The sequence below is a fragment of the Solenopsis invicta genome, chromosome 8, assembly GCF_016802725.1.
Source record: "Solenopsis invicta isolate M01_SB chromosome 8, UNIL_Sinv_3.0, whole genome shotgun sequence".
NCBI lineage: Eukaryota > Metazoa > Arthropoda > Insecta > Hymenoptera > Formicidae > Solenopsis > Solenopsis invicta.
In genome coordinates, this window is record NC_052671.1 from 11435277 (window position 1) to 11507365 (window position 72089).

The window sequence follows — 72089 nt, forward strand, 5'->3', positions numbered from 1 at the left end:
ATTGAAGCTACACAAGTAAACACAGAGATAAATATAACTCTAATTTATTAAAAATATCTATTGATTTAAGTAATAATCTTTAGATTTTATAAAAAAAGAACACTTTGTGTACAATGCGGCATAAAAATGAATAATCTTTAAATTAATGTTTTTTTATCTTTCGAACGTTATGGCTTTGTTTATAAAACTATTAAAAGATTGTCGCAGCAAGTGCAACGAAGTATAAAATTTGAAATGATAAATTGAGCGCAACCGCCATTAACGTTCAAGTTACAACAGATGTGGGACACTTTTCGGGTTATGCTACATCATCATTAGTTTAGTAAAGCACGTTGTGCGACGGCGAGTATAAAGTAACAATTTTCCTTGACAAAGATCCGTTTTATGTAGCAATTTTCTGACCTAATTTTATTCATATCCCTTTGCAGTACCTCATATTTCTTGCATGTTTTTATCTCAATTTAACACTCTTAAGTGCTTCGTAAGTAATCCATGTGCCACTTAGAGCGTTTTTGAGATTTTGTCATTAAGTTGAGCAATTTAAGTAAAAGAAAAGCCAAGAAGAAATGTTGACCTATTTAAGCCATGAATAGGTTGTTGATTAATCCGGTTCATTTGACATCAATTCGAAACCGCACATAATTGTGAAACAAATTCCAGCATCGAGTTCACATTGCTGAAATTCACGACATGATGAAGATAAGCGGATAAATTAATTTGCATTCCCTTATAATGGAAAAATTAGTTTGGTGCTTGTGCATTCCGTACGCTAAAATGTACAAATTGTTGAAATTTTTAAAAATATAAAAATCAGAAAACAGCTTTTTAATAAAAAAAGATGGTTAAATTACATTTTTTATACGTATTTTTTTAATTACTATCATTATTTTCATTATTTTGTATACATGTATATTGATCATTATTAAGAAAATAATTGTAACTTTTATTTATTTAGACCTATTATTATAAGATATTTAATATGTAAGTTTTAAAGAATTAAACTACAATAAATTTCTTATTTTTACAATTTAAATATTTAACGTTAAAAGCAGGGAAATTGTACAAGATAATATTCTATCAAATTTACATTAGAAAAAATTGACTTCAAGCTTCTTTGAAAAGTTTGTAATCCAAGAAAAAATTTATCATTTGAATTATTATACTTTATTTATGGCGAAACTTATATACTGGTTTTTTGTAACAAATAAAGTATAAAAAATTGCGGTGTTTTTACATTTACACATAGTATGCAATTGGCACATGCAGTTACAGTTTACTATATAAGTGTATCTAGGCTGCTGCCATGCAGTCAAATGCAGCAAATATTTTTGGTGACCGTGTATTTTACGAAGCCGCTTGCATGACGTTTCACTTCAACGTGAAATGAGTGATGTAGCCAAAAGATAAAATGCTTCGAATTTTTACATTAACATTGAGACGGAGTTTATTATAGTACTTATATATTTTTTATAAGAAATAAATTCATTTTATGATTGCTTCTTTCTTAAGTAATTGCAAAAGGATTGTTAAAAGTAATGTAAAACATATTTTTCATTATTTTTAGTACATTATTTAGTTTTTTTTATTTATAAAGTAATTTATAAAGTACTTTTGAAATAACTTTTGAAGAATTAAAGGGGGGAATGTAATAAAAGGAATATTGTCACGAAAATATATAGAGTACACTTCGAGAAATGTTTTATAAAAACAAATAATGTGATTAAAATGTATCAAATATTTAGTTAATATAAATAAATATTATTTTATTTACACGGATTTCGCAGAAATAACTAAATTGTTTGTTATATAAAAAAATAAAAAAATTTAGTGCTGTTAATAAAAGTTTTAGTTGAGGCATTTTTTGAGACATTTTTACAGCAACTAAATATTTTCTTTTAGATAACAAAAAATTGCTGTTTTTTCAAAATATATGTAAGTAAAAAAAAAATATTTGTTTATAATATTTGTTGGTATTAACTAAATGGTTTTTGTTCGGTACCTTTTAATCAAATTATTTATTTTTCGACTACACATTTTTTTAAGTACAATTAATAAATGGAAAATAGGCTAACGAGAGTCAGCGCGGGTAGAAGTGCGCAATCACAAGGATTAATATTAAATTATTTATTTATTTTTAAATTACAAACGAACGAACGTTTTGACTCGCTTTGGAGTCATCTTCAGCGTATTAAAAAAGAAAATATTCTAGTTGTCATCAGTCACCAAAAATGGGAAGCGAGTCGAAACGTTCGTTTGTTTGTAATTTAGGATTGAATAAATGATTTAATAATAACACTTGTGATTGCGCACTTTTACCCGCGCTGACTCTCGTTAGCTTATTTTCCAATTATTAATTGTGTTTAAATTTTAAGAGTCTTGAACTAATTAATTATTTTTTTAAGTGTAGTCATATGTTAAAAAGTTGTAAAACTGTTACAATAGAACTTGTTGAAAATTGCTTCATATTTTAAAGTAAGTCGTTAATTTTAATATAAAAAGAATATCCAATAAAATATCTTTATTAAATTTAATTACTTAATTATATTATAAGAGATTTGAAATCAATATTTGAAATAATATTATGTATAAATCTGTACTTTTTCATTTTGAGTCTTTCTATTTGAGACTTGTCTTATAGCCAAACGTTCGCGGAAAAAATTTTATTGATCGTCCTCAACGGACAATAAAGTTTCGAGTAGGTGGCTTGGATAGTGATTGAAGCGTTCCTCTAAGCCAGCGATAAACGTGTTTTCTATTTGTAGGATTTATTGATAGCATTTGTGGGTGTTCTGACTGTTTGTATGTACGCAAGATTTCAGGAATCATTAATCGAGTATTTGGCAAACATTTAACGAAATATAGTTCGTCAATATTTCACGGAATTATCGGCTAATGCAAGACGGACTCATCGTAAAATTCCGTGTATTTTCTCATGAGAGCAATCGGCTTTTTTTTGCTGTGGAAACCTTCCCTCGGATCGTAAACGCAAGGACGCTGAAAGCAAATACGAGAAAATGAATGCCTACGCGTGTTTTCCGCGCGTATACATTTAGTTCACAAATGCTAGGAAACTATAAACGTCGCGATCTGTTGAAATAAAAAATTGAAATAAATTCGCCAAGGAGGCAGATTAAAGACTACGAGTATAAGGACACTCATTATTATTTATTTTATGTAAAGTGTGATTTATATGAGATTTATTTTATCACATAAAAATCTATTCACAAAGTATAGCTACATTTATGTAAAACAAAATAATATTTATGTAAGTTAAAATCAAATAATCGGTTTTTAATTATATTTAATATAAAAAAATAATCTAAATATAAAGTAGCTAACATTTACACGCCCACAATAATAAACAAATAGACATTTATAAAATATCAAATGTGTTTATGACTCAATTAAATAAATCTAAATTAATTTAAACATTTTAAAATTATTTTTAATTAAAGAGAAAATTAAAATTAAAAAAATAAAAATATATATAAAACATTAATACTTTTTTATAATATAACAACATGTTACAATGATTACAATGATGAGTATGATGAATATGATTCTCATAGTTTAGATAATATTTTTAGTGCTGTGTTAATTTTTTTTTTATATATATTGTACATTATGGCAATCAGATACCAACAAATGGATTATTAAATACATACGCATATTTGTCTAGAAAGTTAGCTTAGAACTTAAGTAACCATATCTTTATTTGGACTTTGAGCGAAATTAATTGTTAATAAATTTATAAAATAAAGTATGGAACAAATGATAACTATTTATTCATTGAACTCCATACCGAATCTAAGAAACAAAATGTATAGAGCGTGTTTTAATACATAAAATATTTTATAGCGACAATGAATTGGATGGTGCATGATACACGATTCTTTATTTATGTTTGATTTTTTTTTCATATTATATGTTGTTGATTATAAATACATATAATGCGCGTACTATGTGTAACTATAATCACATGCAATTAACATTTGCATGGAAGCGCCGTGTAAAATTAATTGAGCGATTGTTGTACTTTACTGATTATTGTGCGCGCAATTGTAATTAACTGCGTTTTCACGAGTAAGTGGTTATATTAGTACTATAAAGGAGTGAGAGGATGGAAAAGGAAGGAAAAAAAAGGGGAAACGCCTGTGAGGCATTGGCTAAGTGCCTGTGGAATGAGTACTTTATTATTTACCGTTTTATTTATTAGTTTTGCGTAATTAATTATTTATAATTACTTTAAGCAGGTACAATAATTATTATTTGAAATATTAATTTTACAGTTTAATGTAGTCACAACTTTGCTGCTGCACATTAAAGAACAGATTATTTTTTACTTTATTTGGAAACAATAGATTTATGAAAAATGTACCATTTGTGTAAAAAAAGTGTATTTGTGTGTGTGTGTGTGTAAAATCTATATATTATTTTATAATTAATAATAACATATAATATCTTTTAAGGATCCACTGCTTTAAAATGGATAGATCAAAACTGATTAGAGCTAATTTAATGTTGGAAAGATATACATGTAATCATTCATTTTTATTTTCTGTGCGAGTCATCTACAATTTATACAGTAATCGTACAAATAAAAAGTAAATAACTCTACTTTTAGATAGAAGTAGAGTTATTTACTTTTTATTTGCGCGATTACTGTATAGATAGAAAAGTGATAGAAAAAGTGATAGAAAAAGTGATAAAGTTGACACAATTTTATAAAGAGAAAAGGATTATATCTAAATTTAATAAAAATATTTTATCCTTTACTTCTTTTGCTATTCTATATAAAAGTGTTTTTTTTTTTTCAGAAAACACAATTGAGTGATAACTTTATAGAAATATACATATGTAGTATATTAATATTATATGAGCAATTTTAATTCGAGTAGATATAATTTGTTATATTTTTATATTAATTATTTAAATAAACAATGCAAAATAAGAATAAAAGAAATAGAAGTAAAGTAAAATTATTAATAAAAATGAAACACTGAGAGTTTATGATATAAAAATTAAATTTTATTTTCTTTACGTTTGTAACTTTAAGTGCCTTCCATTTAACATTCTCATTGCTGTTGGAATCATTTACCTCTTGCAGTTTATCAAATATTAAACAAGAATAAATGATGCTTGTAAGCGTTGTAAATGTCAAATGAAGCATACCTTTGTAAATAATAAAAATTCGAGCTAGATGTTCATGTGTGTCTGTGTATATGTATGTATGTATGTATGTATGTATGTATGTATGTATGTATGTATGTATGTATGTATGTATGTATGTATATATATATATATATATAGTGTTTATGTACAATATATTATTTATCTTTAGTTGGTAAATACTTTCTTTTTGTTTCCTTTCTAAAAAAAACTTTGATAAAAATATTGATAATTTTGTTTGGTTTCCTTTTTCAAGATTATTATAAGTATTTTATAGGCGCGAGAAAACATATTCAAAGACATAACATATTTTTAATACATTGTAAATATAAATAAAAAAAGCAAAAGAAATAATTTACACTTATGTAGCATGTTAATTATGCTACGTTTCGTCTGGAAGGATGTATGTATGTAGTTTGCAGCGAAGTGCATTACATGTGTCCATCCGGACGAGGCTGCATAATTATAATATAGTTGAACTTCACAGCTAAATTTGTTTAATTATTCAATTATATTTATTTTTAAATAAAGTAATTTTATTAATTTTATTCTAATTTTTTATATGTTTATCTATTCATAAAATTTTCTATTAGAAATATCGATATCAACTGATTGTTATAATATTTATAATAATTTATAACTATGATATAAAAAAGCAGAAGGACATGAACAGCTGAACATTAGTTTAACTGAAAATCAATAACGAGTGACAGATTGGTATACGAAGTTACTAAACTTGTATTAAAATTGTGGCAAGCAATTTTGATCCTGTGTAACTTGGAATTATTTTGATTTTAACATTTTTGTATTATAATTTTTCTTTTTTTTTATTAATTTTTTTTACTTTTGATATATAAAAATTGGGTTGTTGTATTTTAATATAAAAGTGCTGCATAGGGATTATCGGACATCCTGTAGAAACTCAAAATATTCTTTGTTTTGTTTGGTCAGTCTACTTTTGATGAAAATTTGTTATTTCATTTTTTCCTGTTCTTTTTTCTTACCAAACTTTTCGCAATTTTGCGGTGTGCATGATAGACGTTCTTACGGTACAGTGCACACGAGTATTAATAAAATGTTTTGGCCAAGTTGACTGGCGCAAAGAAAGATACGGAGTTGGTGATTATGATTAACGAGTAAGATCTGTCTTCAACTTTTTTAGCCAGCGAATAACTATTTTTTTCGTTTTGTTAGAAAATGAATTAATCATGTATGGAAATACATTTTCTTTCAAATTTACTTGCAATCACTGTTTGATAAAAAAGATGTAAAAAATATACGTTTATTAATTTATTAATATATTCTTGAAGCAAACAGTTATATTTTAGAAAAATGATATTACAAAATAAATTATTTAATTATTTATTGTTGTGTTAATTCTATTATATTTTATTTATATGCTTTTATTTAATAAAAATTAAGTTTTGCGCTTTGTTAAGAACTTGGATGTTTATTTAAAATATTAGTGCGAAGTGATTATAATGGGAAATGATGCGTATTATTCTACATTAATGGTTCATTTATGTCATACTGGAAGATATCTTAGCGTATCGTAATTTGATACTCTATTCCGGAGCAGCTAATAATTTATTTATTAATTTACTATTTAAATACTTATCTATTTCTACTGATGATATACCGTTTAATTAATTAATTAATATAAATTATTCTATGCTTGCGTTGCGTTGCTGCGGCGATTCAATTTTCTCATCTTTCTTGTACATCGTTCATAAAGTTTTGCATATATGAATATTCTCTCTTTATAACTTCACATGGAGAAAATATTATTATAGTAGCACTAGTGTTAGCTGTGTAAAAAATTATTCAACATTTAAAAGTATAAAACAAGGTACATGAACAATTTTCAAAAAACTTTGGAGAAAATAATGTACATTTAATAATATACTGACAAAGAATCTTGTTACAGTATTTAGAAATCTGGTAGATTTAATCAGTACGTTTGTTCAAAAACGGACGAATCAGAAATTTTGTAGAAATTATTCGATTGTAGTAAACTCTATTTATTTTGTTATAAAATCTCGTGTCCTATTATGTAATAACCAGAGACACTTGAGATTTTACCGAAACGCATTATATAATATAAACCTTGTTGATATAATAAAATTATTTTTTTAGTGTATCTTTTCAAAATTCGATAAAATAAATTAAAGCATCACAAATTTATACCTAAATTTTCTAACGTAACATAAAAATTAATACATACATTTACTTAAATTCTTGTAAAGATTATTATTGATTGTTTAATGAAGTTTCGCTGAAATTCCCACACAGTATGCAGCATGTGGAATGTCATGGGGAGAGTAGAAACATGAAACAAAAGCTCTCGATGACGTGCGAGAGTTTTCCGTGAAAATACAATTCGTTCTGCGTTACACGTGCGTTTATTGAATTTCATTTTCATGTGTGCTACACGACGAGTCGACTCGAACGCAGAAATTTTTCACGTATCTTGTCAGAAACATAATTTTGCGCGGCTTATCGTAAGTCGGAAATTGATCTCGAGTTCGGTTTTGCAACAATACCCATTTTCTTCGACTTAATTGATAGTAATGGACTTAAAAGTAATGTTTACGTTTAAAAGTTATGTTTAATTACTTTCTATGACTTTACGAAGAGCATAAATTTTTATTTTTGAGAAATCAACCTCTACGTGCAATGAATTTCATTGATCAATACTGTAGTTGAAAGTAGTGTGTTACGTAAATTATAAATTGTCGGTATATATGTAGGCTGCTTCATATTGCTTGCAAATCACTGTACATTGTTTGCATAATTAATTCACTTCTTTGTTCATTAACAAAAGTGTCGCCGCGAGAATAATACCTATACAAGTTTGAATTTTATATACCTTTCCTCGAGCAAACAGCTATATTTATGTGATAAGAAATTCTATTGTTATTTAATATTTTGTCATATTTAATGCTAGTGAAACATTAATTTTAATAATATTGCGTTTTGTTCTGTTTTATTTTTACTCTAAAGCATTGTATTTTATTACTGAATATTTCGTTTCATAGAAGTGCATAAATGACTTGATCAACCATATAAATTGCGTTTAAAATTGAATATTCTTCTGTTTTCATTTGCGTACTAGAAGATATTTATACATATTTATTATTTATTAAAAATTGCAAACAATTAATTGAATTACCTAATACAAAAAAATACATGAGTTTTAGCTCAGGGCACATTTTCTTTCAAGATTACCCAATAAAAACCGCTCGATGTAATAAACGTAAAAACTTATGGAACCATACGTAGTATACGGTGTAAAAAATGTACTAGATAAATCTGTACAATGGGTTAACGTGTCCGCAAGCTTATTTTGTGGACATATTTATTGAACGTGTTTATAAATATATTTATAAGCGAAAAATAAAATAACTATTTTTAAATTATTATTCGTTATCATGTGTATCTATCAAAATCAATTATTTTTATTAATTATTTGTTATTGATTAAATAAAATTATTTAATCAGATTTTTTACTTTGTTTTTTATTATCTGGTGGATTTTGAACTAGGGATGAATACTTTATTTGCTACGTTAAGAATCGTTTATTATTATATCTAAATCAATTAAAAATGTATAAAAACGTATATTTATTACAAATGTTTAAATATTATTATGTGAATAAGAAGCTATATTAATTCATTGATATACGTATATTATTGTATTTATATCGTTCAGTATTTATTAGATATGTATGGTTGAGAAATCTTTTAAACATCTTAAGAAATTTCTTATTAAAGGAAAGCATAGATATTTTTTCTGGTTTAAAAATACAAAGAAATCATATTTTTTGTATAACGTTTATACATTAACTTCGTAACTTATATAAATTTTATAAACGTTTAAATTAAAAAAGTATGTCAATATTAAAAAAATTAATGTACAGAGATATGCAAAGTATAATAGAATATCTTCTTTCGTTCAAATATAGACACAAAATCCGCTTTTGCACGTGGACTTGAAATTTATTTTATTAGATATTTAGAGGAAATTGATGAAGCGTTCAATACGTTTTCAATACTATCTGCTGTTTCCGGTCGTTTCGTGCGCAATGTACTCGTGCGGCCACTAAAAATGGTGAACGTAAATGTCAACAAAATTCAAGCGCTAAAGTACGGAGAGTATGGTGATCCAAAATACACATTCACGTATACGACAAAAAGGGAAATAACGCAATGCGATACTCAAGCTTGCTTGCGCTCAAACAATGCTGAAACGAATTCATTTTTTGCTCCGCTTCCGAACCCAATAAAGTTTTGCGATTGATATCAGTGAAAAAAATTCCCTGGAAAAGCTGTCTTTTATCCAGCAAAAGTTTTCCAATTACTACTGTTGCGTAGTGAGAAAACCGAATATAGGTGAGGTGGGGAAATTGCAAAGTACTGGTTAAACAGTGAATCGGATACAAGACTCTCAGTTCATCGTTTAATGGGCAAATTTCAATTGACCCTTTTCTTGCTAAATTAGGCTTACGAGGCACTTTCTGTGAGAGCACGAATTAAAATCTGTAGACTCTCGCGTACAGAATTTAAATTGTGTCTGGAATTTTTGAGAGACAAAGACGAAAATCTCTAAAGACTGAAATAAAATGAATAATGCTTTATTAAAAAGATATCTAAATTTAAAAATTTAAATAGGTGAAAGTGGAACAGATTTTAATTAAATCTATTTTGGTATTTCAGAATTTTAAGTAATCTATAATATGCTTTATTAAATCATATTTGTTCCATTTTTGACTGATACTGCTGTAATATGGAATTTAATTTAATATATTTCTAAATAAATGTAATTAAAAACCGAATATCGTATTTAATGTCCACTTTTAATACCATTTATTGACATTTCTCTTTCTGTTACTTGGTTAAGATTAAATTATTTTACACGTCGAAGATGTATCTTTTCTTTAGAAAAAGAACAGATTTAAAAAGGTTTAATTAGATTAAGTTTTGTTATGAAGTATATACCTGAGATAATACTAGGATACTGAGATGAAACTAGGATAATGAAAGAAGCTTCGCTCTTCTTTTGTTACTTCTCTTATTATTAGAATTTGCCAACCGTATATAATTAGTTAAAAGAGAGAGATACCATTCATTTAGCAACTTTTACGAGCAGCTTCAATATTAAAAACTTGGTGATGATAAATATCCCACAATAATTAGAGCATTTGTTTAAAAAGAAATAAACTTTTGTTTATTTAAATATTTAGTTTAAATGTTTATATAAATAGAAAATCATTTCTTTTGAATAGTATTTGAAAGATACAGTCTTTCTAGTTATTTCTCGAGACTGTGAAAGTTACGACAGCTTAAAAATGTTTAATGCGCTATGATAGAATCATAAATGGTGCAGACTTGCTAAAAGCCACGATGTTATGAGTTGTTAGGACCTAGGTTAGAACATTAAACTTGAATATGCACTTATATAAGATCAACATGACGCGAGATGTAAACATTTTATTTACTCTGTGACTAAAAAATAATTGGTAATTTCAAAATTTATAATAAAATTATAATAGTATGAGTTATAAAAAGTTATACAAAAATTTTCTTATAAGATACATATGCATATATTGTAAAACTTTTTGATATTATAAATATATTTATGTATTATAATTTTACAGAATTTATTAATAATTATTTGTTATTTTTTTATAATTATTGTATTATTATTATCTTATTTATTACTGTAAAAATTATTATATATTTGTTACAAGTATGTGTGTGTACAATTATGTTTTATTAACATTTAAAAAACAAAAGGTCCAATTTAAAAATCTTACAACTTTTGCTTGAAGAAGATTTATCATAATTTATTTCTTGTTTCAATACATGATATTTTCTGCCTTGTAAAAGTTAAAATATTTCAGAGTTTAAGCTTTGCTAATATTCTATTTTGTTGAAAATATCATATTTCTAGATAAATAAATTTAAAGTTTTGTTTGACGTTGTATTCTCCATTTCTTAGTTTTTATTTATTTATTTATATTTTATTGCTATACTTTATTCTTAACATTTCTTGAAATACAACATCAGATTTAAAATGCAGCTTTAGAATATAGTATAAAGATTTTCGCACGTGCAATACATTGTATTGATCATCACAATAATATTTCTTAATCACATTTATCGCCACATATATAGCGCTACTAATACGTTTGTACCATTAAAAGATGATAAAGGTTTGACAAGCAATTTTGAATCTAATGGATTAATTATATCTTGTCATCAATGCCATTTGCTATATTACAACGATAGAAAAATGTAGATCGAATTAATCATTGTCACATCTTGGCGAGTTCAATCTACACACGACCACGATTTAGATGTTATATATTTGAAAACGGAAATATGAAGAAAAAGGATGTGAAAAAGTTCTTTCCTCGTGATAAAATAATAAGTACGACGTATTGCAGAATACTAAATCAATATGAATACGTTTTAATTCTGACCAGAGTGTTTTTTGAAGGGAGAAGATTTGATTACGGAGTATTTAATTTGAGATAGAACGCAAAGTATAACGTATACGATCATTCGAAATGTTTCAATGGTAATTATCAAGAATTACAGTTCTCGTTCCACCAAAGCAATTACTATACAGATCTTCATTATCCGAAAGTTTTCCTTTCCGTTATTCGTATAGATAGATTTCACGAGAGAAACATTTTCATCTCGTGGTGAGCTCCGTTTTAAAATTCGCACGGGAAAAAATATGCAAGCCGATCAATCCTGGTGTAAATATAAGGATAGAAGGGTAGGATGGGATAGGATAAGAGGGGTGGGGGAAGCAGAGGACGTTTATTTGCAAAACAAAATCCATTAGTCAATCTAAGAAAAAAAGTAGTATCACAGCCTACTTTTATTTTTTACTCTTGTTTTGGTCGTAGGTTTAATATTTAATGAAATCACTTAGCGTTCTTTTCACATGGATCTTTGATGTTTTTTCTCTTTTTTTGTTTGGTTTCTCTCCAACCATTTTTCTTCTCAGGCCGATTACCGAAAATGTACGTTTCAAACAGAAAATAATAATTGCGAACTGCAACTACGGGTGAAACTTTTCGTGATATTTGACTTTGCTCCTGTAAATGATTTATAATATATGTATTGGAAAGAGTTACCGATGTTTTGCACGGCGTATATTTATTTATAAATGGCCGTATTATTCGGTATCACTTTCCTGAATTAATAATTATCCATACAGAGAGAGCCGTAGAATCTTTCATTTAAATTTTACAAGACAAATAACGTTGTATGTGTTTGTTTTATAACTTTGGAATATTGCATAAATAAAATGTATCTTCTTTTTGTGTTACGTATAAGAAAAACACAGTTTTGTTAATTATTTCAAGAGGTCGGTTTGAGAAGTCTCAAGGCAAAGTGTAAATTTTTAAACATATGTATGTATATGTGTGTGCGCGCGTGTGTGTGTGTGTGTGTGTGTGTGCGAGTGTGTGTGTGTGTGTACTGTACGAATATATATTTTAATTCATTTATTAAACATTTTTGAATTTGATATAAATTTAACGAAATGTTACTTGCTTTTATATTATTCATATGTTTATTCTGTTCCTATTTTAACAAATTCTAAGTTTGTGTAAAAACTGTTCTAAATTCTTTAAAATTTTTTGAAAGGCGACCTTGATCTATATAAAACGAGTTTGTTAGCATAATAGATTTCTTTGACTCTCCAACTTTTAATTGATGCGAAGTGGCAACAAAGTTGACGAACTACGATAGCTATCGATTATTTAAATACGTATAAGTAATAATTTTCTTGAAAGTTCTCTTTTCTAAAGGTTTCACAACTTCTTTCCTTATTAAGTTGTCCTTATTAACTTCTTAGGATTAAACGAAAATATAGATATCACTTTCGATAATTCGAGATTATATTTAATGTTTAAATATCTCGATTAACAATGTTAAATTTGATTTTAATATGACTTTATATTGAATCAAATGATCTACTTTGCTTTTAACATAATTTGCTCACTTGTTTTTCTTTTCTTCCAAATTAGGATAAATAAGTAAACGGATAAAATTTATTTTTTTCTTTCCAGCAATACATTATAGCGTTTTATAAAGGGTCAGTAAAAGGTAACTTCTTTATTGCAATATCTTATTCTTCGCAGATTTTTATTTCTTATTAAAACTTGCTTTACCATGTTAATTAACAATCTAGAAGCCGTTGATTTATATCGCTCGATTAAAACGATGAATAGCTTCACAGTTTCATACAGTATATAAAGTTTACCTCGCACGTTTCCACGCTATTAAGAGAAAACAAGTTTGTTATTTGTGCCAGTATGAAGCCATGTAGCAAATATAACGCATGCAATTTGGGTTTCGCAATATTGTCAAATTGGGCTTGATATCTCTAGGATTATGAAACATTTCGAAATAACCGAAATAATCTCACTAATCAGGCACAAATGTGTCACACGTACATAATAAATGTGTCATACACGATAACAAGTTGCATTAAGTCTTAAGATAAATATACACATTTAAAATTACAAAAAATATATTTTTAAAACTACACTAGACGAAACAGGCGTGCGCTACGCGCGCGCTACAAAGCTTTTAACGTTCCATAATTACTAATTACATAATTTCATACAAATTAATATTACACTGTTAGCCCTTCAATACAGCCGCTTAGGAAGTTAGCGCAGCGAGAGAACTAATCGGCGAGAGAATTAATTTAAATCTTATGTTTGTGTGTTACAGTAATCACCGCAGCTTCGTGACTAGTAACTCCGCTCGTTGCGTATCGGGTAGGTGAGTTAGAAATTTTTTTATTGTATTGCAATGCTTTGCAAATATCCTGCGCAGGACAAAGAAAAGGACATTGAAAGAAAGAGTATGGTAATAGCTACCAAATGTTGGGTGAAATAAATTTATACATTACTAAGCTGGATAATACTTGCTAAATGTTTAGAAAAGTAAAATCATTTTTGGTAATATTAATCAAATATTTAATAATTGGCATTATTTCATTCAACATTTGGTAGCTTTTACAAATTCTTTTTTTCTGTGGATCCGAACAACTTTTGAAAGGGAAAACCAAGTACCCAATCGCGCGCGATTGGTCCCCGAGAGTGCCGTGTAAAGTACTCTAAGGATAAAGTTTGGTAATGACTACCAAATGTATAGCAAAACGGTATTAATTAAACATTTGGTCAACATAAAATAATTTTATTTTTTTTAATATGTAGTAAAGTTATATTAGATTTGGTAATACTTACTAAACATTTAGAAAAATAAAACTATTTTTGGACATAATGACAAAATATTTAATTCATACTATTTCACTATACATTTGATAGTTGTTACCAGACTTTTTTTCAGTGTATTTTCGAGCGATTGTAAGCGTATTTTTGCGAGTGAGTGCAACAAATTCTACTGATGATTTGAAAGGAAGAGGATGAGGCCTGTGAGGCAACTTTGAAGTGAGTTCGAATATATACAACATATCAGGGTTTATAACATATCTAGCCTATCTAACCAATAGATATCGTATGTTACAGTTATTTCTTGAGATGGAAAGCGATGAGAAGACGATAACACCCATCGTCGTCGACTTGTAATAAAATAAACGAACCGCAGCCGGTTCGTCGCGTCGCGCGTTTATTCCGGGAGTGCCGTTAAATATTTATCGGACTAAATAGACTTTTTTCATAATTCCTATTTGATAGCTTCCTAGTTCGAGGATCGAAAATCGCACCCTCGTTGCTTGACAATGGACATCTCCTCACTGGGGTGTTGCGCATGGTGGTTACGGTGCACCGCGACGCGGTGACGTCTCATGCCGAGTGCCCGTGAACGAGGTAATGTCGCGCTGTGTTATGGCATGTTTCCCCTGTGTACATGTTACGCGGCTGTTTGGTTGTGTGAGGCTTACACGCTCTGTCTCTGGCGATCGGTTTGGTCCTAAGCGGTAAGAATTCGGATCGGTTGCCTTGGATTCGCACGTTTCTCTTGCTCTCGTCCATCATTCTAAGACTTTCTTAGATCCTTGATACCCTTTTTGGATTCTTTCTGGATCTGGGGTTGGAGCTAGTGAATCACGTTTAATCTGATTTTTTGTCAGAACTTAGTTTTGGCGGTCCCGCTCGTGTTAAGAGACTGGTTCTCATTTCTTGATTTGTCTAAAATGTTAAACGTCGACAATGTACCTTCTTCTCTCATCTAAGTGCTTTGTCGACACTGCTTGGATAAAGCATTCGGTGGATCACCTGGGTGTATGATTGAATTAATTTTAAACGTAATTTTTGTGAGACAAGAGGCGTCGGATCCAATGCCATTGATTTCATTTTCTTCCACATGGGGCTTACCCTTGTTTGTATGTTATTCGCGAGTGTTCCGCGTGTGCAACGAGAGGAAGAGAACAACCTGGAGAGCTCTGAGAGGAGGAGGAGGTTTGGGAGAGACATTGGGTCCCAGCGGAGCAACCTTGGGGTAAATATAATTTTTTATTTATATAAATTTAATAATCTTTTTCCCTTTTATTTCATCTTATTGCAAATTAAAAAAAAAAGATACTTAAAAATAGGAAATTTGTTAAAAATTTTATATACACTCAGAGAAAAGTTATGTTTAAACTGATGAAATTGTTTTTTTAACTTGGTTCTTTTGTTGAAATAAAAATACCTTTGCTGGAAATAGAAACTTGATTTCAAGAAATGCTCGTTACTAGCCATTTTAAAGTAAATAAATTATATTTGTTTAAATTATTTGTTTCATTTAAACAAATAATTATTTAATTTAAAGAAAGAATTAACTGAAATGTAAAAAATAATTTCGTTGTTCTGGTTTTTATTAAAAAAAATTTGCGTTGCAAAATCAAACCGTTTCTTTAATTTTAATAAAAGGAACAATCAAAAAATTTCTTCGAAAAATTTTTCAAATAAATTTCTTTAATGGTATAGCAGTGCACGGATTTCTTTGAGTTAGACAAATATTTTTTTACTCAAAGAAATTTTTTTTTTTTGTATATAAGAGATAATTTTTGAATTTATTGATTTTGAGCGCAGTTTTAATTTTTAAATCTTATGTTTGTGTGTTACAGTAATCACCGTAGCTTCGTGGCTGATCAACTCCGCTCGTTGCGCATCGGATCGGTGAGTGAGAAATCAATTTTTGTATTATATTTTAATATTTTGCAAATGTCCTGCGCAGGATTAAAAGAAAATTATACTATGAATACCTCAATACACGTACGTACATACACATAATCAAAATATACAATATCCGCGATGACAATTGCTCATGAAGTTACAATAACTTCAAAAAATCGAGTAATGCACTATCGATGCAATGCACTTTTTCTGATAGAAAATAATAAAAAATTTTTTTAAATCCTACATTGCAATTTTTTAATGTAAGTATTACATATTATCATACTTATAAGTATGATTATATTTTACTTAATATATTTATTAATAACAAAGTTGTCATGCTTGTTTAAAAACCTATACCTACAATAGATAGTGAAATAACGGTGATAAGGAATTTATCGACAACAACGAATCACAAGCTAAAAGCGACAAGTAATCATGCCGTTACTTCGATTTTGCGACGGAAAATGTACGACAGATAAGTCGTTTGGTATAGTTGAGTTGTATGGTAAGATAAGAAAGGAGTTATTTTTGTCATAAAAAAACGATGGTGACAGCTTTGCGGATAAGAAATTGTATGTTCTTACGGAATCGTCTCATAAATCATTATTGTGAACGTTGCAAAGGGGGAAAAAAACTGAAAGGAGAAAGCTGCGCATTTGCGAAATATAATAGCGTATGCAACGTATTGAAATCTCGTAGTGCCTTAACTATAGTAAATTGGAAACTACAGTAAACTAAGCGTTTGACTTTGTGCTCCGACCAGCTGGTTAATTATTAAGCTGAAGACTTAAGATTGCCTCCGGCTCTGATGTGATTTAACAATATTGATACGTTACACAAGATTATATCGCGTAGTAGTATAACGGATTTCTAGGATAACTAAATAATTTCGAAGACAGAAGTAATAACGAATCGTTTAATATAATAAAGAGAGCACTTTTATTTTGCGCCCGGCTTTTCTCAAGCTGTTTTAGCTATCGCTTCTTTTCTCTTTTGCGATTTGTGCTTGTTACAAACAGTGAAAGTTACTGTTAAAATGCTATGTTAATTAAAATTACATTTATTATGTAATAATAAATGGTTGTTACATCTTTAGTTTCGTGCATTAAAAATACTTTTGTTACGATAATTATTTTATCACGAAAAGATTACGATAATTATTTTATCATGAAAAGATTTTACATAATATCAAATTGAAATGTAAGTTTTATGATTATATAATTTATATGTATATACAGGGTATTCTCCGAATTTTGTGACTTAAAGTATGGGAACAAAGTGGTAAAAAAAATTATATAAAATAGTTATTTGCAAATTCTTATTTAAATAGTTTTTAAGATGCAAGGATTTAAAGCTAGTTTATAGTCATAATCATAAATTACATTTAGACGGTCACCTGTCACGCGGTCACTAATATTATCGTACGCGCAACTTACGGACGAGTGTTTAAACGTACTCTGTGATTGGTCAGCTTTAAGCTTTGATACCTTGAAAAATCTATAAATAACTATTTTAGATAATTTTTCGAACTTTCTTGCTATGACATTTTGAGTCAAGAATTTTGGAATACTCTGTATGTTTTAATGAAAGTAGTTCAAAATATTATACAGTTAATATTTTTTATCTGTTTACGTATTTTTACATCGGTTTTTGATAAGTTTCCAATGAAGTAACACTTGAGATGATTCTCAAGCAAATAGTTTTTTTTTATAACGAATTACTTGATAACTCGAGGTCCAATCACAAGTTATCAATTCGTAGGATTAAAGGGTGCCAATCAGTCGGCGATGCTCGTTAGCACGTTTTTTTCTTCGTCAATGATGCAGAATAATTTCACAGATTTCTCAGAAAAATGTCTGAAAATAGACAGAGAGCTTTTTTAGTTTTTACTAAAGTTAATCTTTTAATGTTTTTATATTAAATAAAATTATATTTTAAATAAAGTATTCTTATATTAAATTTAATACAAATAGTTTCTAAAATAACTTTAATGTACAACTATGTATTGTTTTAAATGGATTCTCTTTATATTATTTTAGATTAAATTTTAAATTAATTTGTTTTTATCTCTCATATTGTTATTACTTTCTTACGGCTATTATATTACAGTTTATATTACATTTAAATAAAGTAACCGATAATTACATTGCATTTTAAGTGGATGATTTTTCAGTAATACAATGAAATGTATTGTAATGTAATACAAAAAAACACAAAGAAAATTGCGGCGGACGATTTTTGCGTCTGCTTGATTCCCAGTATATATCCATGCTTTATTATTAACATTACACGCAGAATTGATTAAATTCATTAACTCGCAGGATTTAATTTCCATGCATATTTTAAAAAAATTTCGAATACAAAACATCGAAAATTTTCCCTTGACTCGTTTAATCTGTTTAATAAAATTATTACATTCATGTTTATTTTTTAATTTTTATCAAACCGTTAAGGGCGATTAGAAACTCCATCTTGCGTACTTTGCTCGTTTGATTTTGTAAATTAAAGAGGTATGTTTGACGCACTTCCGAATGCGATAATACGATTGCATTTAATCGTGCGTGCACGAGTATCCGCGGCTGATTTGCATTTGACTTGCGATTTAAATGAGAGTAGAATTGGAAGCAATTTTTCCTTTTTCTCCTGAGGCTGCCACGGCTGCTCCGGCGAATTTTTCGCGGCAGGAATACTGCGCACGAGTTCCCCGCATATTAAGTACACGAACGCTCGAGCTAGTAATTTCACGCCCTCGAATGGCGTTGAAAAAGATCCTCGTGTTACTACTATACTACACCCATGGGCAGCTTTAAAGTCTGGAAAAAATTCTGCAGTTATGTAAATTAGGTTATTTGTAAATTATACGGACTATAACAGAAAACAAACTGTCCAATTGTAAAGGAAAATACAATTGAAAATAAAGATACAATTGTAGAATACAATTGCAAATGAACAGGCTTGTAACTTTGAGACGAAGATTCAAATCTAATGAGAATAATATATAACGTCGAAAAAGCTTTTAGCCAAATGATAAGAAATAAATTTATAGATGTAATTTACCAAATTTGTATAAATACAATTCTATCTCTGCATCATTCTCGTTTCTTTGTTTAACTTGAAACTTGCGCTGTGCTCATTTCCTGTGAATTGATACTGGCATTCGTGAGAAAGACTGAGAAAAGTAAAACGAAACGAGAGAAGTCCGATTTAACGAGCCTTTGGCATGTTAGAATTAAAAATAGGAAAGAAGAAAAATTTCAATGAAACTGAAGCCCTGAATGAAATGAAATAAATGTCTCGAAATAACGTAGCTGAATCGATTTCTCGTCCAAGATACGTTATTTTTCACATTGATAAACATTAATCTAAACAATATTTACCTGATTGTTTAATTGGCAAAATATGTATTAAAATAGAATCAATCACACTGTTGGAAAATTTGTGTATTTTTGTGAAAAAATCTGCTGGTTAAAATCTTTGTATTAAGTAATGAATATATTTATGTGTAAATTTAATACATGTCTGCTATGTTAACTGAACTTAATAGATATAAAATGAGATGTGTGCAAATTGCGTTACTTTAACATATTTTTTAAATCAGTTTTATAATTTTACATTTTGTACCTGTTAAAATTTACAGAAAAGAAGTGTTGATGTTACACTGTAACAGGAGTGGGTATAACTTTGTTATATCTTTTAACTATTTTTCTGTTAATTTCATCATGAAAATTATATTAATTGTACACATAATTAACTTCAAATTACGATTAAGATTACATTTCCTTTTTATTGAAATATTAACGCAGTATTAATGTTATCATTTAATACATCCAGATTATGTTAAATTGACACAAAATTTTGAGAGGACATGATTTATGTTAAATTTAACACAATTTTTCCAACTGTATGCACAAACAACTCGTATATAATTATGACAATTAAATATTTTTCTTTGATAAATTATCTTTAATTTTATGCAATATATGTAACGGCCATTAAAATTTAATTTAAATTTTCTAGCCAAATACTTCCTTTAAATGGAATTTCGCAAATGAATTTATTTGTCTTATTTCCTATTAAAATTAGCATATAATTAATGGTTAAGCCGCAGAGTGTCCTCAAACAGAAATAAAATCAAATTCTACCGTTTATGATCGTTTTCAGAGAAGACTAGTACATAGAAATGAATTTCAGTTATTTGCTTTTATGAGGGCGTAGTTCGTTTAATTAGTTCTCGAACAGGTGGCAACTTGCGGCGAGTGGGTTACCAGTTATATGCGCGTATTTTAATGACTTTCAACACGTACCAGAGACTAAAGTTCACTTTAGTACCGGGTGGAAGACTATCCGTGTTGTCACTTTACAAACTATTTAATACTTATAAATGATCCTTATATAGGGTGTTCTATAAACATCGCACGACATTTCAATATTTTGAGAATTAATTAGAGAAGGTCTTGTTACGAGATTAATAGATTATCGAGATCCTGATGATTTTCAAATGATAAATGATTTCAGGCCAATGTGTGGCGTCATGTTTAGTTATTGATCTGCGTTTATTAACTTGTCATTTGATATTGATACAATTTAAACAATATCAATTTCTGACTCCGCTGATTCTGTCAGTTAGTTTTTTTATGTGTAGATTCTGTGTATTTCTATTATATTAGCAAATGTTATTGGCAAATGATATTGGTAAATTGATTATCAATTTTAAAATTCGATACGCAAATTTTAAATAAAATGATGAGTAAAATTGAATGATTTATTATTTACTTTTGTTTTGTGGAAGATTAAAATTGATTTATCATTATTATTTACATTATACAATAATTTAGTATTATGTCATATAGTCATATAGTATTCTGCATATTACAAAATAATGAAATAGTATAATTTTAAACAAGAGAATAAATTGTTGTACATTTCTTGCAGTTGTTAAATATCAATATCTTGATTTTTAACATTACAATAAACTTTAACTATTAAAATTAATAATTATGATTAATAATTATAATTAAACTATTAAAGCCGTATCACATTTCATTCTTGTTAAATAATTTGACAAAAGGCGAATTGGCAAATTGATAATGAATTGACACATAAGAATTTTTAGATTAATATGAAATTTATTTTGATTTTTAGATTAAATTTAATGCGCGATAATAGCCTTCGATATTATCGTAAGATACACAAAATAAAATTTACGGTACGCAGTATACACATTAAATATTTTGTCAGGATGAACTGACTAGTACAAAGAGCCGCACTTGATGCTTGTTTTTTTTTTTTCGTGGCGTACAATGGACGCTGTATACACGCTGTTCCTTTGTTGTTATTTGCATGGTAGCACTCGAGCTAGCAGTGACGCAAGCCGCTTCGTCAGTCATCGTGTTAATATCTTTGAATATGTGTAATTATCTTTTGAAACACGATCACAAACGTTTCTTGCGAACAACTAACAATATTATAAAATTTCTAACAATTATAAGATTAATTAACTTTTACGATTAATAATTCGTTAGTACATTGGGGCATCTGTGCCGAAGCAGGTATTTTGTACCATTTAATCAATAGGAATTGAAGTGACAGAAGGAGGGGAGATAGAAATTTATAATATAATTATTCCTTCAACAATGCTTAGTTTTGAATGGTATTTCGTATCGCGCTTTGAACCTTTTGACAATTTAAATGTAATTTGTCCTCTATTTTCTGATTGATTGCGTGAAGTAATTGACGAGTTATCAAATTAATTTAAAGGCGCGAAATGGTGGCTATTCATTAATAACACGCGCATATGTCGAGGGATTTATTCAAGAAATATTGGATACGTGACATATTAATTTTGATTATATATTTTTAAATAAAAGATAGGTTTATCTTTTAACTAAATCGATTTTATTAATTCCATTGTATTATATATTAATTTATATATTAACAATGTTGAATATATCAATTTTAAAGAAAAATTATTAATGGTAGTAAAAAAATATTAAATAATGAATTAGCTATTGCCGAGGTATCAGTGATAATATTCATTAAGAACATGATTTATCTAGATAATTAGATTAATTTGAAGAACCGAGAATTTCCAGGGGCAAGAGATTATTTTGTAGCGATGTTTTCATGTGTAAATGCTTATACGTACTTCTCACTGGAATATATAAAATTTTACGTCATTATAAACACGTGATCATCTAAACGCCGCAACGAGCAAAGCTCATAAACTAAGGCAGACAGTTTAATGCGATTATTGCGTAGAGACTATAGAGAGGCATCAGCGTAGCGATGTAGCTATCATGGAGAGGAGAGTTGCTCTTAATGTATACCGGTCACCTAAATCGTATCTCATCAATTCCTTTTCTTATTACAAAATATAAACATTTAATAGATAAAAGAATATAAAGTAAGGCAGATTGGGGCTGAAATTTTACAGACAAAACTGAGAAATTTATTAAAGAAACAAATCTTATGTCATTTACTGGATATATTAATTTATATAATATTTTAATAATAAAAAAAGTAATAAATGATATAAGAAATTAACGGTTTTCGAATATGTTCTTTATGTATTAAATAGCTACAGGGTCAGATTAAATTGATCATAGCACTGTTAATATATGTTAAGGTATATTATTAATATAATTAAATATATTTTTATTTTAATATAATTTATCGAAAAGTGAAAATTGAAATAAAACTCACTTATAAATATACTTACATCTAATTAATTAATGTTTAATTATAATAAATTTTTCTCTAGTGTGTTGTTTTTTTTATAAATTATATTAGTCGACTACTCCTATAGTAAATTAGCCATAATCTCTCCCAAATAAGGAACGAAATATATAGTCAAAAATTCCCAGATTACATCTTGGTTCGTGCGATACAAACATTTATAAAATTAGATATGACTGATGTAATTTATGACTAATTTATGTAATCAGTAATAAGCTAACAGTATGATTTTATCGCGCATTTTTATGTTTTTATAAGAGCTTTATCGTAGAACACTTTATATTTATTTTATGTACACGTGTTGTATAATTAATTAATTACAAAAATCAAGTCGATTATATTTTTGTAAAATATCATATTATCTTTTAAATCATACTGTCTAAACTAACTACCTAACTAATATTTATTTATCATTGCATGACTATAAGATTATTTATCTAATTATAAAAGAATAAATAAAATATGTCTAATCTGCATGTAATATGTTAAATTCGTGGTATCGAACGTGTCAAGCATTGTGTTCTTAAACCGTATTATTAATTGTTTTATTATTATTACATATTATGATTCTTATAAAATAATAATTTTAGAATTTGAAGAAATTATAAACGTTGATAAACTTTTTACATTTTATAAAATTTATTGCGCGTTATTGACCAATACTAAGCGACGATAAATATCAATATTGGATAAAACTACTGAATATTTCCTGAAGCGATAATTTGCTTCCTATTATAAACATTTTATTATTACGGAGCGTTGATTAACCAATAAATATTTTGTATTTGCTAAACTTTTAATTCTTATGACATTTTTTTATCACGGTAATTGCAATTTTTTAACAGGCAGTGTGTTTAAAATTAAAATAAATACGTTGAAATACTTTGGCATACGTGTATGTATGATCCGTTAAATTTCGGTTCTCATTTTTCCATTTCTCTTTCTTCTTACTCTTTTATACCCTTATGAAACGCAACATTACGCTCTTTGCGCCGTTTGTTACATGATGAGCATCAGACCACGAATACTTCAAAGACTATGTTGCGAGCGCCGGTTTTTCTTTTAGTTCGTCAGAAGAGTGTCATGCTGTGTACTTTCATAGGATCCTTTTATCTCATCTTGAATTCTCGAGTTGCTCTCAAATAATTTATAAGCTAACTTCACGATTCGCTATAAATATAAAGCAACTGATTATTTTTTCAGCAGTGGAATATCAACTTTTTGATGGCTATACCTTTTAGTCACACACTTTTTGCCTCTGCGGCGATATTACTGCAACATAATAATAAAATGTCACAACTGCGCAATCAACTTTTTTATTAGCAAACATTGCATTTAATTTTTCTGTGTCTTCTCTCATACGGCTCTTTTCAGTCGTAAAAATAGTTTCCGTGTTTATAATAAAATAAATGAGTTTTAAACGAGATATCTAATTTTTTGATCCGCAAAATCGTATTTCAACAAACCTTTCAATGCTGCTGCAGAATTTAATTACATCTATTGATTTTCACCGTGGAACCGGCTGCTCGTTGAGAGTACTTCACCAAAGTAGGAACGGATATCTCAGCATATATGCACATTTGATATCTAGTTAATAATAAGGCTTCAACACAGATACTCGTAACGCTAATTATACACAGATAATGCGAATAATCCTACATCGAAACGATACACACATACGATAATATCTCATCCCACAATTGTTTGCAATTCTGTTATAATTGCTATAACAGTTTTATTCATACATTTATTCATACATTTATATTTACTTAGAGAAAGATAATAATATTGATAATATTAATAATAGTATTAAAAAGATGTACAAATTGAAGTATGCAATAGATAAACTGATATGATTACTTTTTATTATAATACACACAATTTATCGACAAAGTCCGGAAAAAACTTATTAAGTAATTATAAATTAGCTCGCGGAAAGAATTTAAGTTTATTTTCTAATTTTATCTTAACTGCTTCTAATTGCAATAGACCTGAAAGAAAATACTTCAAAAAATGCACAAAAAATCGTAATATATTTTTGCCCCAGTTTCCTGGAAATTTTTTCATGTTAATCTTATCGCGCGCAAGACGGATCTGTTCGCGTCAATTGTTTTTCAACTTGGTTATGTAAACTTTTCTATGTAAACTTTTGTTGTAACCCTTTCCATTTCTCATCGTTGAAAGCATTTAAAGCACACAGCACTTATGTATCTTCGTGTAAAAGCATGTAAATTGTACAACCAAAAAATTTCAAAGTAGAGAGACGCGTTTTACAAACTGTCAATATGTACGTATAGTTTTTCGTCCTTCGTTACGTAAAACTAGAACGATTCGCGTCCACATATGAAATATTTGAAATTGCTTGTTAACTATCTGCAAAATAGAAACGCTTTTTTTTATTTAAACGTTATTTATATTTAGTTATCAGGATTATAATTAGAAATAATTATATTTTTTTTATATTATGCTATGAGTATTTTGTATTATCAAAGCTTCACATGCAGTAGGTACAAAAATAACATACAACAAAAAATATTTCGATTATTGAAGGCACACATGATGTGAGATTATTGTAATCTGTATACAAAAAATTTTTAAAAATTATTAACAAAGAAATAAGCTTGTACGTAATGCGAAATTTTTAAATTTAAAATATTTGTCATGTAGTACCTGCAAAGAGTTTTATTTATACAAATAATATTTACAAGACACATTTACGTAGGATATTTCGTTTATTGTGATCCTGGCATCGTATATAATCGATTAGCATTCCAATCTGAATTCCGCGGTTCTGAATACGATACAGGATCATGTTGGATTGCAGCAGCCAATAATATTACGATTGGTGGTTGATTTAATCTATAGCTTTGTTTCATTCCTGAAACGAGAGTATCGGCTATTCCATTATGCATATAGGCCTAGGCAAAATAAATACATTTGTGCTATTGAATCTTTTAGGCAATATCTCTGACAGAAATCTACGACAAAACCATGTACCATCGTTGCGTGTCCCTCTAATTTTTTAACAAATGCGTAGGCAACTCTCAATGCACCTGATCTCCAAACTATATGGAAATTTACGGTAATAAAACTGTACATCTCTAAATAAGATGCGATATAAAAGTTTTTATCTTATAAAAGGAGCTATCATTCCTAAAAAGCAATGTATGTTAATAATAATGTTGATCGAAAATTGTTAACTTTATTTAACGTTATTAATTATCAAGACATAGATTTATTTATTAATATTCATTAATAATAATTAATAAGCTTTTAAGTTTTACTTAAATTATTTTAAACTACTTTTTAAGCTATATAGTATAAATTTTTTAAGAACAAAGCATTTTTTCGTTTTTGAATTTATTTAATGGAATTTGAAGAATATTTGAAATAAATCAAACTCTTAGAAAAAGCGATAATTCAAGGAGACTATGAAAATAACTTCTTTCTTTAGATGCATTTTACATCTTTTGAAATCCGTTTTCTGAAATTTCTAAAATATTTTTCTGTACATTTAATAAAAATAATGTCAATATATTGGCGACATGCATTGCAGAAGCTTCGTAAAAAGTTTTGTTATTCAAAGTTCTTTGATAAAAGGGAAAATTCCATTAAGACGAAATACGTAATAGAATTTGCTGTTATGCAACTTGGTTTCTCTAGTGCTAAGAAATCAGCACTGCTATCGACATAGACGCGATAACCAATCCGCGCAATGCATTGGCTATTGTATATTTGCCTGTAGTATTGTACGCAAGACAATATTATCCGAGTTATGTTCCCGGAGCGTTTTAGAAACCCAACCAATTTATCCGTCACGAAATTGGCGCCAATTTCATTTCCCTATGAATAATACCGGATAATACTGTTTCCATACCGCTGCAAATGACAATACCGTGATATCCGCAGTATAATGCAGATACGTGATATCCGCATCGGTAATAATGAAGTTTACGTAGTGAGAACTTCCGAGAATATCTACGATCAATTCCTGAACGTAGATACCCGTCCACTGTTTACGCCAATAGATTTCTAACCGAAGCTCGAATCTTCTGTACTAATTGGAGGCAAAGTCGCGTGAGAACTTCTATTGTTGCGAAACTAATCCGCGCAGCAAAGCTAGTTTAACTTGACGTTTTGGCGAATATACCGAAGAACATGAAGGGTGTTTAGGCATTTGTTACAATGCTCGAGGCATGAGGTTTATTGTAAACGTAAATTTAGTTAATGATTTTGTGTGGGTTTTATGGCTATTAGAGGAAAGTTTGGCGAAAGCTTCACAGGTAATCCGGAGTTATTTATGCGACTGTTGTTACAAACGCTACGTTGTCGTTTTGAGTTGGGTATACATTTAACGAACGAACAGCTGCGAACAACCTATAAGCGTCTAGATCGCGCACAAATTCTCTTTGATGTACCGTTTCATGAGTGAATCGAGCCGAACGCAAATCAAACGTTCTATTCGCATTCGTTTTAGCGTGTATATGTACTAAATGGTAATAACAAACGTTCGAATACGCTGTTTGTTTGCTGTTCGTTTGCTACGTGTATACCAAAATCAAGATGGTAGGTAGAATAAAATTTAATATAGAATTTTGAAGATATACACTATTTCATATTTTTCACGTTTCATCGCGGTAGGTAGAGACGCAGAAAGCTCGATTCTGACATCGTGCGACGAGCGCCGACGAGAAACCACTGCGAATCTTGTCGCGTCGTAGCATTTTGCGTCGTTCGTACGCGTACCTCTTTGCATGACGTTATCGATGTCTTGAGTAGAGTTCTCTTTGCATGTAGAGTTTTATGTAAAGAGAGAAACGACATCAAACCCCTAGTATCCTGTTGAATCTCCTTATCACCTCCAGCATCGCCGTACAGTAGAGCCTCCTTAACTTTGACTCTATGGGGCGAAAAGAGCGGAATGCCAAAGTTATAGAATACTTTTACCACAGCACGAGTCTATCACTCACCGTATACTCGCGCGAGCAAAGTACACAGTGTGCTTTACCTTGCTCGCGCAAATATACGGTGAGTAGTAGACTCGTGCTGTGATGAGGGTATTCTATAAAAGAAAGGGATATGATATTAGTGTTTGTAAAAATACGTGTGAAGGAATGCAAAGATTATGGAGGGCCAAAGTTAAGGAGATTCTACTGTATTATGTCCGTTCTAATAACATCAAACAACATAAATATGAACATACTCTGATACTTAAAACACCTTGACACTTGAAACTATTACACAATAATAAATGAAGTATTGTAACTAGGTTTGTCTTCTCATTCAGTTTCAATTTTGTTAATCTAACCATTAAATGTCATTCTACAAACAGTTGTGATCACAATACGGCTGTTCGTTTGGGAAGGAATGCTCAATCAGAGTAGCAATTAGATTACCAATCAGAGTTTCGGACATGAATGTCGCTCCTCTCTGTATATAGGACTCTATTGGCACGTACAGTTACGAGTTTTCGTGCGTAATCTGCAGTGAGATAAATGTTGATGAGAACGAGACAACGAGATCGGTCTGAAACGCTCACATTCTTATTCTTGCAAGGCGTGAAAGTAATTTTGCGACTCTCCGCGAACTTTGTCAGGCTAATATATCGCGCACCAGCTCGCGTGTTTATCATTGATGTAACGATGATACGTAATCTACTTAGGTTTGGTAAAAGTTTTTTTTTCGAGGAGTATTTATACAAGTATCGCTACTTGATTGTTATTCTATTTAAAAGAATAAAGAATCAAACTCTTCAATATATTTTGAAGTCAATGAAATTGTACTACACAGTTTAATAAAAATAATCAAACGTACTTTTATATTTTACTGTGTTAAAAAGTAAAATATGTAAAATATATCCGTATAATTAAATATTAAAGGAGAAGAGGGTATTATGGCTACTGTCAACAATATGGCTACTCCTGTTATTTCCGTTATTAGGTAACGTATTTTAACAATTGCTTATGGAGTTATTCGTTTAGTAGCCCGCTGTTTGTTAGTGATGGTAATATGCCAATACATAATGACTGACTATTGTTATAAGGCATTTTTACTTTTAAGCACTTCTAAACGTTTTTAAGGTACACTTTTAACCTTTAATTATCTACACTTTCTTATTATTCTTAAACTTGAGTGTATTATCACACAAAGGTACATACACTCGAGTGTTTTTTTATTATTTAACATTTTATTTGGCCGCATGCATTAAGAGTTATACAAAGTTAAAACAATAACATAGAATTTTGTTAATATGATTTTTTAAGCAAAATTTTTATATCGAAATATTTCTTCGATAAATTGATTGTCATTCTAAAGAACGGTGTTTAGAAACATTAGAGACATCATTTTATGCTTGTTGTTTAATGTTAAAGGGATAAAATGATATTTTTAATAAAATTTCTAATGGTATTTCTAAAGTTTTTAAACGCAGAAAAATTCTAAATCAGAAAAATTCTAAATAATGGAAAATCAAAAATATATAATTTTGTAAAAAGGTACTGTGTTTCTTTTAACTAATTTTTTAAAATTATCTTTATGGATAGCCATATTACAGACAATTTTTTTCTTCCACCGATTATGTAGTGCATTAGATTTTTATAAATCACATCCTAAATAATAAATATTTCATTATTTTGAGTTTAGAATCTGTTAAATATCACTCTGACGAATGTAATCGTTTAAGTTTTAATAAAAAATATTAATTATAAACAAAGTTATTTAATAAAATGAAAATGGGTATTACCTTCTTCTTCTTTAATAAATAAAAAAAATTATATAAAATTTTTTGAAATTCAATGTTGTTTTGTACCATTATGATTTTTAAGGTAAATTCTATGAGAAAATATTCTCCATGTTTTTTAAGTTTTAAGAATTATTAAAAAAATAGAAAGTAAGTGTTTAACCAAGTTTAAAGTTAAGCTACAAGTAAACGTGCAAACGGGTTTTAATTGAATAAACGGTTCATAGTCGGTTCGTCGCATCGCGCTTTAATTCAGAAATGTAGTATACAGTTTCGTGCGATCACAGTTACTCGTTTTTGCGAGTGTCGAGAGAATTCTGCAGAGTTGACAGTTCGTATAGCCTCAGAGACGGAGGTGAGTGTAATTGATTTTTGTATATTGTATCATATATGAAAGCAAATTCTTATTTTCTTTTAATGGAACCATTTATCTAAATGATTCAGGAAATAACGACTCTGAGAGTCGTTATTGCGTCAAGGGAATTCTATCAAGCGGACAACTCGGATAACCTGAGAGTAGGAGAAAACCTAGCAAAAGCGTTGGCGGAGCAATCTTACGGTTGATAATATTTCTTGCGTAAAATTAATCATTTTTTCTTCTCAGATTATTTTATTTTGTACTAATATAAAAGTATTAATTAAAAAAAAAGATTAGTTTATGAAAAGCTATGCAAAAGTTTATTCTTCTAAACATTTTTTCCAGAAAATGTATAATTATTTTAATAAATATCTGTAATTGAAATATGAATAAAAAATTTGACGCACGTAAGTAATGTCTTTTTAAACATTTATCATTTTGAGCGCTTTTTTAATTCTGATTCTGTGTTGGCGTGTACAGAATCAATATAGCTACATGGCTAACTCTCCTGTTGTGCCTCAAGTGTGTGACAAATTAACTTTTTCATTAAAATAACGGATTTGTGACAATTTTATCCCACATAACTAATCGCATGTATTAATTTGATAACATCATTATTGTAATATTACAAAAAAGTATATTTCATAGATCCGTTATCTTAAAATAAGTGGAACAGATTAGAATAAATATATAATTCAGAATGTTTTCATTTATCGTTTGATTTATTGATTGCTAAGTGTGTATATGACAATATACTCGCATGTATCCGCTGTACATGAAGACAGGATTCTTTGAAAAATATTGGGTATACCACGAGAATGTAATATGATTTAACGTATTGTTCAGACAATATTAGAATCAAATATATTAAAATTTATTAAAATGTTGCACTTGCGTAAATAAAAAAAGGGGGAAAGTGAAAGATACAAGATAAATACTATATCATTCTAAGTATTTTGATTTTTCTTAAAACTGTTAAGTTGAAATATCATGAATTTTCTTGTGATATTTGTATCTTATAAACAATAAAAACAGAGAAAAAGAATTGTATATGCTTTATACAAAATAAAAAATGTAATGCAATAATATAAAAAATAAAATAAAGGAATAATTGAGTATATTTATATTGAAGAACAATATTTTTATGTATACAAATTAAAATAATATGAAAAATGTTTGTATATAATATAATAAACACTGTGCTATTATTTTATCTTTCTTTTTCAAATATTCTTTCAAATATTCTTTTAAATATTACATAAATTGATGCAAAAAGACAAAACATACATACAAACACTGCTTTTTAAAAAATTTTTTCATTATTTGTCACAATTAAGGCTAATAGAAATAATATTAATTACTATTATTAAAGAAATGACAAATATTTGAGTGCCATTAGATATTTTAGATAAAAAGAAAACAAGTTTACAATTCTTAATGATTATTATTTATTCTTAAAAAGTAAAGTATTTCTAGCTGACAATTTTTTAGCCCATCGATGTGTAATGATTGATAACCGGACTTTATACAAATTAAAATTGTAATATAACGTGGGATTCTTTGTATGTTTTGCCATAGAATAGAATAATTTTTTGAAATGATTATTTTACAGTTATAATTAGGTAAACTATAAAAATATATAATAGTATTGAAATAGAAAATAATTTTGATAATTCACACATGAAGTATAAAGAGGTATTTTTATCGATAGATATTAATTGTGAGAGAAATTCATTAAGAATCCTCTCACAATCTCATGTCGTTTATTTTGAATTTCTCATCTCTGCATGCTTTTGAGATGAGATTCAGCAACGAATAACGATCGTTCGAGTCGATAAAAGTACCGTGGACCGTGAATTTTATTGGATCGTGTTTAGCAATTTTTATTCATTTATTTCTGAATTAAAGTTCGATGTTTATATTGTAAATTTTAATGCCAAATTGTTAACATTCGCAAAATTATTGAATATTTTTGAATTAAAACGCAATTGGTATAAAAAAATTTGTTCCAATTAAAATATATTTTTAATTGAATATAAATTGTAATAGTCGAAAGTGTTAAGAATAAATATGTGTAAAAAAATAAACGCAAATTAATATTAACGGATGTTATTAAAAAATTTTAATTAATTAAATTAATGTAATGGTCTTTGCGACGCATTCATGCTTTGCACATTATAAAAGAGCGTTAAATCTTTACCCTTATCTGCCGGCTATGATTGCCAGCAATAGAAGGAATTCTCCTTTTTATCTCTCTCTGAGTATAAAGAGCCAGAATGGATATTGGTTAGGATTAATAAAAAGTGGGTTGAATCTGACCAGAACAAAAAAGAGTATATGAAGAGGAACAATATATAAAGTAAACCAGTAATTTATCGCATATTTGTGCACTTAGATGTAATGTAGAGACGTAAAGATGCTATTTCGAATTAAATTCCAAACCCGCGTAAATTAAAATTCTAATAAAATTCTCAAATGCTTGTGATTTAAATCCGTAATTTAAATTTTTGCACAGTTTTTTAATTTTATGATTGCAATTGTAACTGTAGGTCGGTGTATACTAGATAAAGATAGCTAGACGATACAAATAGATAGGAACGAAGAAAGGAATGTGAATCGATAAGGATACGGAGTTAGAGAAGAGTAGGAAGATACAATTTGACAATTGAGGGAAAAGTAAAAAACTTTATAATACTTAAAATTTTTTTACTTTTACAAAATACAAAAAAGGGGTTAAAAATTATACATAAAATGTTACATTATATAATAAAAATTATACCGTATTAACTCTATAATATATTAAGCATCGTAATATCTTAAATTTATATAATCTGAATTATAAAATTAAAACTTGAAGAATTCATGTAGCCAATATGAAATTTATTAATATATGTACATTGATAATTGTGTAATTAAAGATCATGGATGTTGTGTATGCATTTCGAACATTGTCACGTAATTCGGAATATATTAAATATTTTTAACGTACACAGTATGTTTGTATATTATACATGTATTTTGTAATTGCATAATATTATATTAAATTCTAACAAATAAAAAATAAAATGTAAATAACTAAAAGTAAAGTATATATTGAACTATTAGAATCAATGTTGATTAGAATTAATGAGGATTTCTACAGGATGGTTCTCTTGAACTATTTGGATAAAATTTTCAAATGTAATTGAAAACATATTTTGATTTAAGAAGATATTGAAATTAATATATATCATTACATAAATATTTGATAAAAATGGAACAGTCTCTGTATAACAAAATATGATTAATTTTATATATTTTAGCACTACAATGAAACATTTGTATGCGTTGATAATTTGATAAAAAAAAAGAGTACTGATCTTTCCTTATTTTTTGCCCGGCATTGAGGTTTATCCGGCATTACAGCTTTCATTAAGACGAAAAAGATTTTATACAAGCGAAAGAAAGCTTTGCAGATATAAATATTAAATGTTCAGATAAAAGGTTCAGAGAAAGACAATGCTTGAAAATCTCTACTCTGGAAGGAAGATCTTTTTGAAATCTACAAATTTCTTGAGAAAGTCTAATTAGTAACATTTTACGTCTAACTTTACATCTAAAGACATTTTATTTAAACATTCTTTTTTTAAATTTTTTGTATACAAGAAGTGCCTTAAAATATATTAAATTGTTATCTACTCTATCCCTACAAAAAAGAACTATATTAATATTTCTTTTAATCTTTAAACTACTTTTAAATGTACATCGTGTAATTTGGTATTTAAGTAATTTTTCTTTGAAACACAACATAAATTAGTTTAGAATTAAATTTTAAACTATTGATTTTTTAATTACATTAGCAACATAAACTTGTATATTAATAGTATCGATTTAACTTAAAAAGCTATTATGGCAGAAAATTAACTATTTTCATACTTCAGAATTTACATAGTAATTACATGCGTAACTATTTTGGTAGCAACACACGAAAATCAACTCTTGTTTAAACATTTAATATGTTAAAACGCATCATAAATATTATGAAATGAAATAAAATTTGGATGGTAACGTAATATGTAATTTTCTAAATTTTAAATTTTATTAATTGTAAAATAAATTTTTTAGAATTTTAAAAGCTTTGAATCTTTTATATCTCTTTATTGACAGTTATTAATTACAAAAATCCATACGTATTAAAATAATCAAAAGCTATATTAAGATAAATATTTTTACAATTTTTTGAATAAGATATTAGGTTTATGCAAAAGTTTTAGTCTTTTCAAATTTATATTTATTTGTCATTCAATATAGTGACTATAAATCAATCTAAAAGACATTTTTCCTCATTTTCTATAACCTTCTGCCACCTTTCGGGCAACTGTTGGATTTCTTTGCGAAGGAAGGATATCGATTTGAAAGCAATGAATTCATCGAGCTATTTTCGTATTTCTGCTACATCTCGAAAGTGCTGTCCTGCTAAAGAGTACTGAATCGGAAAAAATGATAATCCGAAGGCGCCAAGTTAGGAGAGTATGCCGAGTGTAGAAAAACTTCTCAGCCAAAGTTAATGATAGTTTATTGAGTGATCTGAGTGGTCTAACATTATCGTGCAGCTAAATGACGTTTTGACTCTTTGCCCAGTAAATGGCAATTTCTCCTCAATGTTGTTAGCTAAATTATATTTAATTGACGACACTCAAGCATGAAACATTTTACGCTATTAAAGGAGATCGCAATAATTATACCCTTTGTATCCTACCAAACGACCTTTTTGCTGTAAATTTCTTTTTGCCACTGTAGGAGACTGTCTGGGGTCCACCCAGACAAATGTCTGCTTTTAGGATTATTATACATAATCCACCTTTTATCACCAATAACACTTTTCTACGAAACATTTTATTTGCGCTGTCTCGAAAGCAATCGGCGGATAATAACGTTTAGGCGACAATTCATGCGGCATTTTCCGAGTTTAAATTTTTCCCATTTTATGTAGTCGCTTTGAAACTGTTGCTTGGTTAACTCCGAGCTATTCTGCAAGTTCTACTTGCGTTTGGAACGAGTTTTTATTCTAAATTATCGGCCTCGATTTTGTTTCAGAGCGCGGACGATCACTCACGTTAAAATTACCGTCTTTAAAGCGATGAAACCAATATTTGTACATATTGAGGAACACAATATTTTTCCCAAGAACAGAGCAAATAGATTCATAGTTTTTAACAGCATGTTTTTCTTGCTGGAATTCGTATCAAATGTGATGTTGGATATTAAGTTTTTTGTCGCCCATTGTATCAACTGTTATTTTTAACGTACCATCGAATCCTAGTGAATAACGTTTCAGAAAGTTTAAACTAACATTACAAAAATACAAAACAGCGGAAAAATATTTCAGTTTAGAATAATTACATTAAAGGATTGAAGAAAGTACTAAAACTTTTGCATACGCCTAATAGAAAGTGTTTTAACACGCTTTTAAAGCATTCCAAATGAAGAAAACGATATTAAAACCAAATTAATAGCGAATCTAAAAATTAAAAAAAAAAAATGAAAATGATTAAGTGTTAGTAAGAGTACAACGTGGTTAGAACAGCATAATAAAAATTTTTTAGATATTTACATTAGCATAGTTTATTCTTTTTAAGTATTTGACGCATTTTTCAGTCAGCCTAATCTAAAATCAAATTTATAGCAACTTTTAAATATATTCAGGTGACATTTGACATTATACCTAACAAGAATAAACTGCGCTAGCTTAATAATTTAAACATTTTTTATCACGCTCTTCTAAATTTGTTGTACTCATACTAGCTTTTATACATCATTTTTGTTTTATTTTGAAATATTAGATTCAATTTTTTTTCATATATTTGATATTTGCTAATAGACACACAGAGAAAAACGTATCTCTACATTCAATATTTCTATTTGTTTGGCTAACATTTATTTTACAGAAACAATATAACTTTAAATTAAACATTATTTTGTTGAATATAAATTTTTTAGTTTTTGTTGCATTAAACGACATTGTTTGATAGAAAACGATACGATTGTTTGAAATAATATTTCTCGATAAAGTAACAATTTTCTTGATTACATTTAATAGCCTTTCAACAAGAGCCCCATGAGGTTCACTCATTTGGTCTACCGTTAGCTGAACTGCTAATATTTCTTGCAGTCAATCAAAACGTAAGACAAGTTTGTGATTGGTTATTTTAGCGAAAACTAATATTACCATAAACCAACATTACTAAGCTGCACATTATTTTTGCTATATAATATTATATAAATTTATACATATATATTATAACGTTACAGTCCGCTACAGCTGAGCAGTGTTCCACTGTCGGGCTAGGAATTGACGTAATATGACAAAGTCCTTAAGGAGAGGTCCGCGTAGTTATTTTTAATATTTTATAATTTATTTTATGTAAAATGCGAACACCACACAACAACAGGGATGACAGGGGATTAGCGATTATCGGGGAGTGTCAACGGAGTGTCCAAGCGAGAAATCGCGAGCCGGGAGCAACGGAGTGTCCTAGCGAGAAATTGTGACGCGGCGAGCGGCTAAGGTCGCCGAAATGTTGAACCAAGTGTCGAATGCGGAGAGTTTGAGAACTGGAAACGAGGATCGCCGCGCATAGCAGTGAGGGAGATCGATAGGACCTTCCTTGAAGCCGGAGATGCATCGTCGATTCCAACGAGGGATTCCACCGACATGCTGGAGTGGCCGGAAGATTCCGGAGAGGACGTGAAATTTGCGGTGGATGCATCACCCTTTCGAAGAATATGGATTCGGGGGTTCTACGGTGCCTTGAGAAATGCCGAGGTCTATGGCGCATGGCGCAGGAGATCGGCTCGCGAATCCCAGCGATGATTGGCCACACATGGATACTGTACTCGGATGCACGAACGCTATCGATTGATTATCGAGCATGATCAAGGGCACTCTCCCATGTAGAAACCAGTGGAACGTACAAGGCAGGCGAAGCATGGATGTTCCCAGTCTGGATGTCAGAAGCGAGAGAAGCGAGAGAGCGGAATAGAGACCAGGAGAGCGTGGACGTTGTGAGATCCGTATCTGAGGATGCTTCGCGTGCCGAAATTGTGTAAGTAAAGCCGCGGGCGAGCCGGGGAGGCCACGCTCATACTCTGCGTTCGATCATCCGGTTTCACGTTTGTGTCGTGCTTGTCGCGTTGCCGGCGGTACAAATTTGTGTCGGGGTGCGATCGTTCTCAAGTGCGAGGAGCCTTTTGCGAGCGTCGACGTGTAAGGGATTTCGTGGAGCAGCCCATGCTCTAAATTTTTAGGGAGTGACATTTCACTCCGAGAGAGTGAAATGTCACTCCTAGCAATCGTGAAAGTTGAGCCAGTCTGGCAAGAGTAAATTTTCACTTCAAGTAAGGAGTGAACCTGCCTACAAACGAAACAAGCATATTACTGTGACGTGATAATTTGTCGCACGTTACGTCGCGGCGTCTCAACTGGTTCGAAACGTGACTGGCACGTCACTATCATGTAACTTATCGTTAGTCAAATTTTTGATGACAAAAATGGTTGACCAATTTTGAGAAGTTAAGACAGGTTTTTACTTATGCACGTGTACATACATAAAATACTTGTTAGTCAAAATTTATAGTTCTATTTAGTTAAAATATGCTTAATTAAAACGTTCGAATTATTTGGTTGCGTCTCAGCGACGTACAAAAGACGTGCCATATTTTCTGCGACTTTGTGATTAAAACAGCACGTCCCTGTTTCGACCCGTGCAAGCAGGAAGGTATCCACTTCGTAATTGAAGTAAATTTTTCATTCTTAGGGAATAAAGACTCATGAAACGAGTCACTTTTCAATCTAATGCCGAATGAATAATTTTACTTTCTCGAAAGAAGTGGAATAAATTTAATCTTACAAGAATTATAGTAACATTGCAAAAACATTTCGCAACGTTCGTGCGATATTACAATGTAAGATTTATGCAGTGTTTCTGCAATCTTTCGGTGCTGTATGGGCGAGTTTGGAAACGTATCTCTCCGAGGACCGTGGTCGCCAGAGAGTCCGCGAGATGTACTCGTTTGTCCGCTGTCGCCAAGTGGTTGAAATTCGCGTTTCCCTTTTGCTGTCATGGCCTGAGCATTCTTGTGTTATATTGCAACGTCCGTTGTCAAGATCAGGATGCTGCAGCGTTGTCGGGAATTGTAGCTCTGTTTCATTGTCGCGATTTCTGCCTGTTTCGTTGTCGCGATCTTTGCGTTCTCGCGTTATTGAACTTTGTTGCGTTCTCGTCTCGATGCTTCGCGTGCAGAGAGTTGCGACGTGTCGAGATTTACGTTTTCGTGCGTTGTCACGACCTTTGCGTCCGAGCAATTATCGAGATTCGTGATTTCGCCTACGCTGTCGCGATCGATGCGTTCTATGATTATCGTCTACGACCGTGTTTGTGTAAGGAGCCGTCTACAATACGGAGTACTTAAGCTTGACATAAGAAATAAGGGTAGGTGTAAAGTTACGTACTTCCGATGTAAGGAGCTGAGATTAAGGGTGTCAGCGAATAAATTAGTTTTATTTCTTACTCGAAATTCAGCCTTTATTACTTACTTCATATATTGTAAACGACTCCTGTAACGGAGCGGGATAAGCTTTTATGTAGAAACGTGTGATGGCATACATAGTGGGTCATCGTGTGACCGTCGCGCTGAATGCGTCTCCAGGTTATTGTGGAAATCTGTGTGCGTCTGTACTGCTGTCGCGATCGATGTTATATAAGCTGTCTCGCCGAGGTTGAGAGGTGTCGCGACCGCGTGGCTATCAAATGATTCGTCGTCTCTTCGCGCATTACTGCTGGTAGAGTCGAGTTACTGTTAAGACCGCCGTCGGATGGTTTGGCAAGCTAACACATTAATTACAGTGCTATAATTATTCTCATTGATTGTCACTATCAGGTCTAAATGAATGTTGTTATCGTCAAGTTAGCATATTGAATTTCTCGCCTTCCTGCCACCTCTCTCGACTAATTAGTGTATATAAATAGCTCTCGAATTCTTCGCCTTGTCCCTTTAACGTTAAATTAAGCTAACCGTCTTTGCGCGAAAAACCGTTTGTTTTGTGTTAATTTTTGATACTTTGTTTTGTGCGAATTTTTCCTTGAGATCAGTTTGCATTAATTATTCGTGTGCAATAATCTAGTGAATTGACGCTGCTTCAATGCGCGTTGACGCCTAATGTTTTGCGACTTTTGCATTTGTGGCGGACTGTCTGAGGGCTGTGGGACTTTTAATCTTCGTATCTCTATTTTGATTACGACAATTTGCGACATTCCGTACTCAAAAAATAGTCTTACAAATATAACCACAATTTTTTAGCTGCAAAAAATTAACTGAGGTAGATATTGCTAATCATTTGATTAGCAAATATTATGATATCTCATATGTTTGGTACTTAATCAAGCATATGCGAACACATATGTTCCAAACATATGTTCCAAACATATGTTCGGATATAATTATATCCAAACTATTCGCGAAATTTAGAAAGAAAATTTTTCCGTGACACCTATTCTTGTTAAGGCCAATAATCATACTTATTATAAAATTTGACTGTATTTTGTTCAACAAGACCTACATTTTTTAGAAGAATTGTCAAAATGTTGCTATAAATTTTATATGACAAACAATATTTTAGCAGATACAAAAACAGCGATAAATTTTTCTTGTGACACCTGGGAATTTATCTACATTGGTATAACATTTTTTTGAGTGTGAGTTTTCATTACAATATACAATATATTATCATGATTACGTTTTTTAAAGTCACATTTAATAAACTATAATTACAAAGAATGTATTGTTATTCTTGTTAATGTATGGAGTGTCTAGTATGTTTTATTTTGATAGATACCATACTTTTATGTAATTTATATATTAATACTTTATTTTATTTAAAAATATTATTTCTTCAAATTCTATAATTATAAATTAATTTAATAAAATGGGATTATAAAATATATTATGTCTATAGGTACAATAAGAAAACGTAATTTATTCATATACATCATCTTGACGTTTCTGACTGATCACTGAAGGGTTCTTTCAGATTCACCCGAGTGTCCCCTAGAGATTATTTTATTCATATTTTTTTACTAAATATTAGACAAGGATAAAATTACATCTGGGAGGCAAATGACTCGGGAGGGAATCCGAATGCATTTCAAAAAGTTTAATATCAATTCTAGTAATAATGAACAAAAAAACTATTATCTAGGGATTCTAGGGAATAATCAAGTTGCAGAAACATCATTATACTAATCGATTTTGCAAACTAAAAATAATCGACATCAAAATAATTGCAGGCACATTGCCCATTCCTAGTTTTAATTACCATGTTTCAATCTGTTCCCCGTCCTCCGTTCTTCTACCACAACAGTGCATGCTACTATTTATAATTACCTGATATATTGAATTTTATTTAGGAGTTAAAAGTTTAAATATAACATGAATATAAATTGTAAGGAAAATAATAAACTTTACTGTTAAAATAGTGAACTTAATGCAACAAAATTATATTTAAATAAAGTAATGCAATATTTTTACTGAAACAATAAAATGGTTAAAGAAAGAAATGTTATTATTTAAGAACTTATTGTAAAGTAACGATACATTATTTTAAAAGTTAAACAATTGCTTTTTTTAATTCAAACATTAGTTTGGTCACATTATTATAATGTATATTTAAGAAAATTACATCTAAAGAAACATTTTTCTCTGTACATAGATAGAAAAATATGGTACATATTTTTCGCATATAAATAAAAAGGTTATTTTAAAATAATTTGAATTAAATTTATCGTAAATTAAAATCCTGATTAAAGTTCCGGAAATATTTACCTCATTTCGTTTAATGCATGTAATTATTTTTCTTTCGCTTTCTGAAATGATATAAAAAAAATGTAAATTAAGAATTAATTATGATATTATCTAAAAAAATTTATTATTTTTATAAATTTATACTGCACACGTTCGTGTATTTTTTAGATTTTAGATCAATAATTTATTTTTATTTTTTAAATCTAAGTTCATATAATTGACATACGGACGTTATGGCGAGATTGTTGCGTATGACATGGAAAGTTTCGTGTACCCGGAAGTTTAAGGTTCGTTACAGTTAAAACTTTGGACATTTGCAAACAGCGACTGTAATGACACGCTGCGTAGAGTGTTTAAAGTTCATCCTGAAACTTTCTTTATTCAGTATATCTATAAATTAGAGAAGTCTGACTGTTTAATTAAAGCTATATTTTTAGAAACAGGTTTTTCAGATTACGTTTTCCTACAAATCGATTATTACCTATGATTTTTGAGAATAAACTTAAAAGAGATTGGAAGAGAGTTGATAAATATAAGATTAATTATAATATCAATTGTAATAATATCAATTATAATATCAATTGTAATAAATGATGGAGAAGACGAATCTAACTCTATAATTTTCCAATATTTTCTCTATATTTTATTCATATGATAATACAGGCATTATAAAGGCCATAGAGAGATTAATGCTCATTGAGATTATAGTGATCTACAATATTTATTGAGATAATTAGAATTAATCAGAAGTTAATTAGTTAATTACTGTCACAAATTGTAATACTTATTAAAATTTTACTTTGATAATTATATTTGTTGATGATTTTTATAAATATGACGGAGTACTTGAAATTTGCATCGTGCATTTTACAATGCGCAATAAAACTAAAAGAAAAGTTGTGTATTGAAAATTTACAACGGAAAGGAATAATTTGTCAAACGTGTCGCTATGCAAAATGACATTCTTTTTAAGAGCTTTTGATTATTTTACCTGTGTTTGTGTTCGATTCAAAAGATACGACAAATAGTTGCTTCGCAACCGCTTTTCACGTCGGTTCAATTTTCAGGACATTCTTTCTCGCGAACAAGGTATGAAACCCTTTGTTTCCTCTTTGCTTCTGGTAGAATATATTTGCAGAGAGAGTGGGTTTGCTTCTCTTACTATACAAAGCCGCGCCTTTAAACTCTCGCGCAGTCGGCGTCATCGAATGTTACATTCTTCATGTTCAAAGCGTACATACCATGACATTGGCCGAAGTCGTTACATCTCGTTGAATAAAGCATTTTAAGTTAAATGATCTTTTAAGCAATTAGAAAAAATACAAAGTTATATCGAATAACGAATGAGTTCAAAAGCAATATTTTTCTATTAAATTTAATTTTTACTATTAAATATACAAAATGAGCGATATTATTCTTTTGCACTGATATATGTCGATAGTGATTTGTTACAATAATTAAGATAAAATTAATATTGTATTTCAATTTGATTAGTTTTTAAACGTGACATGTTGCGGAAATAATCATAAGTGATTAAATACAGATAATATTAAATAAATTTCCTGGCTAAAACATTGTACATTTATTAAATTATTAACTGCAAGTCTATTTACTTATATTGACAAGTTGGAACAATAGTTTGCAGATTGTCACATATGTAGTTAAATAAATCTGTGTACAAATACTTAAACATTGTCTTTAAATTTTACTTCAATAACGTTTAAAAAAGTTAATATTGCTATCAGTAAAGCTTCCACGAATTTTGTCCAAATTTAAACGTACTTTATAGTTGACAGGATGATAAGCTGGGACACAATGTGTTTATATTTGCGAACGTATTAAAATTCGTGTCCTCGGGGCAACGCAGTTCCTCAAACTCCTTAATCCGAATTAACTTAGACAATGTATTCTGGTTAAGCTCAAAGAATGATGTACTGCTTCATTAGGATGAGATCGCGAAAGAAGTAAATATAATGGCGAAAGAATTTGCATCGACTTCTTTTTGCCTGTCATGTCGGAATTTTAGAATGCGCTCAGTTTACCTTTATTCTCTTTAATAAACTCGTTTATGTTAATAAAAAAGGATAATATTTACGTAACGTTTTATAGTATAGCTCATTAATGCTTCCTTTTTAAAGCATTTCTCTTTCTCGCGTTTTGGAAAAAAAAACTTTAATAAGTTATACAAGAAAAAGTTCGGAGAGAAATCAAGAATTTTAAAGAGATATGAAAGGAGAAATTTGCTCTCTGTGTGTTGCTTCTATTTAGCTATTAAATATTTATAATACACCCTTCTATTATTCTTTCGTTGACTCTATCGCGGGTACATATTTGTATTTGCATAAAAAGCACAACTGAAAAATTGATTCTGCAAAGTTCTCTAAAACATTAGTGTTACAATTTCAAAAGCTTTTCAGATCGCCGAGAATTGCTAAGTTAACAAAACAGAAAGTAGGAACATAGAATTTATCTCATATAAACTTTATCCATTGTTTCTTAGTAAAAATATTGAATGATGGTAGCTAAGACAATTTTTGTCGATTGTCATAAAATTTGACTTTAAAACTTTTTATTCTATGTATTAATATGTATCTTTGTCAACATAATTTATTAACATAAATTGTCTCATCTACCATCATTCAATATATATCCAATAAATATCACTTATTACAAAATCTAAATATATATTAATATGTATATATACGAGTAAATTTGTGCATATTTTGTCAACCATATATTTGCGCAAATAGATTTGTCTTGCTTACATATCGCTGTAATATATCACATTGTGTAGTAGAAGTGCATACAATGAAGTGATTAATTGTTTGTATACTAAGCTTCATTAATCAACCGCGCATCATATTGTAGTTTTGAGAGGAAAAAAGCTGCATTTCAACTTGTTTTTTTTTAACGTTTTTCTTTCTCAATGTCGAACGTCGGTAACAGGCGGAATTTCGTCGAGAATAACTCTCAGTTGAGCGGTAATGAAGTTGCTCGGATTAATATTGTTGAATCAAGAGTTAAGAGAGGCGCTCTTTGGACGAGTTGAAGCGCGCCAGGAGCTTAATCGATGATTAAAACGAACTAGCGCGGCGCCGTCCGATTGCGTTCCACGCGGAGGCAATTCGAATACGCGAAATCTATAGAATTAGCGACCTAATTTTCCGAGCGTGCGAGCCCGCTCGAAGTTTACCGCATTTCGACGGATCCGGCGATTAGATAATCCCATAGAGGTATTTCGATTATTTCATTTGGCGGTATGAGCGGTCAATACTGAACCGTGCACGCTTCATTACCGCAAAAGACTGATGCGATTCAAATAGGATGTACAGGTTGCTGAAATGTCAGCGAACTGGAAGCTCTTCTTAGACCAATTCAGTTCTCTTTCTTTTGACAAAAACTCATTAAAATACTATATTACTTATAACTTATCTTTATTAAATTATTTTATTTTGCGTCATTTTACTTTCTTATTAAATTATTTTACAAATTAATTTATTTACAGAATTTACGTTTGTTGTTTCGTTGAAATTATTTTATCTCATATAATCAAAGTGTAATGAACGAGATCTTTATAATAATTGTTGCTGTAATAATTCTTAGCATTTTGTTTCAAAACTCTGCTTTAGATTCTGATTTTTTTTATCCATTCCACATTGATATATTACGACATCGTTGTACACATTATTTTTCTTTCATTTCATATTAACGTTTAAATTTTCATTACATTAAAGTGATAGAGTTAAAATCAGTTGGATTTTTTGCGACAATTGCAAAGTGTGTGAATGAATTCCACAAAATCTATAATTTCAAGTCTTCTTCTTTAAACGAGAATTGTTTAATGTCACTCGTGTGCGACAAACATGTCAGGGATGAATTTGCCGAATAGTGCCTCATTTTTTCCTTGATTGCAGGTAGATCAATTTCAATTTCCTTCCGGCCACGGCCGACGGCGCCAATTTGGATGAAATAATTTTGAATAGCGAATTAAATGTAGGAGACTTGTCCTTTTTTTTACTTTTCTTCTCGTAGCTTTGTGGATTCTCGCTGGATAATTTAGATAACGACTGTTTTGTCAATGTAGCTTTATTATTCGTTTTTATTATATGAATTTTTTAGAATGAAAACGAATCTCCTGTTTGAAGCAATTTTGCCTTTCTTAATTGTATACATTTATCTTCTTTTTGTTTTTTATAAAATTCATTAAGGAGTAATTAGGAAATATGTACAATATAATCAGATATTGTGTATCTATTAAATAGTTTAAATTATATTACGTAAAATATATATTATTTAATTAGATTATTTATTTACATATACTCTAATTACATAATTTACATATTACACAATATTACATAATTTTACATTATATGTGTATAATGAAATTTTTATTATTTTATCTGATTTATTATAAAACAGCTAAAAACTTTTAAACAGAGAAAATCTTGCTACATTTTTACGATAAATTTTTTAATTATATAACAATATTACTAGATAATTAAAATAATTCAAATGTACGTTACGTCTTTCCTATTTGTAGAAATAAATAGAAAATTTTTAATACTCTATTTTATAACCCTAGTTTAATATTAAATGTATAATAATTCTCTTTCAATTTTAAAACTCCGTATCAATGAAAAAATGTTTTGGAAAAATTAATTAAAAATTTATTCGAAAGAATTGAACATTTTAGGGTCCTTAAAAATTGCAGCTATCAAAATTTTGTAAGATCTTTATGAATGCAGGACAGCTTGCACGGCAAAATATCGTATTAAAATTCTTTTTCTCGGTAACAACGTCTTTTGCATCTATACATTGGAGCGTGCGTAATCGGGTGGTTAATAAAAAAAGGTAGTAAAACGAGGAATCATAAAAATGTTTTCTCATTTATTCACGTGGAGATGCCTTTGTTGGAAGGTACGCGCTTTAAGTAAGCATGGGGATTGAAACTTCAATAACGCACTAGCTATATCGCTGGAAAATATCAAGCTATCACAATGGCGGTGAAACCGACCATAGGTATGTCTCTGTGTGAATTCGAATGAGAAACTTGGGAGAAAGTGCAATTCATGGCTACGAATACGACGACGGTAACGAGAATATGTTTGAACGTTTCGGTCATACGTACGTACGTAATAACGCGTGACCGTTCAAATTTATTATGAAAGAAAATTATTTTTAATCAACGAGAGAATTTTATCATTGATGCTCTGATCATGTAGCAAGACCGCGTGCCGTATCATTCATGAGAAAAAGTGAAGAATTTTTTTGATTGAAATACAAAGTCAAGATTGGAATACAAAGATAATTTTGCTACATAAGAGAGCAAAGAAAACGACATCAACCATATTAAGTATAGGAAGGTGGCCAGTAAGACTTTTATTTAGATTTTTTTAAATTTATTTTATAACAAACAGACAAGCTTATTTATGAGAACGACAAATTGATGTAGAATAATAGGCCAAAATAATGAGCAATAATACAATTTTAATAAATCGTAAGTTTAATTTTAAGTCAATGTTAACAAATATCAATTGTGGAATTTATTTCGATTTAAGTTGAGCTTTCTCAACCGACGCATACAAACAAGATAAATATTGAGATGAATATTTAAGTACAAAGAAAAGATAAATGTTGAGATAGAATTATAATTACACGTACATATTACGCGCAAGAATCATTAACAATAATCGCATTTACGTGGAACGGCTGACAAAAGAAGACCATAATTACACAGATGCATGGGTAATGGCATTATCCAACTTGTCCTCGTTCATTTGAATTTGTTTTATTTTCTAATTTTGTTTAATAATGTTATGTACCGCAGCGTTTTTATTCCAAAAATATATAATGTAACGATAAGTCAGTAATATTTATGAATATACTTTGTAATTTTTTATTTAGTTTTGTTTTATCATATACTTTCATCTAATTGCGTAACGATACAGATACCATATTGTTCCTTAAGTCATAATTTTATTAGGTAGGCTGTTTCGAACTTGAAATAAATGTGATTAATGTTACCGATAATTGCCATAATTAATGCGTCGTAATTACTGTGATAGCCGTTAAAGAGGTTTTCATGGAGAACATTGATCTTCGCATCAATAATTGTTTTAATGTAATAATAATCGTCATTATGATTGGAGAATTGTGATATTAATTATCAAGGCAACCACGTCACAACGATACAATCACAATTTCCGTAATACTAGTCGCAAATTCAATAATGATACGTTCAAGTGAATGTCGACGAATAATAAATAGTATAACCACTGCGATTGTTATAATAATAATTATTATAGCAACTAAAACGTAATGAATACAAAGAGAAATTATTTATTGTTGGAAAAGCTGATAATAATAATTTGTTCCATAACTGCAATATGATTCTGTGTATATCACAGTTAAATTCTACAAAATTATATTAAAGCATTGTTATTGTTTTTCAAAAATAGAGATACACATAAATTATAAAAAAAAAAAAACTGATACGAAGTAAAATGCACTCTACGGCATAAGTATATTGTTTTCAAATTATTAAAAAGTCAGAATATATTAACAAAGTATAATAATTATGAAAAACAACGTCATTATAACGTTCTGAGCTGAAAGAAGAAATAAAGCTTATACTTATCGACGAAAAGTACTTTGATGTTAAAGATGAAATTACGTATGTAAGAATATCTTTATTATCATCTTTGTATTTTAACTTTTATATTTTATTTCCTTTTTCAACTCTCAATATACTCGTAATTGCGACGCTCCCCATAATAAATGATCATAATAATCGCGAGAAAAAGAAGAAAGGAGCAAAATGAAAGAGAGTGAAATGGTGAAGGATGGCCTACTATTATGACGACATATTCGCAAGCATAATGATCGGATTAATGTTGTGAATGTGAGGTATGCATCATTTTGCGGAATGTAGGACATCCGAGGAACTGAGAGGAGTTGACATCTCAATGAATGTCGGATACATCGTGCGGTCGATACATGCTTGCGGTTGGAAACAACCAACAAATCTTTTAGAATGGTAAAAGACCAAGTGCATCGCGTGCGACCATAAAATGAGAATCGTAAAGCTCGGATATGTCCACAAGAAAAACTTCTGTTGTTATGTTGATTATGCTGACTCCATTACAGTTAGTCGTGAAATAAATGAGATGAAGCAAAACTCATATTCGCCAATCCCTTTTGAAATGAGTTAGAAATATAGTATATGAGTTATTTATTTCACGTCTTCTCGTGTATTGCTTACATTTCTTACGTGTAATGAAACATTTAGCAATAATGTAATTTAATTAAAAATTAGAAAGTGTATTTTTCCTAAATATTTGTAAATCATTTGATACAATTCAGATAATTTGTGTGAACCTCTTATTTTAAGTTGACCACAAATTTTGGTAAAGCGGAATTTGTGAGGTACGTTTACTCATTTTTTTCCGAATATCCTAGTCCGTTCATCAATCAAGATTATAATCAAACTGTAACGAGTCCCAATTTTTAAATCGCATGCATGACCTGCGTATAAAACTGTAATACAGCAACCTGCGCATATACTATCAATTTAATTTATGTCTCAATTTATATTCGTTTATTTATTTTTTGCTTGTTTATATTTTTTTTTATCAACTGAATGCGTATTTGTTTCCGCAACTTTATTTATTTTTATGTTTTCTATAGAGTACGTGACTGTGTTATAAAATGGATACTTTATCGTAGTGCGAAAAACATTTAATGAGAAATATTTGATTAAAAACTGGAGAAAAATTTGGGGAAATATCATTGGCATGTGTTAGAAAGCTCTCATATATGCGAATGTAATTTTTAATATTGCACAGGTTTTTATAATCAGTCCTGTCCATTTAGGATTAATTACCAAATAGTACCGAATATGAATATTACCATCACAGGCATTTCTATATTACGATCGTGAGGGTGCATTCATAATGACTATATAGAATTTCATTGCGTCTGTGAATCGATTTTTTTTTATTAAGCTTGGAATACATACAAAATGCGAGAAAATGATGATAAACAGTAAACAAATTACGAAATAAATTAGATTTTAAAAATTTTCTGAAAGCTTTTAAGAGGTTAAAGTACCTGAGATAACAAATAAGGCCCAACACTAAATAAGGCTTACTTTAGAATTTATTATTTAAAAAGTCACTTTATTTCTAGAATACTCTCTTAAAAGATGTATCGTAAGAAACAAAAAGGGGAAATAGAATCAACTGTGTCTGTTTAGTGTAATAAAAACTTGTGTATAAGCCACTTTTATGAAAATTTGCAAAGTTTATTAAACATACGTTGTATTATAGTATATTATAACACATAAAAAAAATCTCACTTAGTAAAAAATTGATTTATGGATGTTTTTTAAAATCAATGTATGGAGATTTTTAAAAAACAACGTGCTTATTAAATAAGATCTATCTGTATGACTGTTATGGCTACTGCTAAATATTTGCTATATTGTTAACTTTTAAGCTAAAATTGCATTTAAATTGCTAGAAATTTCCAAAAATTAAAAAATTAATTAAAAGCCAAATTAAAAATAGTCTTAATTAACATTAAAAGATTATTCTTATAATTAATAATTATTTTAAAACTGGTTTAGAAGATAATGCTTAATTTCTTTGTTGTTTTTAATTTATTTTTGTTTTGCGTTTTATTTATAAACATTGCGCTATATTTATAAACATATAATTCAGTCCAAATGCTTAAATTAAAATTTTTTTATTTATTTACAAATATTTTATATAGAATATATATTTTACTTTAATGAGTAATTGAAATAATGATTTTATTTTTGCTTAACCTATTTTAATATTCGTATAAATAAAGTTTTTAATATACAAATTAAAATAGAAATAAATGAGTTTATTTGGTTTCATGGTATCTTATTTAATCATAGTATTTAAAAAAATAGACTTTTATAATTATGTAACATTTTCTTTATTTAATATGCGTTTATAAAACGGGTTATTTATGACTAAATTTATTATTTTTGAATTTACATTGTTACAGATTTTTGATAGAATGATGTTGAAGTTATTATTATTAATACACACAGTTGGATTTTGTTTAAATTATATCTTTACACGCGAAGATAATGCAGTCTGTTTATATTTGCAACTTGGACAGCCTTTCATATACACGCTTTGATAGGACTCCACAATTTAACACAATCACTGATTTTATTGGCTTTCCGGTCTTCGTACCAAATCCCTCGATCTGTTTAATCAGGGCAGACATAAACAGTTTTACCACTACTCTGCGGTCAAATTTAAACGTGCGGATAATTAAAACTCTCGTAAAACGATATTGAACGATAGATAGGAACTTTTTCATTACCCGTGAAATGACGCAGTAATTCTTTTTTTCTTATTTATTCTATTCAAGGTATTCTTAGAATGACATTTGCCAACTTTTATATATTGGAACACATGAGAAATTTGTATATAAAAATAAGTGATAAATTTTATAATTTAATATTCTTCAATTTTTAATATAATAATTGAGATTAATTTTTAATTTCATATAACAATTGTTGTTGATGTTAAAAGTTAATAAGTTTAGTAATAGATTACAAAATGATAACATTTTATTTATTATTTTACAGTATTTTATATTAAATATAATAAAATAAAATATAATAATGTAAATAATTTAATTTGTAGTTGAATATATTCAAAAAAAGAAAAAAATCGAAATTTGTTTTTGTACGTAACTTGTAAGGTCTTCGTTAGATGGCGACATGTATACCATTGACATTATACAATCAATAAAACTTCAAATAACGATAATATAAAAAATCTTTGATATACATTTGTTTAAATAATATAGACTTGTTATCTATGCTGTGTATTATATGGAATTTCTTTATTTCTAAATTTTATTAATATTTTCTTAAAAAATTATATAATCGATTATTGAAACTGGATGATATTACAGCCGTATATATTTTTTTATATTTTAGTTAAAAATTGAATAAAAATTAATTACTTTTTATAAATATCTGATACAATACAATCTTTTAGGTTTAGCTAATTCATGTATTTGAGCTCAACACGTTAGTTCTTTAGCACGGAAGATTTACGTGCAATAGTGTAGAATTGAAAAATAATTACTAATTAGTGAAAATTGAGATAAATAAAAATGAAAAGTTAAGATTTATACAGATTATATGTATGAATTTATACAGATTTTTGTATAGAACGAAAATGTGCCTTAAAATTTATCCTTATATTTTCTTTTATTTAACAAGAAATATAATTAACCAATTTTAAAAAAAGGTATAGGTTTTTAATTTGATTTGTACGTATTTTTTTATTTATGTTAGATTAAATTAAATTATTACTTGTATACATTTTAAAATTTTTTACATATTTTTTATATTGAATATAGAAAAATTGATTATTAAAATGTAAAAAGAAAATAGAATATTTTATAATACTTGATACATTTAATTAAAATTAAAATTTAATTAAATTTTAATTAAATAGGTAAGGTAAATTTAATTTAATCTTCTTAGTATAACATATTTTTTTATACTAAAGTTTTATTTGTATCGAAAGAACAATAGAGAAAACTATTTCTTTTCTGTTAGCAAGTCAGTCTACATAATTAAATGAGCAACGCTGGTTGACATTGAATTACTGCACAGGAAATGTTATTCAAGCAAAGTTTAAATTATCAAAAAAAAAGTGTAACGTTACTTTGTAGATGTTGTTCATTCCATCTATTACTCGGCCGAAAACGGTTTTATCTCCGTCTAGAGTTCTTAAGCATTTAAACGTGAGATTAAATTTGGAGTCGTTTTTCCCGTCATCGTTGTCGCATGTTGAAAGGATGCCAGGTCCTGTATGACGTAGACTAGAATTTTCTTTGTCAAATGAATCACCATATATGGAGGAGCCACCGGTACCATCAAACTTTGTGACATCTCCTCCTTGACACCAGTAACCAGAGACAATACGATGAAATGGAGTACGCCTACAAATTATAAATTTTATACAAAATATTTAGAAAAGTTTTGGACTTAATACACTCTTATATGAATTTTAACTTTGAAACAATTAGGTATGACTATTATGTATTAATTTTTAATACTGATTTGTTTTTTATATGAAATATAGTATGTAAGGTGAGTGTATCCTGTATAGTATAGTACCCAATATAATTTATTTACTGTTTCCAAGTTATATGGTAAATTGAACAAATAACTGCTCAAACAGTTTGTGTATTCTATTGTTGACAGTGAGGTCAAAAGTAAAATTTTATTGTCTTGATTATAGAAAAATATTTGACCGATAATGTGATAACATAAATTAAACAAAAACGTCTTTAACGGTCGTAGTTAGATCTTAGTACTAATATTTATTTGTGTGATTTTACATATTTCTTCAAATTTATCAAACTGCGCGCTTAATTGCTTTTTTAGTCATAACAGAGCTCTAAGTTAAATAAAAATTAGTAATATCACGTTTATCAAATTGAAATCAATTGAATAATAAATAATGCTAACTAGTTATTTAAATATTGGAACTCTTTCCCCCCTAAAAAAGACTGTAAATAATTTAGAAAAAGAGAAAAACATATAATTAGGTCATATTGAGTATACATGTAATGAGTATATATGTAATGGAAGGACAAAAAAAGTTTAAATATTTGAAATTATTCCATATTTTAAATTAACATTTAGAATTGTTTCTTACTTTGAATCAGGCCATTAGTTTTTAATTTTGTATTTAGCAAAGAATTAGATAAAAATCGCAAAGCTTAGGTAAGCTATATAGGATACAGTTATTTTATAATATAATTTATGTACTTGTATGACAATCCGTTCACCCCATGGCAGAAAGCTGCGAAGTTCTCGCATGTGCGTGGTACGATACTATCATAAAGTTCAAATATTATACGACCTAATTTTTGATTTTCTTCTTTAAGTCCAATGTCAAAGAAACATCTCGTCTGACTTTTTTCAGATAATCGCTTTTGTACATCTAATATAAGGGATCTTTTTTCAATCGCTGATGGAGATCTACATAATATAGAAAAAGAACGTAAAAGTTTAATTGCAAATTACAAATTTTATAAATAAAAATGTAAACTGTAAAATCTTATTTCTAAAAATTAATTAAGCAACCTTTTATAGTGCTCTACCGTTTCATGCATACTCTTCCATCTTTTCAAAAATTCGCGGGTGGGATATTGACTTTCCGCTTGACAAATTTTTTTCAGCATAATTCTATTTTTTTGCATGATAATATTGTTTTTATGCTGTTGATTCTTAAGTCTAGATTTATATTTTATATCCGGCGCCCAGCAATCTACAAGACCCTAAAAATGAAATAAATACTTATTATTGATATGTTTTATTTATATGTTTAACACATCTGGATTATCTAAATGTAAATGAAATTGAACAAATTTTTATAACAAATTTATGTTAGAAGGAAAAATTTATTATAGAACAAATTTATATTAGAAATATGTAATAAATAAATTAATGATTAGTGTAATATATAAGATACATAAAATTATGTCAGTTTTAATAAAATAAGATAATGATACTAACCCCTAATCGATGAATTACGTTTATCTTCTTTAATAGTTTTATATTCTTTTTATCTATTTCTTTAACTCGTAAAGCATCTTGTTGTAAATTGGAAGCTTTCAAATAATTAGATGCAGGGAAATGCGGAGGCTTGTTATCGATTTTTGATACAACATGCACATTATGAGATTTCTTACGTTTTTTATTATTCATAATGGCAAAATAAAATTTGCGTAAAGTTTAAATTTTATTATACAATTTTAAAAAGATATTTGTTGTAAATTTACACTGATATTGTTATATTTTTACTTTAATTTTATCAATAATATTATTTGATGTAACTTTATAACCAAATTTTTGTAAAAATCTCTATTTACACGCAGTAATATGAATTGATGCAATGTTCAGGTAATAATTATTACTGTGTAACATTTGGATTGAATTTAATAACGAGTTAACGATGTTCTCTTAAACAGTGTGCTTTTACGTAAGAGAGATATAAATAATATTTATTACACAATAAACATGCACAAACGTGTACATTAATGAGCTCATCAGACTATGTGCAATCCATTAATTAATTTATTAATTACATCTGTTTATTTCTTTTGTCAGCTTCTACATTCAATTAGCATAAAATTATGTTAATAATTATTGTAATACATTTTTTAAAATAAGAGAAATTGCAAGTCTCTTTAATAACGGTATTATTTTTTAATAACAACTTATATTTCTTTTGTATAATAAAATATATCAAATTGCTTTTATAAAAGCACATAACTATGTCAAAAATAACAAATAAAGATATGAAATAAGACATAAAGATTAGATACAAGACATTTTATATTTTGCAGTTTCTATAAATGAATATTAAATCTTAATAAGAACATATGGATATCAAAATGTCAAAACGTTATCTTAAACATGTGTATTACATATTGAATATTAAATGAATGCATTGATTGGCCATTGAAAAATTGTTTATTGTAATTACTTATAATTTCTTGATTCATACTTGAATCTGTCTGCTTGTATTAATACAATTGCAAGTGTCAAAATAGATTCAAAGTACTAAAAAGAAAAATGAATATTGATTTTTAAATAGTTAATGCATATATAACCATTTGTTGATAATGAATAATTTAATAACATACCCTATAAAGGAACTTATATCCAAATTGGAAGAATCTAAATCCATAAAATCTGAGTGGCGTTTGTGTTACTCGCAATGAAAATTGTAAGATCTGCGATAAAATAATATATAATTCAATACTTTAAAACAATAATACATAAATTAAAATTGAATTTTGATAATAATGTTTTTTGATTTTATGTCAAAGCTTACATTTTCACGTATTTCCATATCATAAGTGAAATACAATATTTTACTTATAATTTTGCCCGTTGCATTTGCCTAAAATGAGATTTCATCAAATTACTATTACATTGAATATCGTGAAATTTAATATCAGTTAGCGATCATACAATAACTGAAAGCAAATTAAAATAAATGCATTTTGAATTTGAATGTTGAATCGATACCTTTGCGCTAACTCTTTCGCACATATAATTGATCAGGAAAACTCTAAAGATATACCAAAAGAGCCATAATATGATTATAGTGATGAATAAACTTTTTTTATTAGCGTGTTGCCTGATAAATATCTCAGTGAAAAGTTCACGGAAAAACTCAGCTATAAAACCAAAATAACATACCATCTTCCAAGTCATTTGTATTTCAAATATTGAGTTTATCTCACGAGATATTTTTTGTAATTCTAGATGAAGGTGTCTGTAATAAAAATAAATTATTAATAACTAATAATAAAAATAATTTTTAATAACATTAATATGCAAAATTTTCTATACAGAGTGTTCCGTAAGGAAACTGATAAAATTTCTAGAATGTGTTCTAAGGATTATTATAAGTAAAGACGTTCATACATATTATAGGTAAATTTTCAACTCTTAGTTATCATATACAGACAATTTTATTAATATTTTAACAGGTAAAAAACATCAAATATTTATAATTTCTATTTAACAAAAATGTTTTATTATTTTATGATTTTATTAAGTAAATATTACTTTTTTTATTAGTTCAAAATTTTTTAATAAAAATACATAGAAAAGATGACTTCATACGAGCCATCTTTCGAGGTCTTCTACGGGATAACAAGCAATAAGCATGTTTAAAAACAGAAGATGGATACTTTGAACAAATAATATGATTAAGAGAATAACATTCATTTAATAAAATTATAAAATAATAAAATTTTTTCATATTGTAAAGAATAATGTCTCGTATTTTTGTTTGTTACTATATTAATCAATTTTCTGTATTTTGATAATTTTATTGAAAATTTACTTGATAGCGTATATTTTTACAGCAAACTTTTCTTGCTCAGAATAATATTTACAACACATTTTAGAAGTTTGTCGACTTTCTTGCAAAACACTTTGTAAAGTAACTCCGCAAATTAAAGTAAATGTTTTACATCTAACGAAAAATATATTTAAAATATTTTTATCGAAAAATGATATTTATTTTTGTAACAATTTTAATATAAATGTAATTTGCTTTTTTTCTTTTACTACTACCTTTTTCGAAAGAAAATGCAATAAATTGAGTGTGGTTTATACAATATTTATGGTCAAAGTTGTACTTACATTAAGATCCACGTCATATGTTCATTGCTTGGAGCATTCGAAAGTTTGTATTGTTGTGAATGTAATGTAGGACTTTCCCAAACTTGCTTTATTCCACGTTCATTCTCTGATGTTAATTTATGAAGATGTTTGTTAACTTGATCAAATTTTAATCCTAAGTATCTAATGTAGAGGAGATTAATAAACGACGCAGAAATATATACAAATATATACTGTTATCTAATTAAAAGTGTTTAAAGTAGATTTAATTTTTTTAAAATCATGTTAATATTAATTTAGGTAAAATAATTTTTATATGTGATAATTTTTATATTCTATACGTATATTTACATAAAAGAATGTACCAACCCAAGAATAATTATAAAAATCAGGTCGTCAATAATGATGATATCGACACAATAGTTGAATACAAGTGTTGCACAAATGGACTTTAAAGCATCAGTCGTATTTTGCCACCGTATATAATCACAATAATTAAATAATGAAGTTATTACAAAGCATCCTAAGATAATCCACAATGTTATTTTACTTAATTTCTGGTAATCCGTTGTTGTTCCGAGTGTCTTCAATGTGTCATCCATAATAGCGAGCTTTTGTAAACATTTTCTAAATTTCTTATGTAAAAAATTGTATATAATTTATAAATATTAATTTATATAAAATTTTGATATGCCTATTTAATTTTACGTATATACAATGTTACTTTTTAAAAATATTCAATAAGCATTTTGTTTAAATAATGACTGCGTTAAATTAAAGACATTAGTATAAGTTATGTATTAGTAAATAAAGCAAAAAAAAAGCAATAATTTTATTGAATATATTTAAAAAAAGAATCTGTTAATATAATTGGTACATTATTTATATAATATTTTTTAATTATAAAATTTTTATTAAAAATTAATAATATTGTAAGAATATATAAATGACTTAGATTTTTAAATTATATATACAAGTAAATTAGTTTTTAAAATTACTTTATATAAAGACAATTTTTGCATTACAACTAAGATAACGTATTATTAGTGTGCATATTTTAACATTAAACATTTTCCTACCTTATCATGATATATTCCAAAAAATATTGATAATAAAACTGTACACATGTTTAATGAAACGTAAATAATGTAATCCGAGGAATCATCAGGTATATAGGATATTGCTTTATGTATCACGAAAAAACAATAAATCGACCACAATAGCGGAATATACAGAAAACTGAACCAAAATTTTGGATACCCCGCTGAAAATTCGATAATCCTCAAACCACAAACCGAACTGATTAACAGAAGTGGCGATAAAACAGATCGAATGCTTTTCGTCATGGTGGATTTCGAACTATACTTTTCTTGCCGATCGACCAATGGATGACAATAACGGCTTTCCGTAATTGCTTCACTTACGCATATTGGAATAATCGATCCACTAAATTTTACATTGCAAGCAAACATAGCAATTATTAATTAGTTTCTTACCTGTTTTAATGCAAAATTAATAAATTTATAACAAAAATAGATTTTGTTAGTAATTATTTATTAGCGTTATGTAAATATATTTACATTTTTTTTATTTTAAAAATTTTACAATAATATTACACGTATTTAAAAAATTATCAAATAAATGAAATGCATATATAAAATGATGGAAATGTTTATAATATTTTGCTTTATTTCTGCTTACATGGATATTTTTACATAAAATTACATATAATAGTTTTTTGATACTATATAAATATATTTCTTTGATACTATATAAATATATATGCATATTTATATTCAAATTATTACGTTCTTTGGAGTTATCAATTAATTTGTATTTTGTTGAATATATGAATGTATATTTATAAGAATAATAATTATTACAAATAAATAATTATAAAAAAAGACTAATAAAATTAATATTTAAAACATAAAGAATTAGTTTATATATTTTACACTTTATTCTTGTAAAAATTAAAAATTAATTTCAAAAATAGTATATAATTGTAAAATATTTAGAAAGTATATATTAAAAATTATAAATTATAACCAAATATTGCTTTCCATTAGATATTTAAACGTTCTTTGTATATTATATTAGTTATTAATTTAATTGTTTGTAAACGCTTGTGTATATATTACTAATACGGTCAAAACAGAAGCGAGGAACTGTAAAAGATGATAAATTTATTATTTATTAAATATTTACAAGTTTGTATTTTACATATGTTTTAACAAGTGTATTAAGTTATATGACATTTGAAACGTACCTCATAAAGGAATTTAAAACCAAACTGGAAAAGTCCAAGTCCATAGAATTTAAGCGGCGACAGAGATATTTGCAGTAAAAATTGTAAAATCTATATTAATAATAAATAATTAATAATAATTAATAATAATATTAAAATAAAATAATAATAATTAATAATTAATAATAATAAATAGTAACAATTATCTATAATATCTGTTTTAACAATAAATTATTTACTTTTTATATTTGTTATTATATTGTCTTTTGTTATTACTGTAATTAAATAGAAGTTTGTTTTAATATTATTTTCTAACTTACGTTTTCACGAATTTCAATATCACAAGTAACATATGAAAATCTGTTTATAAAATCTCCTGTTTTATTTGCCTAAAATTGAATTTGCAAATCAGAAATACAGTTTATAATTTAATAAATAATTTATTAATATTAAAACTAATATCTATTATTTGTAATGGTCCAACTATTAAAATGAAATTCTAAATAAGTGCATTAAATTTGTTTTATTTATATCAATTAATACCTTGGTACTGACCCTCTCACATATATAATTAATGAGAAAGAGTCTGAAGATGTATATAGAAAGCCAGGTTAGAATTACGACGATAAAAAGTATCTGGTGAGTTCTTGTATCATATTTCTTGAATATTATATGAAAAATATTATTAGAAATTGCTGTTATAAGAGCGAAGTAACATCCTATTCCAAGAGTCATTTGTGTCCCAAATATCGTGTCTATTTTGCGAGATATTTTACATAACTCCAAATGAAGATGCCTATATAAATGTAGAATATATTTTGCTGCGCGACTGTGATTGATGCAACTGTGATTAATAGGTAGTTAATAGTTATATAAATATACTTACATTACAATCCATATTTCGTTACCTTTCACTACACCTTTGTTATTCGAGGCTTTTGAAAATCTAAATTTATATAAACGTAATGTGGAATGTGTCCAAGGTAATTTTAGTCTATCACGGTTGTCACGTTCTAACAATATTTCAACATATTCGTTAATTTGGACAAATTTTAATTCGATGTATCTAAATGTATAAGAAATTAGTGAATATATGAAGATTAGCAAATATATTTATTTCAGTAAAAACATAAACTAACCTAAGCAAAACCACAATTAATAAATCGCCAATAAAAGCAATGTAACCACAATAATTGCGCACAAAAGGAATTAATGTAACTGTTAAAATATGTATATTTTCGTTGAAATATAAACTTTCCAAAGAAGTTATCAATAAGATTATCGCAGACCATCCTAAAATGGCCCATAGTATTCTCATCTTAAATTTGTAATAATTCATTGTTGTTCCAAGTTTTTCCAATGTGTTGTCTACAATAATGAGCCTGTTTATACAGCTTCTAAATATCTGCCATAAAGAGACAAGATGTATAGCAAATAATGAATAATTTGTATCCGTTGACGATTTTAAAAAACTATTTTTTATCTTTAAAGAGAAATATAATAAGATATGAATATTTTTTTAAATTGATTTCTTGAAGAAGAAATTCTAACAAATGTGTAATAAAAAATTTAAATTTTTATTTTACATCTTAAAATTTTATTATTATGCGAAATACTTTACATATTTATAAGTTCTTTTTTTTCATTAATTAAATATTAGCATAAATATTAGTATTACTAATTGTAAGTTGTGGAAATTTTATTTTATATTTATTTATTTTGAATACTCAAATGATTTTCATGCTGTTTCTTACCTTATCGTAATAAATTCCAAAAGCAATTGATATTAACACTGCAAAAGAATGTAGTCCAATGCAAACATAATATTCGATGGAAAATAAGTTTTTGTATTGAATATAAGCCAAAATATGCATGATTATTCCAATAAAATTGTAAGTTATCCATATCAGCAGTATATATAAAAAACTGAACCATTGTCTTACGTCACCTATGGGATACTTGATTATTTTTAGACCGCACACATGGCAGATGATTATTAACGGGAACAACATTTCCCGAATATTTTTTGTCATAACGTATGCCTTTGTAATTGCGAACTGCACCTTTACCGACAATTTCACTGATATCTTCGCAGGCTGATAATGGATCTTGGTAATTACAATTACTATACTACTTTAGTATGACAAAATAATCGATATGCTAATGAATTTTATATTTTCATAAACTCTTCTTGTAATAGAACTGGATGGATTCGTTGTGTGTTTTCACACAAAGCAAACACATTTATAACGTAAATAACGATGATGTTCTTAGCATTTTGTTTTTTTTTTATCCTCATTTCTGTACAATGCTATTTCATAGAGAAAAACGTTTTTTTACATTCAGTATTTCTATTTGTTTGGTTTACATTTATTTTATAAAAACGATATAACTTTAAATAAAACATTCTTTTTTGAATACGAATTTTCGAGCAAATTTTTGAGTTTTGTTGTCAATCAAATCATTCGTTTAGCAAAAAAACACGATTGTTTAAAATAATATTTTTCAGTATAGAAATAACACAATTTCTTTTATTACATTAAATAATCTTTCCGCAATTATCTCGCGAGATTCCCATTCATGCGGTCCACTTCAGGTGATTAGCAGGACCGTAATAACTCGTAAGATTTAGTACACAAAGATATAATGGCGCGTAGTGCAAGCTTCAGTGACCACATTCAGCTCAACAACAATAATGTTTCTATATACATCTAATACTTTCAATCCTCAATTACATTAAATTTATTTAGAAATTAAAAGATATTTTCTTAATGTATTTGTTTTAAGTTTCTGAGTAGTCGGCCGAGAACTCGGCGTTGACGGTGGGCAATGTAGTATCATGAAAAAAATTAGAATTAACGTAAAATGTGACATGTTGACGTTGAAATTTTGTCTTGTATGTTATTTTGTTATGTTTTATTGTGAAAATATGACGTATCTTATATTTACCAAATTTGTAAAAATGGACTGCAAGTAAAGTTACCTTTTAATTTACGTAAAAGCACATTTTTTACTTCTTTCAATAGTTCTCCGTGTGTTTTCTTGTCTGAATAAGCTTCACTTTATGTGCTTTTTACGACTATTTATTGATTGCTATAATAATTAAAATATCATACTTTTATTGAAATAATAAAGTTGTTTTAGTTAAAAGAATTTAATCATTAAAAAAATATTTTTTGTTTAAATATATATTATATGAAAAATCGAATAATTTTTTCAATTCAAACATTAATTTGATTGGACTATTCCAATGTATAAATTTCTTTGGATTTAAGAAAATTTATTAAAAGAATCCAAAGAAACATTTCTCTCTGTGATATGCATGTTTAAACTAAATTATGAAAACAAATGTAACTTTAAAGTATGTAATAAGGTCCCTTTAATCATTGGTAACATAATAATAAAATTGGCGTTAATGTTAATATAATAATGAAACAATATATGTATAAACGTATTAGAGCAAATGATAAAAACCCAAGAATTTTGAAATTTGTATACGTATATTTATTATGAGATATGGAAAAATTACATTTATGTGTGTGAATGTAATTTTTCGAATATTCGCCATTTTGTATTTTAAATACCATTTGTAAAATTTAATTTCAGATTCGAAATTAGTGATCCCAAAATCTCTTAATACCAGATTTGTAAATCTGAACGATTTTAGTGTAAATTTAAGTCATTTTTTGCAATTTTTTGTCTATCATCTTGTACTTTAAGAATTTTTATAAACTTTGAATCGAATTTGAAATCAACAACTTCAAAAATCTTTGGATAGCTTCTGTTACCTCCAATCTTAAGGAGAGAGATACTTATCGTAGTGATAAGTGGGATTCTGGGGAGACGAGGAAAGACGTAACAAACTGAGATCGTGCACACGTGTTAAAGGGCGTGGCACGAGTGAAACGCATGTATGTACAAACCAGGATATATAGACCGGACCACTGGTGTCCTGTGACAAACATACGGGTTCTTCAGCGTTCCTCGGTCCTGTTTCGGGGCAACAAATTTAATCGCTTTACTCCAAGATCGAACCAAGTGCGTTGTCTTTTGAGAGCGAGGGATGGTGGCTTAGGGTTAGGTCGAAAAATCAGTGGGTATTTATTACACAAAATAGTTTATTACAAATGGTTTATTCTAAATTAATAATAAAAAAGGCATTACAAAAATGATTTATTATGAAGCGGTTTATTTTAAATTAATAATAAAAAAAGGCATTACAAAGATGTTTTATTTTGAATTAATAATAAAGAAATAACATTACAAAATTGGTTATAATTTTAAATTGATAGAAAAAAAAGGTTTACACAAAATTGTTTGTTATTAATTTAGAGAAAAAGTCATATTACAAAAATTTGTTACAGGTTCTAAATTTTAAATGGAGACTTTACTACAGTAGAGGTGTGAGTGAATACTACACCTCTACTGTAGTAAAGTCATAAAATTTTATTAAAATCGGTGATATACTTGTTAAGGGTTCTCCTTGTAAGTCATGCGACTCGGGAGGAAGTTCTTCCTTCCTTCCTTCCTTGAATGGCCAATGGATTTCGATCCTCGCACGAGGACTCAAGTACCAAGTGTTTAACTATAGTTCCGTAATCAGTGCTTGGGCCAATGTACTGATAGATATTCACTTCCTTCAGGTCATCAGGTTCTTCCTTCAGGTCATTAAACTCGAGGATTGGTGATCCGGGGAGAGGTAGAGAGAGGGAGATAGGGAAGTTAGGGAGAATTTGGTAGGTTAGTCAGTTGGAAGCCGAGTCGGGGGAGTCTGCACGGGGTTCGAGAGCGGTTCTTCTTCGTCGAGAGAGACCGGCGAGTTGGAAGATTCGTGGGGAGGGGAGCAGCGAAGAGAGGAGTGGTAGGGTGACACTGGAGGAATAAATTTGGGGGGAGGAACTGGACCAGGAGTAATTACAAATTCTGAGTGAGAATTACTTAACGCGCTAAGTAAAACTAGAGTCTCCGCGGCGAGCTTGCGGGCCTTCCTGTTTCGGCGATGCCTTGCGGCTGCCCGGGACTTATTTTTGTGTTCCCGTCGGAAGTTTTGTTTATCCACTAAAACGAGTTTAAAAAAGAGGCAAAAAAAATAAAACTTCGTTTCTCTCTGGTTTTGTGGAATAAAATCAAATTAAAATTAAAATTTACTTGAAGGGAGAGGAAGGGATTTAATTGGATTTATAGGGGGAAAGTTGTTCTGAGACCGATCGAGAACAGCGTTGGATCGAATCTCGGAAAAGTAGAGAAAATTCTTTTGAATCGGTTTGAGAGATCAGAGCTCCAATCCCGAAAAAGTAGATGAGGTTCTTTTGAATTTGATCGAGAGCAACCTCTATCGAACCTCGGAAAAATAGAGAAATAGAGGAAGAAGAGAGTTGAGAGGGGAAGGGTAATAAATCTAGAATAAGTAATTTTTATGCAACAAGGTTGTTTGCGAGAGAGAGAAAAGATAGTAAAAAAAAATAAAGATAATAAAAATAAAAATTAAAGAAAAGAAAACCGGCTGACTAGGAACTTACTACTTGCTGGTTGAATTCGAGGATAAATGTAAAATAACCCTCAGGACCGTAGATCAACAGTCAATCATCCGCGCTAGGGAGAGACGGCTGGTTCGATCGTGTGGTGTTAGGGCGATGCACAACTGTCTCGAACAGAAAATTTAGTGTCCGGCAGTTCCCGACCGAGGCGTTCTACGAGTTGATCGACTATGATTGTGTTTGACGATGCGGGTCCGAGTGTCACTGACAGCGTGACGGCTAAAACTCGAATGCGATCCGGAGTTCCTCTCTTTATACTAGATTTTGCCCATAGTTTACGTGTCTTATGAGGGCCGGGTGCATTATGTTTTCTATCGAGACGTCCACGCATACCCCAAATCTTGATTTCCATAAAGTTCCATTATCTCTAATGTTTGCCGACAATACCCACTTTCGTTCAGCGTCGAAAAGAGCTGCTTCTTAAAGTAATCTCGTAAATTAAATTAATATTTATTTGGTTAATGCATGCGATCCGTCGATGAATCTTAGAGAATTGCTACTTTGTAGCTCTTTGGCATATTTATTGTGCCAGGCAGTCAGATTTTTAGAGTCGCGGCCGTGTGAATTCGGTTTCCTGGCTTTTCTCATCTCCAGCGCTCGCCGACGCAGCCCATTCGCGTCCGACGCTGATAAGCGTCACGCCTTCAAGAGGTCTCGTAATTTAATTTTAAAATTCATTAGGTTAATGTATGCGACCCGTCAGTAAACCTCGATCAGAGACAATCCTTTAGTAAATTTATGGTGCCAGGCGCACTAATTTTTTATGTTTATTGAGAACTTACGTGGCCCTCCATTTTTCGGTTTGCCTTCTCTCTAATCTTTTCTGATGGAGTTGGCACGTGTCCGGTGTCGAGCAACAGCGTTAATTCGATGGGCCACATCCGTCTTACTTGCCCGGCTAAAGTTGACCATCTGTCGTTAATCCACGGAGGATCATTGTTTAATATTTCTTTAATCTTATGGAGTCAGGTCGACCGCGTCACTTAGCCAGTCACGTGTTTCCTCGGATTTTTTTTACGTACTTTCTTAAGAATTTATAGCGCAATTAATGTACTGCTGTATTGCAGGAAAGTTAAATCAAGTTTCCTTTAGAGAGCGGATGAATTTTTGTTGCTCGACCCGTCTCATCGTGCACCGTTCTTGAAAGAAAAGAATCATTACTCCGTAGGACGTAACACATCAATATATTATTTACAGATAAAATTTTATATTACAGTACATTTTACATAAAACCAAATATTGTCAGACTTTGTCAAACTTGTGAATTTTAAAATTTCAATATCAGATTTAGATTCAGCAATTTACAGTAAGTAATAAAATTGCAAAAAAGATTCGAATAAAAGAAGTAACATTTTTTAATTTTTAAAATGTGTAACATATATTTATTACACGATGCTTCAAAGAGTTAAATAAGTTTAAATAATCAACGTGTTAAGTTTTAGGATAATTTATAAAAATCTAGATATCTTTCGGTAAAATAGACAAAAATGTTTTTACGCAATTTTTACGCAGGTAATTTTAAGAAAAAGTAATGGGAAATATTTGGTATGGAGAATACAAAATTAATTTTGTATACGTTCACAACACAATTATAGAAAACGATAAATTAGTTTTTCCAACGTAAATATAAAATATAATAATCAGTATATATTTAGAAAATAATTTATTGAACGTGGAACACTTTATTCATCAACATCTATTTAAATAACATAAAGTTATTTATACATGATGTTAAAAATTTTGATTATTTACTTATTTAAATGCATCTGTACTAATATAACTAAAATGGTTGCAGTGTACCTGACGAACTAAAAAAGATAGTCTTATTTTTTATATATTTATAAATAAATATATTATAAATAAACACTTTTAGTGTATAGAAATATATAATAGGTACGTACATGATGAAAGACTTTATAGCCAAATTGGAAAAATCCAATTCCGCAGAATTTGAGAGGCGCTTGAGCTATTTGCAATAAAAACTGTGAAATCTATATTAACATAATGGATGGAAATCTATATTAATATGTAATATATACATTCTCGGATTTTTGTTTTTAACTTAAACTTAAATTTATATATTTATTTTAACAATATTTGTTATAACAAGCTTATGTTGAGATTAACTTACGTTTTCATGGTCAACGTCACAATTGGAATAAGATATTCTATTTATTAAATCTCCTGTCACATTTGCCTAAAATTGATATGTTCAAAATTAGATCAAGATAATTTTTGTGTAATTTAGTGTAAAAGTTACCATTAATTACTTAAAAATAAGTCCCTAATAAAAAATATTGAAATTAATTGTAGAGTACGTAATACCTTATTAGAGATCTTCTCGCATACATAATTAATGAATAGGAGTTTAATGATGAAATAAATAAGCCAACTTGAAATTAAGATAGCGTACAATATTTTGTCCTTCTCATAATCTTTGATAAGTATTACATTAAGAATTTCATAAAAGCTCTTTGCTAACCAGCAGAAATAACATCCTACCGACACAGTCATCTCTACTCCAAATATCAAGTCCATTTCTCGAGATATTTTACATAACTCTAAATGAAGATGCCTATACGTAATGTTTTAAATTAATTATATAAAATTATTGACAGTTTCTTCATTTATAATAATTTGTTTTACATTAAAATATAAGTCAGCCATTTATTGTTTAAAACTTTTGGAAATTTGCGTTGATGAGAATGTAACACAGGACTGTCCCAAACCGTCATTATTAGCCGTTTATTGCTTGTTAAGTCCCAAAGAAATTCATTAACTTGATCAAATTTTAGTTTTATGCATCTAAAAAAGAAAAAGATTAGTGGATAGTCTACTACTGTTAGTACATTTATAAAAGTTTTAAAAACATATATATTTTTTTAAAATAAAGTATTTAGTATAGATTTATTTTTATTTGAATACATATTTCTGTTATGATAATTTTTTTATATAAAATATATACTAACCCAAGAACACTTGTAAAAAACAGATTACTAATAAAATTAACATGACTACTATAATTTATCATCAAGACAATATAGATAGCTGTCGTAACGTCATAATTAACTTTATTTATCAACCATAGAACCTCCATACAAGTTGTAAATATAATTATTATAATCCAAATTAAGATGACCCATATTATCTTCATATACAACTTGTGATAATTTGTTGTTATTCCAAGGTTTTTCAACGTGTCATCCACATTAGTAAGCTTTTTTAGACAGTTGCTAAATTTCTGACGTAAAAAGCAATAGTGATGCACAAAGAATTAATACTTCTTGGAAAACTATGATTTTGTCTAATAACGTAATTATCTTAATTTTAAAAAGTATTTAAAAAGTAGAGTTCTTTCGGTCTATATGCCGGTATATATCGAAAACTTAATTTGTTAACTATTAATTTCTATGTTTAAGATAAGTAAATAATACTAACAAATATTTTACTGTCCACTACTTAAAAAGATACTATAAATTATTGTAAAAGAATTAAAGAACTAAATATTTCCTTATATTAAAAAAAGCTTTTAAAAATTTTTGTATTCTTGCCTTTTCAAAAGGTCACTTATAAATATGAATCACTTATAAATAAAACTCAAATTGATAAAGAATAAATAAAAGGAAAATAAAATAACAGTAAAAATAACAATTGAATTCGTTACCGTTACTGTAAAAATGTAACGACATTACCGTTATGTACAGAAAAAAGTAACACTTATTAATATAAAGTTGTAACGAAAACGGTAATGACGTTACAAGTAACGTGTTACTTTCTAATCCTGATATATATACATATATATACATATGTATATATCCCAGAGAATTAACAATGCTAAAATTTTCTCACCTTATTATGGTGAACACCAATTACAACTGACAATAATACTGTAAAAACATCCACACAAAGACAAATACGGTATAAAGTGGTGTAAATAGTAAAAGGCATTACTGTATATCTGAGGAGAAAACAATAAGCCAACCAGAAAAGTAGCATGTACAAGAGACTGAGGTATCTTTTATAATATGCAGGTAAGTCAATAATTTTTAAACCAGACACATAACTAATTATCAACAGCGGCGATAAAACTGATCGAATGTTGTTAGTCATTCCGTATACTCTTGTGATTTCTATAATACTTTCTTTCTAAGAACTATACTTCTTTTACTAACTAGATAGTTGCATCAGTTGCACTGAATACTAAGAATAGTATATCTTCGTAATTTCTATTGAAACGCTCTTACATATATTGGAATAATCAATTTATTCAAGATTATACCGCAGTCTATTGAAACAGGATTGATGATGTACATGTCATCTGTTTTATTCAGAGCAAATACAAGATATATAAGACGAAGATAATGCTGTTCTTGACATTTATGCTTTTTACTGTGTGATTGACGAGACTTCATAGCTATCTAAAAATATTATTAAATGATGAGTGCTGAAAGTGCTTGATCAAAATCAATTGAAAATGTAACACCATAACATATGAATATGAGAAATATTTATATTTTTCATTAAAAATGAGGAAAAAATAAATTTGATATAAATACAAAATAAAACACACTTATATTTTATATTTCTACGTTTCTTTTTATAAAAATTTAACGTTTTGATAAAATTAATAAGTCTTTGCCTCATTATTAAGTATAATAAATTATATCCAAAAAGGTATATGATATAAAATATGAATATTATACAAAAATATTATATAATAAAATACATATAGTATAAAATATTTATTACTTACCTATTATTTATTATTATTCACATTATTTTTACATGTTTTGTTATAATATCTTATAAATGTTTATTAATTTATGTATACTTGTATTAATATAATTGAAACAGTTACAACAGATAAAATGAACTGAAAATAAAAACAGTATTAATGTCCATTATAAATATTTGTCGTAAAATTAATTTGTAGTGTGTAATTAGATAATAAATGTTACCCTGTGAAAAAATTTTAAGCCAAATTGGAAAAATCCAACCCCACAAAACCTAAGTGGGGCATAAACAATATTTAATGAAAACTGTGAAATCTGTATCAATACAATGGATTATAAGTCACATATCATTAATTATTAATATAAAATTAGATATTATTTAGTGTTTATTTTAATAACATTCAACAAACTTATTTTAATACTTACGATTTCGCGAACTTCGTCACAAGTGGAATACGATAATCTATTTAACAAATCTCTTGTTTTATTTGCCTAAAATTAAAATATGATAAATGAAATTACTTCTGACTTAATAATAAAAAATTCAAGTATTCTTTAAAAGCAAATTTCAACTAGAAGTTTTTAAAAGTTAGAGATAATAAAATACCTTGGTACTGGTAGTTTCACATACATAATTAATAAGGAAAAATTTCAAAAAATCATAAGAAAACCAGACGAAATGCAGCAGAACAGAAATATATTTATTTGTCTTCGTGTAGTTATCGGTAAGCATTATGAAGAAAATTATGCGTAAATCAATCGTTAACCAACCAAAATAACAAGCCATTTTAAAAGACATTTGTGTTCCGAGTAGTATATCTATCTCGCGGGATATTTTGCGTAACTCCAAATGAAGATGTCTACATACATATAATATTAGATTTTATTAAATAAAATTGTTGTATTTAACGGGATTTAAATAAATTTTCTTACGTAATAATACATATTATATATTGATTGTTCAGAGCTTTCGAAAATCTATGACGACGCGAATGTATGATGGGATTCAAAGCTAGTTGTATATTATATCTGTCACTTTCCATCAAATCCTGAATGTATGTATTGATTTGATCAAATTTCAAGCCTATGTATCTAAATATGAGGAAAAAGTTGAGAAAAGAATAATAATATTGTTATTAGTAAAGTGTTTCAAAAATATCTTTGAAGTCTTGCTTTCGTACATGATAATTTTACTTCACTAATTTAATTGCACATAATTGCTGTGATATAATAATCATATAAATTTATATAAAAATATACTAACGCAAGAATACTCGCAGTAGTCAAATCACCGATAGCGTTAATATGAAAAGGGTAGTTAAGTACAAAAACGACAAAAATAGCTTTTACAATGACATAATCATATTCACGTTTTACAAATAATGCTGTAGCAAAATTCATTGACATCATTGTTATGAACCATCCCAAGACGAGCCATGTTGCTTTCTTACGTAGCTTATCATAATCTGTCATTATTCCGAGTTTAAGCAAGGTGTCATCCATAATATCAAACTTTTTTAGACAATTTAGAAATTTCTGTCACAAAGATGCAATGCATAACAGACAACATATTATTATTTAACCGCTTTTTTTTATACAGTTTATGTCTAATATTGTAGAAATCTCATTTTTTAAAGACATATAACAGTTTTCTGTTGTATTATTCTTATACATCAATTCATTTGATGTAAACAAATTTATAAACATATGGAGAAAAAATAGAATTTATCAGTATATATTATTGAATCAATATACACTGTGGAATATACACGTATGGAAATTTTAATGTTATGTGGAAGTTTTTATTACTATTATAAACAAATAAAGTAATGAGTTCTAAAAAGAAAAACTATATTTCTGTTAGCGTAGTCACATGTATTTGAAAGTGTTTATTAATATATATTATTAATGTATATACAACAACATGTAACTGTTTTTTTACCTGATTATAATATACACCAAACATGATTGATATTACAGTTGTATATACATCCAACCAATAGCAAAGTTGATACTCGATTGAAGCATGTTTAGAAAAAGATATTAATGTTAAGAGAAAATAATAAGTCAACCAAACTAATAATAAATACAAAAAACTAAACCATAATTTTAAGTAACTTATTGATAAATTAGCAATTCTTAAACCAAACACAGAACTGATTATTAGCAATGGAGTTAAAATACTTTGAATACTATTGGTCATTGCACATATTTTTCTAATTCCAAACTGTATTTCTGCTAACTAGGTAGTCGTATAAGTAGCATCAAATGGTAATGGTAGATCTTTTTAATTTCTATTAAGGCACTTATAGATATTGAATCAATCTACTAAAGTTTGTGCGACATAATCGATCGAAACAGGATTGATGATGGGTACTAGTTATATTTATCTGTTCTAATAAAACAAATGTGTTGGTATAATAAAAATATATTATTACTGACATATGTATGCATATGTAAACAATTTTTAATTAAAAAAATAAATTTTTTAATGTAGTGGAAGTTTGGAGCATTATTTAAGTGAAAATAAAAATGAGTTTTGTGCCAAATATGTAAGAACAAAGATAATCTCTGAGGATTACAAAAGTATAAAAAAAAACGTTTTATTAATATTTGAGGTTGGGAAGTGCCTCGTTTAGCTGGAAGTAGCAACGTTAGCAAGCAAATCTGTGATTAAAAATTTTTATTTGTCTTTTCTGCGTTTAGTGCCAAAATGTAAAAGAGTAAGAACAAGCTTTAAGACTGCTGAAAGTAAAAGAATAATTTGTTGAAGTATGAGATCCGGAAGTGACCCGTTTAGCCGGAAGCAGTTACGCTGACTAGCAAACGTGTAATTAAAAATTTTTGTTTGTTTTTGCTGGGTTTTGTGCCAAAATGTAAGAAATTGAAGACAAACTTTAGGGTCTTTGAAAGTAACAAAAAAATAATTTGTTGAGATACCAGTAGTGCCCTGTTCACCCGGAAGATGCAACGTACGTAATCAAATTTGCGATTAAAATTTTTTATCTGCTTTTCCTGGATTTTGTGCTAAAATGTAAGAAAGTAAGGACAAGTTTTAAGGCCTTTGAAAATAAAAGAAAAGTTGCTGAGATACGAGCTCTGGAAGTGCTTCGTTCAGCCGGAAGTAACAACGTACGCAAGCAAATCTGAGATTAAAAATTTCTATCGGTTTTTCCTATGTTTTGTGTCAAAAAGTAAAAGAGGGAGGACAAGCTTTAATCAAAATCAATTGAAAATGTATTACTATGAATATGAATATGAGAATTATTTATTAACATATGAATATGAGAATTATTTATTTTTTTTATTAAAAATGAGGAAAAAATAAATTTGATATAAATACAAAATAAAACATATGTATT

The 72089-nt window shown here is 28.5% G+C and overlaps 1 protein-coding gene across 1 annotated transcript; it reads right to left on the bottom strand.

Annotated features, from left to right (window-relative positions):
* Positions 1-27685: 27685 nt before the first annotated feature.
* On the bottom strand, positions 27686-53188 carry LOC105198436 (peptidyl-prolyl cis-trans isomerase E-like). Its single transcript, XM_039452811.1, has 5 exons — positions 53181-53188; positions 52832-53044; positions 51720-51996; positions 28027-28118; positions 27686-27956 (listed from the first exon to the last, which is right to left on the bottom strand). Exons 1-5 carry the CDS (start codon positions 53186-53188, stop codon positions 27686-27688), a joined length of 861 nt encoding a protein of 286 aa, XP_039308745.1.
* Positions 53189-72089: the final 18901 nt, after the last annotated feature.

Excerpts from the sequence above, each read along its gene's own strand:
- LOC105198436 (XM_039452811.1), bottom strand. Across the intron at positions 51,997-52,831 it reads GTGAACGGATTGTCATACAA|GCGTACTCCATTTCATCGTA; the intron begins GTACATAAATTA and ends TATAATTTGTAG. Across the intron at positions 27,957-28,026 it reads TTTGCTCGCGCGAGTATACG|AGTCAAAGTTAAGGAGGCTC; the intron begins GTGAGTGATAGA and ends TTCGCCCCATAG.